The 72,089-nt window shown below is 31.5% G+C and overlaps 4 protein-coding genes and 1 long non-coding RNA gene across 6 annotated transcripts in view; 3 read left to right on the top strand and 2 right to left on the bottom strand.

Annotated features, from left to right (window-relative positions):
* Nucleotides 1–14,471: 14,471 nt before the first annotated feature.
* LOC109815507 (ankyrin repeat-containing protein ITN1) lies at nt 14,472–19,261 on the top strand. Its single transcript, XM_020380255.3, has 4 exons — nt 14,472–15,898; nt 16,139–16,548; nt 17,029–18,019; nt 18,608–19,261. The coding sequence occupies exons 1-3, from the start codon at nt 15,400–15,402 to the stop codon at nt 17,845–17,847; spliced, it is 1,728 nt and encodes a 575-aa protein (XP_020235844.1). The 5' UTR covers nt 14,472–15,399; the 3' UTR covers nt 17,848–18,019; nt 18,608–19,261.
* A 1,770-nt stretch (nt 19,262–21,031) lies between these two features.
* On the top strand, nt 21,032–24,300 carry LOC109815520 (seipin-2). The gene is made up of 3 exons (XM_020380270.3): nt 21,032–21,555; nt 21,807–22,507; nt 23,627–24,300. The coding sequence occupies exons 1-3, from the start codon at nt 21,159–21,161 to the stop codon at nt 24,104–24,106; spliced, it is 1,578 nt and encodes a 525-aa protein (XP_020235859.1). The 5' UTR covers nt 21,032–21,158; the 3' UTR covers nt 24,107–24,300.
* A 12,206-nt stretch (nt 24,301–36,506) lies between these two features.
* On the bottom strand, nt 36,507–38,330 carry LOC109815511 (nodulin-26). The gene is made up of 5 exons (XM_020380261.3): nt 38,146–38,330; nt 37,769–37,993; nt 37,376–37,573; nt 36,990–37,051; nt 36,507–36,866 (listed from the first exon to the last, which is right to left on the bottom strand). Exons 1-5 carry the CDS (start codon nt 38,260–38,262, stop codon nt 36,662–36,664), a joined length of 807 nt encoding a protein of 268 aa, XP_020235850.1. The 5' UTR covers nt 38,263–38,330; the 3' UTR covers nt 36,507–36,661.
* Nucleotides 38,331–48,132: 9,802 nt separating this feature from the next.
* On the bottom strand, nt 48,133–51,788 carry LOC109815510 (nodulin-26). Of its 2 annotated transcripts, XM_020380259.3 has the most exons (5): nt 51,587–51,788; nt 51,174–51,398; nt 50,578–50,775; nt 48,694–48,755; nt 48,133–48,574 (listed from the first exon to the last, which is right to left on the bottom strand). In XM_020380259.3, exons 1-5 carry the CDS (start codon nt 51,701–51,703, stop codon nt 48,361–48,363), a joined length of 816 nt encoding a protein of 271 aa, XP_020235848.1. In that variant the 5' UTR covers nt 51,704–51,788; the 3' UTR covers nt 48,133–48,360. The 2 variants fall into 2 exon arrangements, with proteins under 2 accessions (XP_020235848.1, XP_020235849.1); XM_020380260.1 differs by lacking the exon at nt 51,587–51,788 and having other exon boundaries at nt 51,174–51,404.
* Nucleotides 51,789–69,550: 17,762 nt separating this feature from the next.
* LOC145954474 (uncharacterized) overlaps nt 69,551–72,089 on the top strand; it is a 3,254-nt gene continuing 715 nt past the window's right edge. Inside the window, exons 1-2 of the long non-coding RNA XR_014431666.1 lie at nt 69,551–70,989; nt 71,318–72,089. The exon at nt 71,318–72,089 is cut by the window's right edge and continues 715 nt beyond it. This is a non-coding gene — a long non-coding RNA (uncharacterized LOC145954474). The remainder of the gene's footprint in view (nt 70,990–71,317) is intronic.

A 72,089-nucleotide genomic window follows, 5' to 3' on the forward strand; every position in this document is an offset into this window, starting at 1 on the left:
GTATTTCACACTTTATTTTATATCTCTATCTTGATTTTATAGTATTTAATAACTTATTAATAACTTTTTCTCATAATTTTATGATTTTTAACAAATTATATCCAATAAAAATGAGTGTGTTAAGAGAAATGTATTATTAGCATTTTTCATTTACGAACATCTCTACAATAATAAAATATTATTTATTCTAGATTTAAATTTCATGAAATTTTTTACTAATAGAGAAAAGAAATAGACAATTACATCTCAACAATCAAAGTATCCAATGAACCTCATCCCGATTCAACTTTGCAAAAGAGAGCACATGCTTGAGAAAGACAATTTATTAACAACTTCAAACAAATTTCGTGAACATATTTAGAAATGTGGGAATAATGAAAATTAATCCTTTTTTTTTTGTTATTGTGAGAAAGAAATAAATTCGAGTATGGTAGCAATAAATGAACGAATAGGGAATATGCACTTTCTCATAAAAAAAGAAAAAAAGGAATATGAACGTGAATGTTGTTTTGTTTTCCGTAACAGCGCTGTAAAGTTATTGGTTGAACTTAGACACTTTGACGGGTTTCTCTCGACCACAAATAACATCGTCCTGCATTTTTTTTTTTTCTTATATTAGAGGCATCTCAAAAAATGAGATAGTTGACTTTAAAAATAATTAACTATTATTTAAATAATTAGCTTGTACCAAAAGTCGCATAACGTAGGACATATGGAGAGAGAATCTAAGAAAAAGAATTATTGTATGAGTAAGTGTTCTTATATCTTTTCAACTAAAATTATGATTCATACTTAATTATAAGTTTTTTTTAAGAATATCTAACACAATTATATATTTAGATCTGAACCCGGAATTACTGAAATTAAATAATTTTATATTAATTGATTCGCGTAATTGATGAAAGTAATATTAAAATAATTTACGTAAACAAATTGAACTACAAAATAGTAAGGTAATAACTTTGACATATAAAAACCCCTCTCATGTTAAAAATATTATTCAAAATAAACATACGTCAAATAAATAGTTAAAGATACTTGTATCTTTAATTAATTTATAATAATTTATTTTTATTTGCTTAAATTATAAAAATTCAATTAAATTGACTTTGTCAATTTCTATTGTTAATAAGACTTGTAAGAAATAAAATCAATGAGTGAAACATGGTCCAGAGGGTAGCACATTAATAGAGGATTTTATTTAATATCATAAAATGTTCAGATCATTGATATATTCATACTTTACTTCGTATAAGACACTAAACCAAAATTATGTTTTTGTGGTAATAATTTATTCTTTAGCGATCATATAAATGGTCATTATTTTTTATACCAGTATTTAAATAATGGCTGGTGTATCCAGTGTCGCTAATACTATTACCGGCATTTATATAAAATGCTGGTAAAGACCTATTAAATTGTCGAAAAACTTATTTTTTTAAGTGGCAATTTTAGTAGTCATTTTAAAGGCTATTAAAATTTATTTTTTTAATTGTCTTCTTTTCATCCATTTAGTGCCTTTTATCTTTTGCTAGTAAAACTTTAAATAATTTATTCCTATAATTTTCTTTTCTAAATTCATAACTTATATACTCTTTTTTTTATCTCTAGTCGATGTGAAATTTGTAAGATGAGGGTTGTTTTCTATTTATATATTTTTTAATTTATTTTTTTAATTGTCTTATCTCTTAAGAGATGTGAGATTTATAAGGTGAAAGTTGTTCTTTAATTGTTTTATAACACTATTGAACTTGGTAATAGTGGGTGATTTGATACTAATTTGTTATAGTGAATTAAGAGTCTAACTCAACCCTATAAATCAACTTATAAGGTGATAGTTATACTCACTTATATACTATTTAATTATCTTATCTCTAATCGATGTGGGACTAGTTTTTTTAATAAATAATTGTCGCTAATAGTAAACTTTAGTGTAATATAAATACACTTTTAGTGGCTATTATATATTAACCATTAATATTTTTATTATATAATTAAATAGCGACAATTAAATTATTGTCATTAAACAATTGTCGTTAAAATTTTTTTGTTGTAGTGAGAGGAAAAGAAAACAGAGAAGGGAAGAGAAAAGAAATATAAGTAGATAAAAAGATAAAATGAAAATTAAAGTTGTTTAATACAAAAAAAAAAGTAAGAGAGAAGTATGTTAAACAGGTTAAATTGTTACATTTAGGATGATGTTGAACTATTGTTTTGTTGCTTCACTTCCATTCAAACGTTTAAAATCATTTTCCAATATCTCTTAAAAATTTCAAGTTCAAGTTAAGGGTCATCAAACCATAACAAATATTATGCACAAAAAATAGAGCAATAAAACTGAATAACAACTAAGATTAATCACTTAGAGTTTACACATGAGAATGAATTTAGTTACATCAAACCCCAACAAGGGTGAGATTAGTTATACATAAACATGTAGAACTCTACAAAATGATGAAGAAAGAAAGAAGTTTGATGTTGAAGGTTCCAGAACTCTCTAGCTGTCACACAAACTCCAAGAAAGGTTCCTCCCTTTCTGTCCTCGAAATTCCTCATTTTAGATCATAAAAGTTTTTGTCTTATATGAATAATGAGATGTCAACACAATTCACGTTAAGCATGAGATGTCACGCTAAGTGTGAGGGATAGGTCCGGAAGGAAGTGACTTTCTAGAACACTTACGCTCAACGCCAATTTCCACTCTCAGCTTGAGGATTGAAGTTTGTTCCTTGACTCTGTGCCAAGCTGAGGCTAAGCATGGATCTGAGGCTTAGCGTGGAGACTTAGTCAAAAATTCATTTTGCTTTGGATTCATCACTTTGTCCTTTGCTTCCTTTCTTCTTTCCTAACTTTCTCATAAACTACAAATAACAATCAAATGCTTGTAAGTTACCTAAAAACATAATTCAAAGATAAAATGTGATCACCTACTAATTTATATATGTTTTGAGTTAAAAACAAGATCTCAAACTATTGAAAATTGATATAAATGCTCTAAATTGGACCATAAACTTAATAAAAATGTAGCACTTAACACATATATATTTTTTATGTGAAAAAAATGACTTGAAAGTAAAATAGAAGCCACTTGTGTTGGTCAAGATCCACACATGATTCTAATAACACTTATTCTAAATAATTTAAAATAAGTGTTATTGTTTCTAATCGAAAGATTTTTTTTAATAATTAGTGTCCCTATCAAATGATAAGGACTAATTTTCACATTTTTTTAGAGTCGTAATTTTAAGTGGGGAGTCAATTTTTTTTTTAATAATTAGTATCATTATCTCTTAATGAAAGATTATTTTTTTATTTATTTTTCTAGTATTATTATTCCTAATAGGAGAATTTATTATTACAAAAGTTAGTTCCTCATTAGAGGATAATGGCACCAATTATTAAAATAAATTAAGGACGATGACTTTATTTTAAATTAATTACGACAAGTGTCGTTAAAATTGTGTGTAAGATCACTATTAATACACAAGATTTTAACTTCACCGTCAATCTATTTTGTTTTTATAAAAATAATATTACATGATACGAAGTGACACTTTGTTAACCAATAATACTCACATTGACCACTCAAAAATGATAATAAGTTTTAGAACAGTCTCTTTATGTAGTATATTTACATAATGATCTTAATTTGACCACTCCAAAATGATAATAAATTTTAAAACAGTCTCTTTATGTAATATATTTTCATAATGATCTTAGTTGGTTAAAAAGTCAAATTAAATGTTTCACCAAAAACAAAAATTAAAAGGATGTCGTTGCAATTCGCAAAGAGACAGAATTATTATGTAAATGTTTATCAGAAATAAAAAAATATTATTAGACTACGAAAATGATTTGTTCGGTTCAATTAATATTAAAAGACCTGACCTGAGAATTAATGGCTGCAAAGGCACAACCACAACCGTCATTTCATTTACCACTGCGAGGAAAGCAAAGATGGGAACGGATTTATTTTTGTTTTTATTCTCTCTCAGATTTTAATCAAGTCATTTATTTAATTTAAATTTACAATGTTTTAGATTTAAAATATATTTAATGAATCTAGTTAATTTCACGTATTAACGTAATATTAATATTGATATTGTTACATTATGAGCGAATTTATTACCGTAGTTAAGTTGGTTAGTGTTTGGACTTAGGCAAATTTTCTATGTTCCGGTGTTAGGATACACACTCCAATTATCCTTGTTGTAGCGGGTCGGGTCCGGGGTCTAGGTCTTCTCGTCCTTCTCCGAGTAGTCCGAAATGAGGGGGGGTGCCTGCAAAGACACTCCAACGCTCAAGTAAGTGCTCGGCGTATTAAATGCGGTAGTTGAAAAGTTGGTTACGTACCTTAAGAGGGGGTCTATTTATAGTGTTTGTTGTTGGGCCGTGATTAGGGATTGGGCCCCGAAAAATTAGGGGACTAACCTGGCGTATTATGCAAATTAACCCTTCCGTAATCATACTGGTGAATGTCGTCAGTTCGGCCGAGCACAACGAGATGTTCCATTTCGTGAATGGTCGGTGTGATCGGGTACACGGACTATTCGGTTATAAATTAGAGTGCTCGGCCGGGTCGGTTCCATACAATTGTTCGGTCAGGTCGGCCCATACGGTATACAACCCCCGCAGCGTCGAGGATGTGAACGACGAAGACGGTTGAAAATTGTTCTCTCGAACGCCGTAGTTGTGTAGTGCCGTAATGCATCGGACTATATTGGTCGAGAACGTGATCTTTATTTGAGTGGCAGTAATGATGAATCTGGCCAAGATGTTGGCCGAGACCTCGGATGAATGGTTGTTATGCTTAGGCCGTTGATGGGTGAACCCGAGCTGAGACCTCTACTGGACAGTGACGAGGCCGAGGTCTTGGCTAGTTGGGGTTAAACCGATGCCTCAAGTGGACGAAACCTATGCTGTGGCTTGTTACTGCTCACGCGCGATCTCGGTTGGACGGACTTTGTGCCGAAGTAGTTACAGAACTCAAGCCGAGACCTTTACTGGACAGTGCTTAGGCTGAGGTCTAGGCTAGATGGAGCTAAACTGATGCCTCAGATGGACGAAACCTACGCCGGGGTTTGAAACGATTGGAGTTTACATCTGGGCCTCGGTGGATACGGCCTGCCACGTTGGCCCTAGCGGTTACGGGTCCAACGGTTACAAAATCTGGACCGTTGGATGGCTTGGATCGAACGGCTGGGGTGTCGAGACGTCTTTTCACCTCCCCATTCACCTTGCCTATAAATAGGGGGAGGGCTGCTAGTGAATTTACCTGCTGTAAATTTGTCGAGCGCTCTCGACTCTCCAGGACTAACCGAAAAAAACCGACCAAAGGTAAATTTTGTATTCTTTTTTCTTGGTAATAAATGGATAAGGGTTACTCCTCGGGTAGGACTTGTACATCCTCGGAGGTGTCAGGTGCTTCGTCGGATCGTGAGGGGTCGGATTCAAGTGAAGTATCGAGGTTGCCTCCCCTGCAATGCGAAGTTGTCTTTCCTTCTGATTTTGCTGAGCAGGACGACAGTGGAGACGAAGTGGTCGAAGTATCACCCCCCAAGACTTTGGCCGTGGCCTTGGCGCAAGCAACCGAGGTGGATGCTAGGGGTTTCAGACGGGTTGGCAATCAAAGTGTTCGTGCCGAGGCAGGCGTTGCCGAGGCAGATGAAGACGCTTTGGCAGTGGTTGACACTGGTCGGAGTAAAGCCGTGGCCGTTTCGAGGGTTCAGCCGAAGGCGAAGATTGATTACGGTACGGTGGAGATGTCCGGGTATGAATGGGTGGACGGTGAGGTCGGTATATATTTTTCAAAGTTATCCGACCAAGAACTGTTAGACACGTTCGTGTCTCTAGAGAAATGTTTCGGGAAAGGGGAGGACGAGATCTCGCTACTTGCCGAGGCATGTGAGGACGATGGGCCGAACACTGATTTCGTGTTCTTGGAATCGGGGTCCGATGAGGACGACTTTTTCTATGCCTACATGTGTTGGTTTGAGGATCTCGGGGTGACATTGCCCTTTGATGATTTTCAGATGGGCGTCCTCCGTGCTTTAAATGTGGCGCCGACCCAGTTACACCCTAATGCCTGGGCGGCCATGCAGGCTTTCCGGAATCTATGCCTTTGTCTCGGCCTAACACCTCGACCCCTTGCTTTCCTCTATTATTATATTTGTCGACCGAGCAAGCCTGTAAAGTGGGTGTCGCTAGCCCGAGTGCCGAAACGTGGATTTCTCCGAACATTCACCTCCTCTTATAAGGGATTTAAGAGTGGGTTTTTTAAGGTTCGTTGGGGTTCGGATTTAAGAAATTGCTTTTATGACCGGGAGGCAAACCCACTATTCCCCTTCTATTGGACGAGGCGGCCGACGCGGTTCGAGGCGATGCCTTTTTCAAAGCTCCCTGCCGAGGATAAAAAAATTGTGGAACTTCTTGACAAGTTGCCGAAGGGCTTGCCTGTCCGAGACCTCTTGGACGTATTTGAAACGTCTCACTTCGAGATGGCTTTGCTAGGTATGTGTGTTAGGCTTCGGTAGTGTAGCAGTGTTTTAAATTGATGTTAAGACTTTTTGTGTTGCAGGACTGATGGCCGGAGGGGACCTTGACGTGACCGCCATGCTCGCCAAGCGAGCCAAAGATGCAAAGGCTAGCGGGCAGGTGCCGCCGGCGAGGTCGGCATTAAAGATTCCGAGGGATAAGCCCTCGTCCGTAATAATTCCGGTGGCCGACCAGAGAAAGAGAACGGGGACATCTCGGACACGTCGGACTGATCAGACCGTGGAATCCGAGCAAACGGGCCCTTCCAAACGTCAAAAACAAATCACGCTGGAACAGTCCGGATGCGGGGCGTTTGCTGTCCCGGCTGTTGTTGCTGGGTCAAATTTTTTGGCCCCGGCCGTCCAGTCCGAGAACCTGGTTAGCCTGGACCTCACTACCGGAGGTGGGCTTCAATACTTGGAGGGTATGTCTACGGAGGCCGAGTATAAGCTTTTCTGTGAGCTTGATGTGCGGACCTCATTGGTGGCCAAGCATGTGATGATGAGATCGGCCGTCTCAGCTGAGCGACTTCAAGCCCGGTTAAAGGAGGCCGAGGCCACAGTGAAAGAGGCCTTGACTGCCAATGCAAAGGCTAACGAGTCGGCCGAAGAACTGAAGAAAGCAGCCGACGGCTACAGGAGGGAGGCCGATGACTTGAAGTTGTCGGTGCAGAAGATGAAAGTCGAGGTCGCGGCTGCTGCGACCGAGATTGCTAGGCTGAACGAGGCACATGCCAAATTGAAAGCCGAGGCCACCGATAAGATCCTCGATCAGCACGATGCGGGATTTCGGCAAGCAGTCCGACAAGCTCAGTACTTCTGCGAGATCCCGGCTGATTTTAACTTTGATGTCAGTCGGGATTTTTATGGGGGAAAGTACATCAGCTATGCCGAGTTCCCTAAAGGGGCTAGCCCTGATGACGAGGCTCCCCGCCGAGGCATCTCCACACAAGCACCGGAACCACCACCCACGGAAGAGGATGACCCAATCATAGACGTGGTTGGTGACGGGAATTCGGGCGGCTTGGCCGATAAGTAGGGGTCGGCTTTGATGGTAGAGTAGGTTGTTTTTGTAACCGGGCCGTTAGTGCCTTTTTGTAGTTTGGCCATTGGCGCCGGTGGATAGTTGATGATTTTTTTTTTTTTTTTGTAAGTAGCCGTTATGATCAGATATACTTGTTTTAAATATACCGCATTCCAACTTTCTGCGTTTATACATTTACTTTGCATGTGTGGCCGAGAGGTCTAACCTTTCGATTTATGATTGTGATCAACGCGTGATGTTCGTTTATACTAGAGTGTTCGGTAGTCGTGAGCGTTAGGTTAGCGACGCCTCGGTCCAAGCTTATTCGTTGCGCTAGCGTGTAGTACTCTGCTTGTGTCTAGTCGAGAAGGGTTTGTTTTCGAGTGCTCGGCCAAAGATCGTTCGGTTATGGCGCATATTTTGTGTGATGCTCGGCCTAGGTGCCTTAGCCGAGGAACAAAACCTGCATAGCGTAGTGGTCGACCTAGGTGCATTCTTAGCCGAGGGGGGTCTTCTGGAGGGAGACTCGTAAGGCGCGAGTACATTTTCGAGCGAACGGCGAGGCTTGTTCGGTGTCGACGCGTTCAAGCGTAGTGCTCGGCCCAGGTGCATCCTTAGCCGAGGAGGGTACTCGGGAGGGAAACCTGTCGTACGTTTTCGTGTGGTTTGCCGAGGATAGCTCGGTGCCGACGCGTTCGTGCGTAGGGCTCGGCCCAGGTGCGTCCTTAGCCGAGGAGACCTGTCAGGCGCGAGTACGTTTTCGAGTGGTTTGCCGAGGATAGCTCGGTGCCGACGCGTTCGTGTGTAGTACTCGGCCCAGGTGCGTCCTTAGCCGAGGAGGTTACTCGGGAGGGAAACCTGTCAGGCGCGAGTACGTTTTTGAGTGGTTTGCCGAGGATAGCTCGGTGCCGACGCGTTCGTGCGTAGTACTCGGCCCAGGTGCGTCCTTAGCCGAGGAGGTTACTCGGGAGGGAAACCTGTCAGGCGCGAGTACGTTTTCGAGTGGTTTGCCGAGGATAGCTCGGTGCCGACGCGTTCGTGCGTAGTACTCGGCCCAGGTGCGTCCTTAGCCGAGGAGGTTACTCGGGAGGGAAACCTATCAGGCGCGAGTATGTTTTCGAGTGGTTTGCCGAGGATAGCTCGGTGCTGACGCGTTCGTGCGTAGTACTCAGCCCAGGTGCGTCCTTAGCCGAGGAGGTTACTCGGGAGGGAAACCTGTCGCGCGAGTACGTTTTCGAGTGGTCGGCCGGGGATTGCTCGGTACCTCTGCGTTCGTGCGTTCCGAAGGAGGACCTGCATGAGGATGATTTGAACGTGTTCATATATGCAAATAGTAAAAAAGACGATCATTTCAAAAATGTGTTGTATTAATGGAGTGCCTCGTTAAAAACCTTGCCGACCCAAAACCCTCCTTAGGGAAAAAAAAGTCGGTTAAGGAAAAGAGTGCACTGTTACATCAACTGTAATACACTTTTAGATGTGAGGAGTTCCAAGTTCTCGGAACTGGCTCCCCTGACAAGTACTCAAGCTTGTATGCCCCGTTGTTTAGGTTGTGTCGTATTCGGAAGGGTCCGTCCCAATTTGGGGCGAGCTTTCCTTGTCTCGGGTCTTTTCTCGCATCGCCGGTGGCTCTCCACACAAGGTCTCCTTGTCGAAATTCTCTGGGCTTCACCTTGCTGTCGAATCTTCGCTTGTAGCGTTGCTTGGTAGCCTCGGCCACAATTAATGCTCGGTCTCGAATTTCCTCAACTACGTCTAGGCTCGTTCGGAGCTCGGCCTCATTATTTGCTTCATTAAAGTGGTCTCGGCGGAACGATGGTTCTCCGATTTCGACCGGGATCATCGCGTCGGATCCATATACTAGGCGGAACGGGGTTTCCTGTGTGGTCGACTGAGGTGTGCACCTATAAGCCCATAGCACCTCGGGCAATTGCTCGGCCCAGGCTCCTTTTGCTTCTCCTAGCCGTTTCTTTAACTCCTTCAAAATAACCTTGTTGGCGGCCTCGGCTTGACCGTTTGTTTGTGGGTGCTCGACCGAAGTTGTCTTATGCTGTATCCCTAGGCCGGTGAGGAACTCATTAAGTTTTCGGTCGGTGAATTGAAGACCGTTGTCGGTCACCAGGGTGTGCGGGACGCCGAACCTTGTTATGATGTTTCTCCATAAGAATTTTTGGACTTGATGAGCTGAGATGCATGCCAAAGGCTCGGCTTCGATCCATTTGGAAAACAGATCTATGGCGACGATGAGGAATTTGCACTGTCCCTTAGCGACTGGAAAGGGCCCGAGTATGTCGGCCCCCCAAGTAGTGAATGGCCATGCTGAGGGTATGCTGTGCAGCTGCTCGGCCGGTTGGTGGATTAAGTCGCCGTGTTTCTGGCATGGTTGACACTTCTTTATGAATATTGTGCAGTCCGTATTCATGGTCGGCCAATAGTATCCGGCTCGTAACAGTTTGGAAACTGTTGTTCTCGCGCCCGAGTGCATCCCGCAAATGCCCTCGTGTACTTCTCTCATCACGTAATTGGCCTCGGCGGGGTCTAGGCATTTTAATAGCGGGGTGGAGTAGCCACGCTTATACAACTGATCGGGGATGACGGCATATCTACTGGCTTGCATCCTCAATCTCCTGGCATCGGTCGGATCAGCTGGTATGACACCGTTAATGATAAATGCCTTGATTTCGTCTCGCCAGTCGGGCGTGTTGATTTGTCCGGTGTGGTCGGTATCCACACTTGCTACCATGTCCGCTTCGACACTCGGGTGGTCGATTTCTTGTTGAATGATGGTTCTCAGTTGTCCTGGCTTCTTGGTTGCGGCCAACCTCGCCAATTGGTCGGCTTGAGTGTTGTCCTCGCGTGGGATGTGCTCGACCAGCACCTCTTCAAAGTTTGACTTCAACTTCGGGAAAGCATGGTAATACTTCAACATGTTGTGGTCTCTTACTTGGAAATTACCCCCGACCTGCTCGACCACCACCTTGGAATCAGTTAAACACTTGATTTTCGAAGCCCCCATGTCTTCGGCTAGCCTCAGTCCGGCCAACAGTGCTTCGTATTCGGCTTGGTTATTCGAGGCCTTGAATCGGAAACGGAGGGACTGTTCTAGAATTATTCCTTTGGGTCCTTCCAGAATTACCCCTGCTCCGCTCCCCTGGCAGTTTGAGGAGCCGTCCACATGGAGAGTCCACCAATGTTCTTCGAACTGGCCATGCGGATGGAGCTCATTTATGAAGTCGGCCAGACATTGAGCCTTGATCGGCCCTCTCGACTTGAAGGTGATATCAAACTGCGAAAGTTCCACTGACCAAGCCATCATCCTTCCTGCGAGTTCCGGCTTGCCTAAGACCTTCGAGATTGGGCAGTCGGTGTGAACCACTACTCGGTGGCTCTGGAAGTAATGTCGTAGGCGTCGGGAGGTGTGCACTAAACCAAGCGCCACCTTCTCTATCAACTGGTATCGGGTTTCGGGATCTTGTAAAAGCCGACTGGTGAAATAGATGGGGACTTGGGTGCTTTCTCTTTCCTGCACCAAAACCGAGCTGATCGCCTCCTCGGAAACAGCCAAATACACAAGTATTGGGCTTAGGGGATCAGGTCTCGTGAGTATCGGTGGCGTCGCCAGAGTTGTTTTCAATGTTGCAAAGGCCTCTTCACATGGCTCGTCCCACGTGAAGGCCGAAGCCTTCCTCAGAAGCTTTGTCATTGGGCTTATTTTGTCGGCCAGACGGGGAAGGAATCGGGACAAGGCGACTAGTCTTCCTGAAAGTCGTTGCAACTCCTTCAGGTTGTTCGGGCTTCTCATGTCCAACACTGCCTGACATTTGTCTCGGTTTGCTTCTATCCCCCTGGCCGATAACATAAATCCTAGAAACTTTCCTCCTTTAACTCCGAAAGTGCATTTCTCGGGGTTGAGCCTCATGTTGTGTTTGCGTAGTTCATTGAAGATTTCGGCTAGGTCGGCCACGTGATCGGCCAAGGAATTGGACTTGACCACCATGTCGTCCACGTAAATCTCAATGTTTCGCCCGATTTGGCCCTGAAACACCTTATCCATTAATCTCTGGTAGGTCGCCCCGACATTCTTCAATCCGAATGGCATGACTTTATAACAAAAATTGGCGTTGTCGGTGATGAACGCCGTCTTTTCTTCATCGGCAGGATGCATCTTTATCTGGTTGTAGCCGGAGTACGCGTCGAGGAAGCTGAATACCGAGTGGCCGGCTGCCCCATCGATGAGTCGGTCAATGCAAGGGAGAGGATAGGCGTCTTTTGGGCAAGCTTTATTAAGGTCGGTGTAGTCAGTGCACATTCTCCACTTCCCGTTCGCCTTTTTAACCAACACCACATTGGCCAGCCAGGTGGTGTAAGTGACTTCTCTGATAAATTGTGCCCGTAATAATTTCTGGACCTCGGCATTGGCGGCCTTCCTCTTCTCGTCTCCCATTTTTCTCTTCTTTTGGGCCACTGGTCGAGCGTCTCGGCACACAGCCAATCGGTGGCATACGAAATTGGGGTCGATCCCTGGCATGTCTGAGGCCGTCCAAGCAAATAGGTCCCTATTTTCTCGGACTGCTCGTTGCACCCGGTCTGAATCTGCTTTGCTTAGTAGGGATCCCAAGTATGTGACCTGTTCGGATGCTCGGCCAAGCTGAAAAGGGATAAGGTCCTCTGCGGGCTCAATTCGTTCCTCTTCTCCTAATCGTGGATCAAGATCGATACCTTCCACCACCTCCTGTCTGACCGTATTCACACCTCTTGCTGCTGTTATGGGGTCGGCAAGAGGTTGTACCTTCAAGCTAGAAAGGTAACACTCCCTTGCTGTTTTTTGATCGGCATGGACGGTTATTACCTGTCCATCTTTCGACGGAAATTTCATGCACAGATGAGGGGTCGAGACAATGGCTCTTAGTGCGTTGATGGATGGTCGGCCTAGCAAGATATTGTAGGACGTGTTTGCATGCACCACGATGTAGCGGATCTTTATCTCTCGAGATAACTTTTGGTCGAAACCAAAACGCGTGTATAGGTCGATGCACCCTCTCGTCACCACTCTTTCGCCTGAAAATCCCACTAGCGGTTCATTGTAAGGTTCCAGGCTTTGTTCCGGAATCCCCAGCTGTACAAACGTGTTCCAATATAAGATGTCGGTCGAGCTCCCCTGATCGACTAACGTTTTCTTCACAATGCAGTTATGCATTTCGACCGAGATTACCATGGGGTCGTCTTGTACAGGGTCGGCGCCACGAAAATCTCGGTCAGTAAAAGTGATGGGTGGCATCTTTGGCATTCTTGGCTGGTTCACATAATTCACTGATCGAATAGCCCGGAGGTGTCGCTTTCGTGCTGAGGAGGAGGAGCCGCCTCCGGCGAAGCCACCGGCTATTGTATTGATCACCTTCCGTGTTCGGTCATTGTCCTCCCTGGGATGCTGTGATCGGTCTCGGCGTTCAGCCGAACGGGACCGGCGGCGTCGGTCCCTCGGTGGACGAGCTTCACGAAAATGCTCTCTTTCCCTTGACCCGTGGTCTTGGGAGGTGGTAAAGCTTTTGAGGTGACCCTGTTTGATGAGGTCCTCGATCTTGTCTTTCAATGCTGAACACTCTTCGGTGGAGTGCCCCCGGTTTCGGTGGAATCAGCAATTCTTCGCCTTGTCGGCTCTAGGGGGCGTGTTCGCTCTTTTCGGCATCGCCATGATTTCTGATGCAAGAGCCTGCTCCATTACTTTGGCCCTGCTTGCATTGAGGGGAGTATATGCTGTATAGCGGGGTCCTCTCGGGGGGCGGGTGTTTAGGGGTTCGGCGTTGGTCTTCCTCACTGGTTCTCGTCCGGGCTCCTTTCGGCTATAACCCTCCTCGGCTCTGGCCTGATTTCGGGTCTCTGCCAACTCCTCCATTTGCATGTATTTTTCTGCTCGGCGTCGGAGATCATTCATATCCACCGGCGGTTTTTTGCACAAACTATTTACGAAAGGTCCGGGCCTGAGTGCCGTGCTCAGCCGGTCCATTGCCACGGCAGGGTTGAGGTCGCCGATTTCCATTGCGATTTTATTAAACCGGTCCATGAAAGTCCTCAGACTCTCTTTTTTCTCTTGACGAACCCCCGCTAAGGCTAGTGAGGTCGTCCTGTACGGCTTGCTCGTTGCGAACTGGAGAGTGAATTGGGAAGACAGTTCGTTGAACGAGTCGATGGAAGAGCTCGGTAACCTTGTGAACCAAACCAGGGCCCTTCCTTTCAGAGATCGTCTTGAGTGGAGAGGGTTGCTTGAGTCAAGAAAACATTCAAGTGCTCTTCTGGGTCGGAGGATCCGTCGTACTTCTCAATCGGCATGCTCTTCCAATGGTCCAGCAGTGTTGCCTCCATGATTCTCCTGGAAAAAGGATGCCTTAGGGAGTGAACGGTGGTGTCGGCCTTGTTGGCTATCAAAGAAGTGACTGGGGTTCGGGTGACCTGGTCTGTTGGGGCATGATAGGCGGACTCTTCTACGAGCGTAGGAGTGGTCGGCACATATGTTTGGTTCAGATGCCGAAGCTCAGCGTTCTGCCGGCGTAGCTCGGCCAGCTCTCGGGCGTCGGCTTCTCTTTGCCTTTGGATGGCCGCCATTTCCTCGCGAAGTGCTCGCAAGTCATCTTGAAAGTTCGATTGAGTTTGACTGGTGTTCGGCTGGACCTGCTGTATCACAGGTTCCGGTTGGGTCCGAGGCATCCCGTACGGGTAGCGCTCTTGGTTGGTCATGACGGGGTTGCTTTCGGGGTTAGGAATCGGGTGAGTCGTTGCCGATTGTCCTTTGCGCGTTGTTACCATATCTCGGTCTCAGTCGTAGAGTAAAAAGGGGCTGAAAACGTCTCTTCGGCCCCACGGTGGGCGCCAAATGTTCCGGTGTTAGGATACACACTCCAATTATCCTTGTTGTAGCGGGTCGGGTCCGGGGTCTAGGTCTTCTCGTCCTTCTCCGAGTAGTCCGAAATGAGGGGGGGTGCCTGCAAAGACACTCCAACGCTCAAGTAAGTGCTCGGCGTATTAAATGCGGTAGTTGAAAAGTTAGTTACGTACCTTAAGAGGGGGTCTATTTATAGTGTTTGTTGTTGGGCCGTGATTAGGGATTGGGCCCCGGAAAATTAGGGGACTAACCTGGCGTATTATGCAAATTAACCCTTCCGTAATCATACTGGTGAATGTCGTCAGTTCGGCCGAGCACAACGAGATGTTCCATTTCGTGAATGGTCGGTGTGATCGGGTACACGGACTATTCGGTTATAAATTAGAGTGCTCGGCCGGGTCGGTTCCATACAATTGTTCGGTCAGGTCGGCCCATACGGTATATTCTATAAATATAGGAGGAAAAAACAAAAGATTATTTTTCATAAATAAAAAATAATTTATATATACTTTTATTTCCATAAAAATATTATACTTTAAGAGATTAAAATTATAGAATTAAAAATAATAGATAAAAAGTCGAATTATTTTTAGGTTTTTATTCAAATACAACATGGTAGAAAAAATAGGGAGAATAAAATAATATAAGCGTTTATGATGTGGAGTTGTTTACGTATAATTAACTATACTCTTGCACGAGAGAAATCGTACGTTTGGCGCTGCGTTGACTGGTGCATGAAATATATGATTAATTACACACAGCAAAACTAACGCAACGCATTGCTTAATGCTTATCGCACAAACATGCTTCGGCTTATAGTGCGGATCGAGAGGCTGATTTTCTTGAGTCACTCACTCATCATGCATGATTGCATATCCATGATTGTACGTGATTTTGTTTTATTTTATCAATCAAATGATGAAAATATGATTGTGAATGAATGTGGATGATAGCTAGATTCGATCATGGACACAGACAAGGGTGCAGAGAATAATGCTAACAATCCCATGGCCATGGAAACCGAACCCAACACCCCAAGAAAAGACACCTTGCTGCTCTCGTGCTCCGGCAACCCTCTTCTGGTCTCCAACCCCGGCAAATGCCTTTCCAACGCCGGCAAGAAGTACGTGAGGCAGGTCATCGGCCGCCACAACGACACCGAGCTCCACCTCGCGGCACGGCGGGGCGACGCCGTGGCCGTGAGGGAGATTCTTAACCTGATCAATGACCAGATGGTGGGGACGCTGAGCGGCGCTGATTTCGATGCCGAGGTTGCGGCGATAAGGTCGGCCATCGTGAATGATGTGAATCAGTTGGGAGAGACTGCGTTGTTCATTGCCGCTGATAGAGGCCACCTTGATGTTGTCAACGATATTCTAAACTATGCTTCTTCCGAAGGGGTTTCGTTGAAGAATGATCTAGGGTTTGATCCCTTGCATGTTGCTGCTAGCCGTGGTCACCTATGTAAGTAACAACCACCTCCTAATCAAATCTTCTTCACTTTTCACATCATTCTCGAATTGTTTTCATGAACTTACATTTTCACATACTAGCTAGACCTGTTATTATTTTAACACCGAAAAGAATCGATCTTAATAGTAGATAAATTTCTTGTAACTACTAAACCAAAATGTTTGGTTAGAATAATGATCATATGAGAATGGCTCATGTGAATTATTATTATTCTTATTATTTTGTTTTCAGCTATTGTTCAGTTGCTGCTAGACCGTGATCCGGGGCTGATCAAGACATGTTCCCTATCAAAAACAACCCCTCTAATATCTGCAGCTACAAGAGGACATACGAGTGTTGTTAAACTTTTGTTGTCACGCGACCCTAGTCAACTGGAACTATCTAGATCCAACGGAAAGAATGCACTTCATTTGGCTGCTCGCCAAGGACATGTCGATGTTGTAACATTATTGCTCGCCAGGGATCCACAACTTGCTAGAAGAACTGATAAGAAAAGGCAAACTGCACTGCATATGGCAGTGAAGGGAGTGAGTTGTGAAACGGTGAAGTTGATTCTTAACACTGATGCAGCAATTGTCATGCTGCCAGACAAGTTTGGCAACACTGCATTACACATAGCCACAAGGAAAAAGAGGGTAGAGGTATTGTACACTGTCTATGACTGAACAATTCAAGAGCAACGTTATGTATTATTCCTATTCATATTTTTCTGCATCATATATTTACATGCTATATGTTGAGAGTAAACTCTATATATCCAATGACCAACTGTCATATACCGTGAGTTTTTGCCTCTTCTAAATAATTATTTTAGAAGTTACACCAACCATTGATTTTTGATAAAGGAAAATAGGTTATATATCTACGACATAAAATAATTTTATACTATTATCTAATTACAAATTAATTTATACATATAATAAATTTATTAACTTTTATAATAATTATTTTAAAAATCATATTAACAATGATTTTTAATTTGATAGAGAATGTAAAACTCTTATTGTACTCTTTTGATAAATTATGACTTCTGATTCATCATTTGTCTTCAATTTATTGTCATATATTAATGCATGGAAATTAAACTCTATATATATGATTTCATATATAGTTTCATGCAGATAGTGAAAGTGCTATTACTTCTTTTAGACACCAACGTGAACGCCTTAACAAGGGACCACAAAACAGCTCTTGATATTGCCCAATCCCTTCCAGCATCTGAAGAAATCCTATACATAAAAGATTTCCTAGTTCGTTACGGTGCAGTTAATGCCAACAATCTCAACCAGCCGAAGGATGAACTCATCAGGAACACCGTGACACAAATCAGAAAGGACGTTCGCACGCAGCTTGAACAAACTCGGAAAACAAACAGGAATGTAAACGGAATCGCCAAAGAGCTGCGCAAGTTGCAAAGAGCAGGTATCAACAATGCCACCAACACAGTAACGGTGGTTGCGGTTCTCTTTGCCACGCTTGCATTTGCTGCCATCTTCAGTGTTCCCGGTGGTGATTCTGATAGCGGGGTGGCAGTGATGGTAGGCACGATGGCCTTTGATATCTTCTTCATTTCAAATTCCGCTGCGCTTTTTACTTCACTGGCTGTTGTGGTGGTTCAAATCACACTTGTGAGAGGGAGAACGAAGTCTGAGATGAGGGTTATGAAGGTGATCAACAAGATGATGTGGTTGGCGTCAATATGCACCACTGTTGCATTCGCTTCAGCGTCTTATATAGTGATTGGTAGGCATCACAAGTGGGCTGCAATACTTGTCACTGTTGTTGGGGCAGTTACAATGGTTAGTGTTCTTGGTACTATGACGTACTATGTGCTTAAGAATAAACATAGAGGGTGGAAGAAAAATAAGAACACGTTCTTGGGCGGAACAAACTCCGGGTCAGAAACTGATGTAGAAGTAAAGCCAATTTATGCCATTTGATGATGCGTCCAGCTTTAAAGTGAAGTTTGATGTTTTTATGCTTGCTTTTGGAGATTCAAAAGGCATTGAGGAACAATTAAAGTCAAACACTTGGATCCCAAAGTAAGTGTCTGTGTATTTGTATGAATGGCGTTTCAAGGGGGAGTAATCAACAAAGCATCCAAATTCGTTGGTACGTATCAATATATCATTCTTAATTAGTTTGATAAATAACATGAATTATATCTTTATGGCACGCGTTTCCAGTTGTATTCCGTTTAAGATTTTATTACAATATGACTTGGCAATTCCTTATTAATCAAACATATTCTTTAACATAGTCCTACATATGCATGTATACATTAATTCAGGGGCTAATATATATTTGAGACTTAGATTACATATACAGTATGTTGTTTTAGTTGAAAATTATTTGATGAGTTCTAGTTACAGAATTTCTCATATACAAACTGGGTGTTTCATCTATGCAGATGTACTGGTTAAAAATATTAATAGTCATGAAATTGCAAATTGGTAATGTGGATTTGGATCTGCGTGGCTTTAGTGTTTTTAGTTTTTAGCACCTTAATTGTTATCTTCCATGAGATGGGGGAATGGGTTAGTTTTGTCTCTTGTTTCTTTTCCTCCAAAAGGATAATATTAGTTTTTAATAAATAAAAAAAAATTAATCTGTACATGTTCTGTTTTTCGATAGGATTATATTGTCGGGGGATAAATGATATAGATGAAATTGATCATCCAGGTTTCGTTTATTTTGCAGGAATGAGGCTTTAGGATGGGAGGCTAATTCGTTAATTTATGCTGACATTCCTACATTGCAGGAATGCTGAATTAGAAAGGGAAACTATAGTGTACAGTTGGTATGCTCACCCTTTGTAATTGGAGGGCTATACACGATGAAGTTGTGTCAGAAATTGAAATTAAGTCATTAGTCATCACCGACTTTTTTTAGTAGGTACATGTTTCACAAAATTTCTTAAATGATTAAAAAGGAAAAAAAATACTATTGGAGAATTATATAAAACTCCTGCATCGATTAAATAATAATGACAAGCATAAGTGTGCTTAAGCATAGAATTGAGTTTAATTGATTCAAATATTTTGGACAATACATCTCCTATCCTTGACATATATAGATTAAACCCAATTCATACTCTTATTAGCCCGCCATCCAATTCTAATAAGTTGGAACATGAAAAATATGAGTCTAGTACACGAGAGAAAGGACGAAAATTAGTTATATATAACTGTTTAAGAACATAGGGTTTAGGGGGTGGTTTTTAAGTTTGTCCATGGATGTTGGCTAAAAGTGTCGATCTACATTACATTCGCATTTTCATTGTTTTCTATATATTAATGTATTTTGTGTTGTATCTTCTATCCTTGTGTTCAATTTTTCCTTAACATAATGTAATGATCTATTTTGTGATTCTTTTGCAAATTGATCCTTTGGATTCTTACATTTGTTTCTTCTTCATATCTCTTGTTCCACCATCGCCCATTGCTTCAAGGAAGTCAGTCGCGAAACATTTCCATACACGCACACCACTCATCGTCATTGTCATTGTGAGTTTAAGAATTGAAACGAACTAGGTGCTTTGATGTTTTTGAAAGAAATAAAGGGATATGTGAAGAAGAGAAAGAGAAAACACTCAAAACTTAGAAAACTAATTTTATGGCAATGGCCAAGAAAGAAAATTCCTATCTTTGTTTTCCTTGACTTACTTGCAAACGCGCCGGTACATAGATATTTATAAGTATGTATAAAGTACTTCTTAATTAGTACAATGAACATACATTCAAATAACGCAACTCATAAAAAATATAAGGTGATAAGGGAAAACACTTTTTTTGTATCACTTTTTTGAAACATGACATCCAAGTTGTTGTTATTTGCATCAATTTATATATATATATATATATATATATATATATATATATATATATATATATATATATATATATATATATATATATATGAATTTTGATACGATATCAAAGCTCTCTAATAAAAAGAGTATTGTTTTTGTTACAAAATGAGGAAATGGACTGATTGGATGCCATGGTTGCTCAAAAGATCCAACTTTTATGGAGGTGGAACTAATGAATGAAACAACTAATTTGAAGGAGGAGAACAATAATGATATATAGTGAAAGCTCATTAAAATCGAAAGGGAATATTATTAGTTAACACATGATGCTCATTAATTTTACAAGAATGATTTAAAAAGTTGGAAGTAACACTATAACACAAAGAACTTTTAGCAACATTTAAAAACTGTTATCTAACTGTGTATAAATATTGTTAATTTACTTTTTTAACATATTATTAAATGTTGTATATAGTCTATGTTAACGATTTTTAATAATATTTTTATATAATTAGACAACATTTTTTAAACGTTATCAAAATAATATTTTTATAACATTTTAATGATGTTATTGAGTTTTGGTTAATTTTATAAAATAATAATTAGTTTTAATTTAGATATTATTGTCAATTATTATATTTTTATACCTCATAAATAAACTTCCACAAGTTCTTTAAGAATGTCTTATACCTTCTTAATTAGTCATCACTAGTTATATATAAAATATCAAAGTTCATTTATCTTAAGTATAACAATATGATTATATATACTCTCTATAAGTCATTCATTTACTTGATATAAGACTTTAATTATGAGTAACAATTAAAAATGAGATAAATATATTTTTTTTTACTTGATGTGAAACTTTGATTTTAGAAGTAATTAGAATAAATAATGTTGAGATAAAAAAATATTACTTATTTGTAGTAACATTTTTCAAAAAAAAAAATGTTACAAAATAACTTGTGTGATATTTTTTTATTCGACATGAGACTTTGATTTTAAAAATAAAAAAAAAATAATATTAAAATAAAAAATATTACTTTATTTATAATAATATTTTTTTAAAAAAATTATTAAAAAATAATATATTTATTCAATATATAATAATATTTTAATAAATATAAGAAAGAAAATATTGCTAAAAAAAAATAAAAATGTAGTAATGGGAAGATGTTGTTATAAATAAACTATTCATTTTCATCATCACTTCCTTTCTTATAATATAAATTTGGAGGAAATGTTTTCAAATATACCCCAGAAAAGTTACTGACGAAAAGCCATGTAATTTATTTATACCACAATCTTTTTGTGTTCGTTTTGGAATATGATTTTTGTATTCTTGAATATATACTTTCTTTTTCAGAAAGAAAATTCTCAATTTTGTGGTATCAAAATGAACCACTCCCCCAAGTTCAAAATCCGATCACAATATCTTCAATGGACGCGCCGTTTTCGGGCCCAAACAGCCAAAACGACGACGTTTTCTTCGACGCGCTTCCTCACTGCCCCTTCGACCATTGCTCCGGCGCCGCCGATAACTCGCCGGAATCTTCCGCCTCCGCTTCCATTCTCTCCGGCCCCAACCCACCTTCTCCATCTCCGGTGACCTCAATCCGCCGCCGTTCAAACCGCCGTCGTTCACCGGTGAGGGAACCCACGAACACTGATTCTGACGGCAATTCGACCACTGGCGCCGGAACGAACCTTCGAATCAATCAAAATCTCGGAACTTCGAAGGAAAACGAGAATTCTCCCGAGAAATGCGATTCAAATCAAGAGAATCACCGTCCCTCTTCACCTCCAAGCGTTGGCACCGAAGAGGGGAATGTCAAAGGTTATACCTGCTAACCTTGATTGCACTCACTCATTCACAATTTTCTTAGAAATTGTAGAGGAAACTGAATACTGAACTTCTTATTCATAATCCCAATTCTGTACAATAGGGTCTATTTATAATTCTGACTTCTCACCGATATAACCTTTTCCCCCGGCCATAATCCTAATTACCTACTTTCTAAACCAAAAAGCAACTAATAACAGAATTAATCCTATATTTTTAATTCCCTTAATTTCCTATTATTACAGGGAACGAGGAATCGACGTTAACCACCGCCGATAACGACGACGGTGCCGCCGATTCCGCTGACTCAGCGGCGGTAGTCAGTAGTTCCCCTTTGAATTCTCTTGATTATGTAACGGGGTTGTTGATTAGGGCAATTGTGTTTCAAATCAATTGTTTCGTTGTTTTGGTGAAGTGGCCAATTTGGTTTATGTTACACGCTTTCATGTTTTTCGTGGACCCTTTTGGGACAATTATAAAAGGGAAGGGTTTTTTGTGGGAGATTTTGGGTAGAGTGAGGTGTGGTGTTTGGGGGTGCATTGGTCCTTCGGCTCAGGGATGGTTGAGAGAGCACAAGTCATTGTGGAATGTTGCATTTAGGTGTGGGTGGGGATTGTTGTGGTCAATCTTTGTTTGTTGCATTTTGTTTTGTCTTTTGGTTTGTTCCCTTATGGTGAGTGGGTTTTTGTTGAGGTGCTTGGTGGAGAAGCCATTTCAGATGAGGCAGGTTTTGAACTTTGATTACACCAAGCAGAGTCCTGTTGCATTTGTGCCTGTAATGTCTTGTCATGGTGTTGGGGTTGGGGGTGGGCAAGATTCTGAGAATGGCATTGCTGTTAGAGAGTGGATGGGTAGGAGAGCTATACCTGCTAACCAAAAGGTGCAGGTCGCTGTTTCATTGGTTGTGCCGGAGTCGGAATATAATACAAATCTTGGCGTCTTTCAGGTACTTGTTTTAATCTAGAGAAGCTTTGGATTGACTTGAACCTCTTGCATGATGTGTTACTAGTTCAGTAGTTCTAATGTATATGTGTAATGTTAGCATGTTACTATGTTAATATGGGGACCTTTGATGGTGAATAAAGTTATTTGTGTCGCTAGTGTATATATTTTGAAGATAGTTATGTAAGGATGACTTCAAAGGGTTTGGATGGCAACTTGGTCCTAGTTTTAACTCTCAATATCTTCTAACAAGGAATGCTAACAACTCTCTTTTTCTCTCTCTATTATTGATAGAAATTTATTAAAAAAACACAAATTTTTGTGGATCACAGGTATCATTTAACAAGTCTCTTCTGATTTAGTGATAGGAATCACTAAAATTTATGATTTTCAATAAAATTTTCAACCAGTAATAAAGAAAGTGTTAGCAAGAGTATCACCAGCATTCCTCTCTTATTTGCGTTGTTCAAGTATTATTGGAGTTTGGTTCCGAGAAGTGATATAAACATGATTGTTGAATTTCACTATTTCGTTTCTTTAAAGAGTTCAATAGCTTCTGCTATGGCTATGCACCTGTGCCATTGTGGCTCAAGCTGTTATTGGAAGGATTTGTATGCCCTTTAACTCATTTGGATTTTCTAAGGAATTGAACTGGCTAAGAGAGTTCAATTTCTGGTGTCCTTATCTAATTGTTTAATTTTAATTGATAACAAGAGGGTAGGGAGTTATCGGCACAATCCTGTTCCATAATTTATGCCAAGTGTGGCCTTCACGTTGAAGGTTGTGAGCTTGTGTTAGAGACTAGGACAATTCGCTGGCTTTTACATAAAAGCTAAAACTTTTAACTGAAGTGGTTCTTTTATTTCTGTCTACGTACTATGTTTCCTAACATTGAGGTGTGGGTGCTTTAAGATATTAGTTAGGTTTATTAGGCAAATAAGGTAATCAATTGTACTCTTTGGCTGTTTGATCGTGATTTCTTTAGTAATTATTCTGTTAAAATTGTAATTTCCTTGAACTTGTATCATTCTGCTTAAAAATCTGAACTATGATGATAATCACAACAGTTCATGATTTCCTGTTGCTTGGTTTTGAGTTCTTCTTTGACTCGTCTATTTTATAGATCAAGGTAGACTTCTTGTCTTATGATGGCAAATCAATTTGGAGTTCAAACCAACCTTGCATGTTAAAATTCATAAGTGAGCCTATCCGCCTAATCATGACATTCCTCAAGCTTGCACCTCTTGTCACTGGTTATATATCAGAAACCCAGACACTGAATGTCAAGATGAGAGGTTTTGTTGAAGGGGATGTACCTACTTCATGCTTAAAAGTAACCCTTGAGCAGCGAGCAGAATATCCACCTGGTGCGGGCATTCCTCAAATATATGATTCATCAGTAGTTATTGAATCAGAACTTCCCTTATTCAAGAGGATTATATGGAATTGGAAGATGATCATATTTGTATGGATCACAATGGTGACATTCATGATGGAGTTACTATTTGTTCTAGTGTGTTGTTTGCCTATAATTATTCCAAGAATCAGGCAATGGAGTGGTTCTGCTCGTGGTACCTTAAATAATCTCCAGGCACCAAGTTGAGTCTAGTTCTTTTCCCTGGCTTCTTGACAATAATGGAAGATTTTTTTTCGTCTAATAATATAACCTAGCATTTTCTGACACGTATACCTATCTTTAGTGAGGCATCGTAACTTAAATTACTTTTTTCCTTTCCAAATCACTTGTGTACATGTTTAAATGTAATGTAACATGGCCAAATCTGTCCATATCAATAATTTTCTTCTTATTATCTTTTTTACTTTAAGAAAATCAGACAAAATGTTTAACCATAACTGACAATAACAATTATGAAAAAATAGGTTATGCATTGAGATGCAAAATAATTTTACAATGTAATTTAATTATAAATTTAAGTTTGTTAATTTTTATAATAATTATTTTTAATTGACTAACAACGCAAAATTATTTTACATTTGTCATTGAAGTCATTGGTTATTGATGTTCACAATATTAATCTAAATTAATCGTTGATGATTGTTTTATTTGACATTTTCCTTCATCGAAGAAAATGGTCGACGTTCTCTTCAATTAAAGAATGCAGTTTCCGCAAATATATATATATATATATATATATATATATATATATATATATATATATATATAAATTATTGATACAAAATTTTATATAATTCACAATTAATATAAATTATTGAACAATCTAATACTGATATTATTTGAACTTTTCTCTCTGTATATATATATATATATATATATATATATATATATTATGACGAACTTGTGGTGTAAATCAAAGTGTCAATCTGGTTCTCGAAGAGTAAAATAGATAGGTAAATAAATAAACTGAGAAATAAGGAAAAAAGTTGTTTGGTATGAAAGATTTTTACATGATGGATGATTAATTTCTATAAAAAAATCTAATTGACTACTTTCGGTGAGTCTTCTTTTTTAATTGCGTCTTTACATTCATAAAATTAAAACTTTGATACCTTAATATGATTGAATACACTACTACATAAACTAACATCTATGTAAACTAGACTTAAGAAAAAGTTTTAATGATGTATATATTGTTGTATTGAATGTTATTAATGTAAAGTTTACATAGATGTACAACGAAGTAAATTTTTTTTTATATCATATTAAAGTAAATTATAGATGAGAATGTTATATTCTACTTTCTCTTTTGTTAAAATATATAATTTAGTTCATTAACTTAACATCGTTAATATAAATTACATTCACCTCTATTAAGAGATATAAATATTTTGCTATTCATCTTTCATATGTTAAAATATTAAATGAATTGTGATTTTATCTCTTAGAGATATAAATATTATACTATTACTCTACTGTCATATTAATTTAGATTTAACTTAACATTACTAAAGAATAATTATTAAAAGAATTTAAAATATACTTTTAATTTAAATATTCATAAAAAATTATATTTTTAATATAACTATTCATGAAAAATATAATTTTATTTAAAATATACTTTAAAATATTTCTAATTCATTGTCATTCATTCACCTAATTTAAAAGTTGTAAAATATATAATTAAATTTTAATTAAATTATTAAAATAATAAATAAAATAGGAACTATAAAATAAATTATATATGTATACTTTTATATATAACTTGAAACTTTGTAATAATTTATTGTATTAATAATTATCATTAATAATTTAATACATTGAATGAATAATTATTATTAAATTTTTTAATAACTATATTTTATGCAATAATATTTTCATATAAATATATTTATTTAAAATTATATATTTAATATACATATTTTAATATTATATTAATTAAATATAATAAATGATATTTTATCATAAAAAACTAATTTATTTGGAAATTTTAAAATATTTTATTAGTAACAACAATTAAATAATATCTTAATACCTATATATTACTTTTAATATATATATATATATATATATATATATATATATAATTTACATTTAATATATGTAATTAATATTATATAATGAAAATACTATTTTATTTAAATTTTTATTAAAATATTACATTGATTACATTGATTAGATATTATCTTAATACTTGTATTTGATTATACTTATTTATATATATATATATATATATATATTATATTTTTATTTATATATATAAATTTAAAAATATTTTGTAAAAATAATAATAATAATAATAATAATATTTTTTATGGTTTATAGTTAATTCCAAAAAAATTGATAATAATTTTTAAAATAATAACTAATTATACAAATCAAGAGATAAATTATTAAAGTATAATATATTTGAATTTGTTAAGGAAGAAAAATGTATATTTTAATATAAAAAGAGAGGGTGGTATAATATTTATTTATATTAGAAAATATTATTGTAAAAAGTATTTTGGTAATAAACTTTTTTAACAAAAATTAATGAAATTTTAATAAAAAAATTTAAAAAATGAGTAAAGTTTTATATTAAAATCTATCGTGGAAGGAAGTGTAATTTTTAATATAAGATGGGAGGATGGTTTAATATTTTTTAAAATAATACTTAATATTTAATATATTGTTGGATTGAATGTTATTAATGATGAATTTTAATAAATGTACAAATAAATAATTTATGTATAATAATTATTATTGTATTTATTATATATAATATATTTATTAAGTTTAATAACTATAACCAATGATAAATAATTGTATGACTTTTCATATGATATATACAAATAACATACTTTGCCTAAAAGAAACTATTAATCGAAACTTGCATTTGCGTTAATATTACCTTAAAAATACGATTTCTAAAGAGGATATTAAATTTAAATTATTAGAGATTATTAAATTTAAAAATAAATACTATATCCATACACACATCTTTCTTTCTTGGAACTATACAAAATGAAAAGAATATCAGGGTCACGATCAATTCAGAGTCATGAGCGAATCGATGATATGAACTTTATTTATATATATATATATATATATATATATATATATATAGAGGAGGGTTGGAATATAAAGATTTATTACATAAAAGGATTTATTATATAAAAAAATTTAATTAAAAATTAAAAAACTTTAATCAAATTATTATATTTTTTATGTAATAAATTTTTATATTTCAACCCTTCTTTATATATATATATATATATATATTTTGTAATTTAATGTTTAAGGTTAGAGATCATTTTATTATATGTGAAATTTGAAGAATAATTAATATTTTATATTAAATTTTAACAATTCAACTGTTAAATTTAAAAAATTTAATGAATAGATTAAATTTGTAAATTTTTTAAAAATTTGAAAATTATTTGATACTTTATTTCATTAATTTAAATTGACGGATAATCATAAAATTATTTTATACATTGATTTAAATTAATGAAACAAAGTATTAAATTATTGTTAAAGTTTTAAAAAATTTGCAGATTTAATTTATGTATTAAAAACTTTAAATTCAACAGTCGGATCATTAATATTTGATGTAGAACATGAATTATTGAATGAAGTAAATCTAAGTAAACTTACTCCTAAAGTAAACATATATCTTCTTATATATATATATATATATATATATATATGTGTGTGTGTGTGTAACTTGAAAATGATTATGTATTTTTCAATAATTTTACAATTAATTTTAAGGAAAAAATATTAAAATTCATGAGACCAAATAGGTCTAATACCTTTCCAACCTAGTTTTTATTAGTCTAGCCTGACTTGATTGGTTTATCGGGTTAGAACAAATTGGTTCAATCTTTTTCAAGTCTAAAAATAAGTAGTCTAACTAAACTTGACTTAATAGGCCAATGAAGTAGCCCATCATGCTGAGTCAATTTTAATTATTTTATCCATTAATGTATAACATAAATTTGAACATATTGTTCGAATTCAATAACATGAATAAGAAAATATCAATAATTGGAGATTGTGTGTGGGAGAATGTTATTTAGAGGACATAAAATTAAAATCAATTTTTTATTAAAAGATTGTATTGATTTTATTTTTCTTTATTCAAACTTTATTGCTTATGTTATTTTTTTTATTAATTATATTGTTTCATAAAAATCAATATTGTACTTTAAAATCTTATAAATTATTATGATATAAATATATTAAAATGTATATAACAAAACCTTGATTATAAAATTCTTTTTATTTTTTTTAAAAGTCATTACACTTTTATAAATTTTTTAATTTTTTTTAAATCATTATATTTCTACAAAGTTTTATAAAATGTACAAGACTTTTCATACATGTTAAAATAGTCTTATAAAATTATAAACCAATACACCTCTATAAAAATAGTTAAAAAAAAAATATATACATTGAGTCTCATATTAAATAAATATATATATTTAAAATTGATTCTTATAGATAGATCCGGAAGTAATAATATACTTTGCTTAAACAAATTCTTGAAACTTGCATTTGTGTTGTTTGCAATGGCCAATTCAACCATTAAGATTCTCAACGTAGTTATCTTTCTTCTTCTCATTTCTCAAGGTAATGTTTCCGCTACATGAAGCAAATATTATTTACGTTAAATTATACTTTTAATCTTATTATAATTTTTAGATTGCAATGGTCTGTCTTTAATTCTTAATTTGTTATAATAGTCTCTCTAATTTTAAATATGCAATGTTGATCTCTTTTTTCTAAATTTTTCAGTTTAAAAAAGCACAGTTTTATTCAACTATCAATTCTGCATATGTTAACTGTTAAAATTTAGGAAAGTTGCATATGTAAAAAATTAGCAATTAATATTATTTCAAGTTATCATGTTATTACGTATATATACATGCATGGGATAAAAAAAAATATAACTAAAAATTATCTATTAGTGCATTACTTGTGTGCAGATTTGATAGTTTGATAAAAATTATATATTATTTTTAAATTAATGGACAAAAATTGTGCAATTAAAAACAAGACAATGCCTAAATAGACATTTGTTACTATTTATGATAACAAATATTTTATATTAATATCATCATTACTTAAAAAAAATAAAAGAATGAAAATTAAGGATTAAGATTTGATTGGAGACAAAAGTACAGAAAATTTTATAAATTGTTGTTATAATTTCTTGCATGCATCATGATATCAGGATACAGTCAATGTTCATTCAGAGATCTGAAAGTAAGTCAATCTAAAACTGGAGCTGTAGTGCATGGAAAATACCCAGAGTGGGTTGTGGTCATCACCAACACATGCTCAACATGTTCTCAATCAAATGTGTTCTTGAATTGCTTTCAATTTCATTCAGCTGAACCCGTAGACCCTTCACTTTTGAAGCCAGAAAACCCTTCACTTTTGAGAGGCTCACAAATTGGCTTCTGTCTTCTTAACAATGGTCTACCAATCTTTAAAAATAGTGTCAAATTCAAATATGCTTGGAACAACACATTCCCGTTGCATCCCATCTCCTCATATGTTTCTTGTAATTAATGTTTAACCGTGGGATTTTCTATTCTTGTAATAAACTTTGATGTCATTTGCTATAAATAATCATTTTAGATAGTACACGCATTTTTTTATTATTAAATCAACAATATTAATCATCAAGAATAGAGACGGCTAACTAAGAGATATAATTATTTAGTCTTTCTAAATGGATGGGAATATTTATATAGAAAATAATTTGATTATATTTTTTAATAAATAATTAATAAAAGAATCAATCATGATTAAAAATAACAAATTAATTATCACAAAATATATTACTATAAAAAAAATTACGACATCATATAATGACACATATTTTATAATAAAATAATATTTATTACTAAAAATTATTTTTATCTATACTATAAATATAATATATATTTATATATTATTAAAAATGTAAATATACAATATAATAACACATAATATATACTATTAAATTTTATTCAAGATTAATATTAAAATTATGTATAATTATAATAGCATTTTTAATATTATATTTTTATATATATTAAAATATTACAAACGTACCAATAATTTTTTATTACTACCCCAAAGAAGAAGATAAATAATTAAATACAAACATTTTTCTTAATCTTTTATGAGATAAAGATAACTAAAGCAGTCGCAGTGCAATAATAGCACTTTAATGAGGGACCGGATCAAGAAAATATGTGCCAAACGTTACAATTGTTATTATCGCAGTCCGGAAAGCAGCGACTTAAATTATAATCCCTCAATTTTTTATTCACAGTCATTTGCACGAAACTTAAAGAAATGATTGATATTTTAGTTTTCAAAAATATTTATTATTTACTTTCTTATTCTACTCTTTATTTTTTTATAGTATTTCGTTGGAAATATATTGTCCTTTTAAATGTAACATTAACTTTACATAGGTAGTTAGAGAAAAAATAAGTAGACATTAGAAATAAATAGGCACATTGTTCAGTAAACATACATTAATTATCAAGGGTAAAAATGAGGAAAAAAAAATTAATAAGTCATTGATTTTAGTAAAATGACAATGAAAAAAAATGACAAATTCTGACAAAACGACTATGAATAAAAAACGGGTAGAGTATATATATATATATGCTAAAAAAATATTGGTTAGGGCATAAGACAAAGACTTTATTGGTTTTATCACCCTAAGTTATAATAATGGTGATGGTAATGACAACGACAATATAGATGATTCTAAAAATAATGATAATAATAAAGACAATTATAATGGTGATAGTATGGATAAATTTGTTTTTAATCTTTAATTTAAGTCGCTTATTTTAATATTAGAGTTGTTATTAGTTGTTTTCATATAAGTGTTCTCACTTAAAGTTGCTTTTAATTTAATAAATACTATATTCTTACAATGTGACATCTTATAATATGGATTTGGACATAACTAATCCTTATAAAATTGGTTTGTAAAATGAAAATTATCCTTCACTTATATATTTTTATTTTGACATTATTTATAGTGAATGTGAGACTTAGGTTTTTTTTAATTCACACCCAACACTATTGTCTTTATGCATGGATAAATGGTGGTGACCATTTTTATTGATTTAGGATAGGCAAAACTTGAGTTTCTTTTTCCAATACACCTTGTTACACCTAACACTCCTAAACTTGATGCATGTATAAATATTAGATGACCCTTTTTCTTAGTGCATCTAGAATGACTCTGGTATTATTTTAGAATGTCACGCCTTATAATCAATGTGAGGTTGAACTTAACCTTTAAAAAATTGACTTATAATAAGGTGAGAATTGTCCTACTTATATACTTTGTTTTGGCTTTATCTTTAGTCAGTCTGCAACTTGAATTTTTCCAAATACATCCTCTCATATCCAATATTTTTAGATTTGATGTGTGTAAAAATACTAATGACCCATTTTTAGCAGATTTAGGATAACTTTGATACTAGCTTAGAAAATGAGTTATTATCTAACTCAATCCTACAAGTCATGTCTATCCTAGATAATTTTTTAAAAAAATTGCTTATTATTTATTCACATATCAAATATAATAGTGTCAAACATGAGGAATGTATTGAAAAAAATTCAAATTCTTGACTAAAAATAAGACAAATAAAAAATATATAAGTAATACAAATTAATTTCATAAAATTGGTTTAAGTTGAAACCTACCTTTTAAAATACATTAATATCATTAAATGTTGCATTAAATACTACATTTAATAAATTAATCTTGAACTTTACACAACCGTTGTTCTACATTAATAGCATTAAACACAAAACTTGATGAAGTAAACTTGGACATTACATAAACGTTGACCAAAAAAGCTAACATTTTTATTTTTAATAAACTTGAAGTTTTATATTACTAGTATTTTAAAGTATTAAAAAAATATTATTAGTATTTTAATTTATGTAATTCACAGAATAAATATTTATTTACACAGTTATAATTGATTATAAATAAATATTTTTAGTGTATATATATATATTAAAATAATTATATTGAATGAAAGTATTTATAGGAAGTGTTCTTCAAAAAAATATTTATAGGATTCTTTTTTACATTTCACCTCTTTCAACTTATCATTTGTGTCCTTAATTTTAAATTAAATTTTATTTTTTAAAAGAAACTATCAAGAAGTAAAGATAATATTTTATCACAATATATAAATTATTTATTATAATTCTAAATCATAACTTTGGTGTGATTAAAAATACTTATTTAATTTATTTAAAATTGTAAATATAATAAAATTTATATATATTCAAAGTATTCATTTATTATAATTTTTAGTTTTATAAGTATAAATCATAATAAATAAATATTTTTAATATATAAATTGTATTTTAATTTTATAATAAATAATTTTATAATATAAATTTATTATTAATTATTATTATTATTTAAAAATATTGAATATCAATTTAAAACTAAAATAAAAAAGATATATTAAAAGTGATAAAAGGTTGAAAAAAAATCCCTAAAACACTATGTTGAAAACCAGGCAATAAATATATAAAAAAAAATTAAGATTATTTTCAATTTTCTTAATTTGGTTATCTCTGATTTCAATTTCAATTTTTATATAATTGATTGATAAATATTAAAAGAATTTTACAATTGACTTAATATTTCTGAATTTTTGAGCTGTCATGTAAGCTTAGTAATAAATTCTATAATTCAAAGACATGTCATATCGTATCCTTTTCCGTGCGATTCTATCCTTTTCTACTTTTATATATTTTACTTGAAAAATTATATAACCTTCCAAAATTCATTCCGAATCATCTTCCGATCGATTAAAAAGCTTTCTTCTTTTAATTAAAAAAATTATAAATGTGAATCATAATTAATTCAAAAAGGAATTTTCGGTCCACAATTTCGACGCTGTAGCATTTCTCATTTGATTTTAATTGATGTTAAAATAAATCTTATATTATAAAAAATTATTATATAATAATATAATATTTATTACTAAAAGTTATTTTCTTTAAGTAATATATATTAGTATATCATTAAAAAATATAAATATAAGTTATAGTGACACACAAAATATATTATTAAATCTAATTTAAAATTAACATTAAAATGATGTATAATTATATGTCAATTAGATATATACATATATATCTATATATTATACTTATAATAAAACTTTTTATATATCACTATATGTAATATTTTTTGTAGTGTCATGATGTAATTTGACTAAAAAAAAATTGAAACTCCAACATTTATACTTTTACATGAAAGCAATACCAAATTATCAACTAAAATTGAAGAGTATGTTTGGATGAGAAATTTATATAGGATAATTCATTTATTTGAAAATTTTCAAATTCTTTGAGATAAATTGTTTTGTTTGGAGATGGAAAATTTAGAAAGAATTTAAAATTAATCTAAACATTTGTGAAATTTCTTAAAATAGTAAAATTTTAAATTCTTCCAAAAAATTAAGAATTTAAAATTCTTCATATTTATTTTTCTTGTTTGACTTATATATTTTATCTTATCTCTTATCTCTTCATTCTTTTAATTATTAAATATTTAAAAATATTTTTAAAATTATTAAATATTATCTAATATTAGTTTTTAAAATTATTAAATATTTTAAAATTGGTTAGTATTTATTTTTATAAAATTTAATTTAAAAGTTCCAACATATGAATATATTTTTAAAATCAGTTTTACCATGATGAAATCAAATTAATATATTTAAACTAAAAATTTAAAAATTTAAAAATTTAAAATTGACTTATCCAAATATTTTTTTTTAGAATGTTAGAAATTAAAATCAAAATAATTTAAATATCAAGAATTTTAAATTTCTTGAATTTATAAAATTAATTTATTATTGAATATGTGAATCAATTAACACATGATTATTTAATATGAATCGATTGATATGTGATTATTTTAAGTTAATCATGTTATTGGTATTGTATGGGAAATTTGAGTATATACAATTTCATTAAATACTTAAAAAAAAAAATTGTCTTTTGTCACCTAAAGTAATGCTATCCAACTCGAGTAGAGTTACCTCACGTGAAAGATAGTATCGACAGTTAAGGACCAGAGACGCAAGTTTTCGCCATTAAATCCATTAGTATACCGGCAATCAATAAAGAGTTCAATTGTATGCTTATTAGTCTCAACATTATTTATTATCAAATTCTTCTTGTATCCTTATTTAATTTATGACATATATTTCATGAAATATTAATGTTGTTAATTCTTTTGATTAATCAACTTTAGTCGCATTTTGGTTTTGTTAATATATATATATATATATATATATATATATATATATATATATATATATATATATATACTGTCAAACGTGTTGTGTGAAAGAAGTTTTTCAAAAGGCTAAAATCTATTTTGGTCTCTTATAATAATTGTTTGTTTCAATTTAGTCCCATTTTTATTTTTGGTCTCAATTTGGTCCCTAATAAATTAATTGGTTTCAATTAAGGACTTCCGTCCAAATTATTTAAACGGAGTTAACTGTTGGCCACGTGGATGCCACGTAAATGCATAAGTGGATGTCACGTGGATGCCAATTTTTTGAAAACACTGGAACCAGAACAACCCGTTCTGAAACTAGAACGGGTCGTTCTAGATGCACTCTTTGTGTGTTAATTTTGCATCCGGAACGGCCCGTTCCAGGTGCAAAATTAACACACTAAAAGTGCAACCAGAACGGGCCGTTCTGGTTTCAGAATGGGTCGTTCTATTTCCAGACTGCTAAACATAAACTATCAATAATTATAGTTCACAGTTGTGAATCGTGGAAGGAAAAAGATCCAAGGTACAAAGCATTTCAAATACTGAATTTGGTAATATTGTCCATGGAAATTAATAACTTCAATTGCTAAACAATTAGGCTATACAATGTATCATTAAGGACAATGCAGTGTATCACTAAAGACAATGGTAGCAGATTTTATTTCATTTCAAACTAGAGTAAACCACTTACTATCAAATTAACACTATACAGTAAAGGATGAAATGACATGGTATTTTTTCTTGAAATCATTAACGATGTACCCCAACAACAACAACAACAACCTGTTCTTGAAGAGGTAGAACCTGAAGTAAAGAAAGAGGATACATAAGACTAATATTTCACCACACAACCACATGCAGGGACAGATCTAAGTTAATCATAGTGGGGACACTTGCCCCCACTAAAAATTTTTTCATTCTTTTTTTTATATATAAAATATTAATAATTTTATAAAATATATATTATTATTTATATTTTAATTATGTTGTTATATCTAATATAATAAATACATTAATATTTTTTATATATTTTATTTTATTGTTTAATTGTTTTTTATATTGTGGTAAAATTATCTTCATTTTTAATGAAGAAAAAATTTACTTACTTCAAGAGTAAGTATTGATAGATTTATTTTATTTAATAATTAATGTTCTATATCAAATTTTTAAAAATTTAATTGTTAAATTAAAAAGCTTTTCATGTATAGATCAAATTTATAAAAAAATTTATAAAAATTAAAAATCATATGATACTTCGTTAAATTAATTCAAATTAACATATAAAATATTTTTGTTTTAAATGAGTGTACAAATTTAGAGGACACTAAAAGAAAATAAATTAATAATTTTATTATGTTTATCCTATTAATTTTTATTATTTTATTCTTCTAATTTTAAATAAGTTGTAAAAAATTATAAAGAGAAAAAGAAAAAGTTACTACTCTATTTATAAGACAATTGTATTTTATAAAAAGAAGTAATTTTAAAAATTTTACCATAAAAAAATATTTTTCAAAATTATTATATTTTTTAATAAAATTAATAAAGAGTATTTTATTGCCTTCACTGAGTTCCAGAACGGCCCGTTCTGATGTACTGGTGGTGTGTTAATTTTGCATCTGGAACAGCCGGTTTCAAATGCAAAATTAACATACCAAAAGTGCACCCAGAACGACCCGTTTTGGTTTCAGAACGGGTCGTTCTGGTTCCAAGTGTTTTCACGATATTTGGTATCCACGTGGCATTCACCTATTCATTTACATGACATCCATGTGACCAACAGTTAATTCCGTTTAAATAATTTGCACGGAAGTCCTTAATTAAAACTAATTAATTTATTAGGGACCAAATTGAGACAAAAAATAAAAATGGGACTAAATTGAAACAAACAATCATTACGAGGGACCAAAATAGGTTTTTACACTTTTCAAAACATAGAAAAGGTTAATTATTTGTAATCACTGTTTTAAATTTATGTTTCATAACTCTTTAATAACATGCACAGTAATAATAATACACGTAAATCAAAATAATTACTTCAAAATCTTAAAATTAATAACCGCTCTGGCCACCAATTAGTATTTATTTTCATATTTACTATATTTATTAAAATGCAATATGTACTTAACATTAATAATTTATTATTATTATTATAATAGATAGATAGATAAAACTTTAAATAATAATAAAAAAGGCAAGGCAGAGTCTAAAATCTAGTGATTATATGAATATAAACTTGACAGAGTGAAAAAGGAGATAAATTATATTTTTTTATTATTTATTTGGATGTGTTTGCAACAATGCATACTCCACTCCTCTACTCTGGCCTGAAACAAAATGGAGAGAAACTACTTTGCAAAATCCACACCCCTCTAAATAACATTCTAGTCCACAAATTGCTTAAGCCACTACTCTCTGCTTTTAAGGAAAGAGGCACTCTTGGTGATCTCACGCAGTGACTTGTCTGTGTATCTAATTGTGTTGTAGACCCATGCACCAGCCACAGCCCCCAAAGTTGGAGCCACTAAGTATATCCATATTGCATGGTATTCATTGTGTACAAACGCAGGCCCTATGCTTCTTGCTGGGTTCATTGATGCTCCTGACACTGGCCTGTCATACATAATATTAATCTTATAAATTTGTTCAACCATTATACGCAAATGAGATCATACTTTGACCTCTATTTTGCCTCCAAAATGTGTTCACATCTTTCACTGAATAAGATAATAATACCCTGCAAACATCACATTCAACAGCACAGTGGATCCAACAGCAATCCCGGCCAACTCACCGATCTGCAAGATTAAAAAATTAAATCGATAATTCAAAGCCAAGAAGTTTGGGTCCAAGAAAGACAAAAATATTCAAATATAGAACTTTGTTTCGTATAAGATAATGTGTCGTGTGATGTACACTTCTAGCATTCTTCCAATGATCCATAAAGCTGTAAACATATCTGGACAACAAGTCAATTTATGTAGTCCGTATTCCATTTTTTATGTCAACCCCAATTGGCTTAAACAAAATATTTTATAGAAATTAAAGGCTAATTAATTATTAAGTATAAGCAGAGAAGCAGGAAATTAAACAAAATTTAGGGATGGGATAAGAAATTTCACCGCTCTGTTATCGGTGGCAACTCCGGATACGACAAACATAAGGAAAAAAGTGATTATGAATTCAATGACAAAAGATTGGAGGTGAGACCCTGTTGGGAGTGTTCCTGAAAAATGGTCATGCTTGCCATTGAATATTAGTCTCAGACTCCCGCTTGCAAGTGTGGATCCAGCAACCTGAGCTATTACATAAACTGGCACCTGCAATGTTAAATGGAAGATCATTCATTCATTATACAACAATTTCTTTTCACTTTTAACTTTTAACTTTAATTACCATTTTCTTCACTTCTCTTCCTACCACTTTTTTATTTGATAAACTAATTAGACTTCTGATTTCCAACCTACTTTAACCAATAATCAATGTTGAAAGGAAAAATGTTGAGTTTGGTTGACCTGCTTCAATGGAAACCTTCCGATGGAGGTAAAAGCAATGGTGACAGCAGGATTGAAATGGGCACCAGAGATGTGACCAACAGAGTAAACGAGCACCATGACAACCAGTCCCCACGTAATTGCTATCCCAGGAAGAGTTACGATGTTGTCGTTGTTCTTGTTCACCACCACTGAACCACACCCCGCAAATATCAAGAAATATGTGCCCACTGTCTCCGCCACCAACTGCATCCATCAACAAACAAATCCATTTCTCATTTCCAATCTCAAAAATATTGTACAAATTATTATATGAAATGTTTTACATATATTATTATTATTCGATCTCAAAAGAGCTAAGGAGATTTCAGCCAAAAAAAAATAAAAATAGGACACACCTTCTGCAGGAAAGAAACATTAACACAAGAGCGCGAGTCTTGAGTTGTTCTAGAGACATCCTTGTTTACATCTAAAACCACGTCATGGTTACCATGTGTTGCTGAAGTATCCTCCATTACGAACAGAATAACAAAGAAAGAGCAGATAAATGAACTGAGAAAGCGTTACGAAGAAGTTGATAGAGCAAAGTCGAATGTGATCTACTTATATAATGACGCAGTTGTACCCATGAAGATTATACACGTGAGGGAAACAGAGTTAATCCAATAATAAAATACTCCTTTAAAAATTTATTAACTAAGATTTTTTTTTTACAAATTAAAAAAATAGTAAACACTTATTTAAAAAATCGATCTTCAAAATTTGACTCAGTCTTCTTATAAGAATTATTTTCACTCTCTTTCGACTTAAATCTTTAGAATGTGTTTCGCATGAGATTTGGGAAGTTTATAAATTTTTTTAAAAATTTATAATTTAATTTGATTAAAATAAATTTATTTGAAAAAATGAATTTATTTTAAGAGGATATAAATTATTCTTATAAATTAATTGAAGCAGATTATACAATCTCTATATAATCTTATACATAAAGATTTCTTTTAATCTTAATTATAAACAACAATCATTAATTTTAAAGTTATTCAAGGTTAAAGTTATTTTATACTTTTTATTTAATTCTTATACATTTATTTATAACTAATATTAAATATAACAACTGCTCAAAGAAAATGGTACATTTTAAAATTTGAATTTATGATAAAATTAATTAAAAGTAACTATATTAATTATTTTTCTTGTTCTTGATTATTTGTCTTATGTTACTTATAATTAGGACAAGAGGTAATAGCTTAAAAGAGCATCTCCGGGGGAATGTTTGTCAAGGTGCTTCAATGAAGTTCTAGTTGCTTGAAGCAACTCTCTTGTTGGAGCAATCTCACATGTAGGGATGATAAAATGGACTTGGATCTTATGGACACATGTAAAAATACCTGCATATGTGGCGGATAAATATTTGTTTATATGGGGATGGGTATAGACCCACAAAATTTAGTGAGTACGAGTGCGAGTATGGATATTATGATACCCGCCTCGCCCCATAATATTATATATATATATATATATATATATATATATATATAATACAATACAATATAATTATTTAATGATAATTTATATATATATAAATATATTAATTAGTATAATAATATTGCTATTATTTTAGATCCAACATATAAGTTGAAGTTGTTAAAATACTTTTTTCCTAGGTTTTATGATAACTTATCTTCAATTGAAATTAATAATATTAAAAAATTATGTTATTCATTATTTGAATACTATCAAACTAAAGCTAAAAGAATATTGAAATTTTCAACTTCACGAGCAAATGTTAAGTCAAACTTGGATAATCTAAATATTAAAAATTTTCTCAATAATTATAACACATTTGTGGATAATACAATTGAAATACAAAGTTTGAAATAAAGCTCTACTTAGAAGAAAAAGTTGTGCCTATGAGTACTATTTTTGACATTCTTGGATGGTGGAAAACAAATGGGATTAAGTATCCAATTTTGTAAAAAATTGTTAAAGATGTTGACAATCCCGATTTCAATCGTAGTTTTAGAATTTGCACTTAGCACATACTCATCATTCTAGGTTCTATGAATTTACTTCAGGGGCACTTATGTGTGCACAAAGTTAATTGAAATACAAACAACAAGATAATAAATAATTAAACTTTGTTTATTTAATAAAAGTTATTTTATTTTTTTATTGTTTGTTTTAATTATCAATTTAAATTATCTAATCATTCATTTTCTTGTCATGTAATTTTTATTGTATTACTGAACCAAAATAATATATAAACTTGTAAGTCAAGCGTTTGCAAAAATATGGAGAAGTTGATTCCGATGATGAGGTCAAATGTTTACATATTTGTCTTTTGAAATTTATAGTATATAATTTAATCTATAATTTTAATCTAACTAATTGCTGTATTTTTTTTCACAGGTCTTGGAGAATATTATTAATACATGATCATGATGTTGGAAGTTTAATTACAACTTTTATTATGTTAATTTTCTTAAAATTTTATTTATAAGAATTAAATGTTTTGTAATCTTTATTTATAAGAATTGCTATGTTGGATTTTTGTAATGTTAAAAACTTGACAAATTAATATTATGTTTACTTGTATGAAATATTATATCTTTATTGATATATTTATTTTATATATAAGTAAAATGTGGGTTGCAGGTGCGTGTATGGATACATAGGTGACCAACAAGTATGGAGATGGAGATTAAAATTATTACTCGCATAGGTATGGAGCTAGGTACGAGTATTCTTTTTAAACGTAGGTATCGGAATGAGTATTATAAGACCCTATATAGACCCTACCCATTGTCATCCCTTCTCAGATGACAATGAAAGTTGCTTAATTTTTTTTTTCAATTGTTTTATTGAGCAACTGTTCTTTATTATTAAAAAAATAATATTTTGGATTCAGTAGGGACCACCAAACAACTATTATAAAATCAATTCAATTATTTTAAAAAAAATATAAAGTTATGAGTTTCTTGAAGTTCCTTAAAATTTCTTCCATTGAAACAAAATTAGGTACGAGTTGCTTAGTGATGACATGATACTATGGGAACCACTAATCACATCTTTAGATATACTAAACAACTCATATGCGTTACTCCCTTTAGAGTTGCCTATAATGAAACTTCAGTTGCTTCAAACAATTCTTTCAATGGAGCAATCTAACATGACAATTAAAGTGGTTTAATTTTTTTTTAGTTACTTCAGTAGGAAATTGTTTCTTACCATTAAAAAAATACTTGGACTCAGTAGAGATCATCAAGAAATTTATATAATTAAGTCAAAATTACAAAAAAATAATAATAAAATTATAAGTTTTTTAAAGTTCCTTAGAATTTTTTTCATTGGAGTAAAAATAGGTATGAGTTACTTAGCGAAGACATGATACCATGGGATCACCGTCACACTTTTATATATACTAAATAACTCATGTAAGTTGCTCTTATTAGAATTATCCTAATTAAGTTCTTAGTTTTTTCTTTCTCTTTTCATTTTTAACCTTATTAATTTTCTCAATTTTTTTTAATCTTTTTACTCTCTCACTCTCATTATTATTAAATAGATAAATATGTCATTTTATATAGATTATAAACTAATTTTATCAAACATTTACGATTCAATCATTTTACGTATAATTTTTTAGCCAATTAATAAGCTAATTTTACCATACACAACTTTAATCCTTTTATTTTTTTAAATAATTGTATTTTTATAATTTTGAAATCTAATTAATATTTTTTTTCTCAATTATGCTCCTATTTAATAAGTTTAATTATTCATTTATTTCATACAAAACCAAGATAATGAATTTGAGGCAATGACATATTAAATGAGAGCTTTTTAAGTTTAAATTTATATCAATTAAATATTTTTTTTAACTATGTTCATTAACATTAACCAGTTAAAGATTTGGGAGAAGGAGAATAATTAAGTTAAATAATATTAAATTTGTCTTAAATTTATACTTTATTTTAAGATTTTAAATTGATTAATCCAACAATAACAATATTTCTTTAAAAGTTGATTAACATTTGGGGTGTTTGGTAGAATATTTTTTTTTCATGTTTGATAATTATGGGAATCATAAATTCTAGAAATCCTAATTTTTAAGACGTATTTTTAGAAATATTTTTACAAATTTGTTTAATTGGTCAAAATATTTTTAAAAATATTTAGAAATATTAATTGTGTATCAAATATTTATACCATATTACAGAAACAAATTAATGTGATATCTTTACTAAAATAAAACTTTTTTTCATCTAAAAAATATTAGATTCTCAACTCCCATGAAAAAATAAATTTGAGAAAAAATTATATAAAAAACATTTTGTAGAAAAACGTGTTTTTCAATAAATTTTTTTAACAATATACTAAACACAACAAACTAACATTTCCAATTTTATAGTCCTAAAAAAATCAAAACTTTTGTGTATCAAATGTCTCTTTAAAAATTGATGAAAAAAAAATGGCTCCTTAGAAATTAAACAAAGGTGTTACAATTAATTAAGTCTCCTTACTCCTACTAATTAATACTTGAAATTAAATTAATTTTTTCTTATACTTTATATCCTTTCATGTAAACTTATTTTGTTAATAAGGTAAAAAATTTATAATCCCACTAAAAATTATCAAAGAATTTGATAGTGCATAGCGTCGCTCTTTGTCCTAATCTAAGTTTTTTTTAATAAAAAAAATGTATCCTTAAACTTTTTTCACACAAATTAAAAATTTAAATGATAATTAATAAACCAATTTTAGAAATTTGACTTGGTCTTTTTTTATAAAAATTATTTTCACTCATCTTTGACATAAAACTCAAACAATTAATTTATCAAAATTAAGAAAATTAGTTATTCTTTTTATGTCAAATATTTATTCCTTGTAGTCTTCGTTCTGTCCCGAAATAATTGCTCTTTTAGTTTTAGGTTCTAATTAATATTTTTTCCAATTATATCATTATTTAATAACTATTTTCTGTATCAATTATTTAATTATTTTAAAAAAATAATGAAACTGACATAATGAGATATTGGATAAGAAATTTTAGTCTACATTTATATACATTAAATATTTTTTAATCATATGAGTTAATTAAAGATAGCAAAATAAGTCATAACACGCGAGCTAACCCACTAGTCTACTAAAAACTGGTGAGACGAGATAGACACTTTATTATTAAAGGATTATTATTAAGGATGGCAAAACGGGCCAGCCCGGCCCATTTTGGTCCGGCCTGCCAAAAACGGGGCGGGGCGGGCCGGCCCGCCAATATAAAACGGGCTGGAGATGCTGGCCCGCCCTGCCTAAGATCGAGCTGGCGGGCCGGCCCGCTTACAAAAAATAAAAATAAAATAAAAATGGAAAAAAAAAATATTTTATGGTCAAATAAAAAAAAATTGCTACAAATAAATAAATATAACCATATGAAATTAAAAATGCATACATAATGTACATAATATATGTTCAACAAAAACAAATTACAAACTTAAAACAAAATCAAATAGAAATTAGTCCATTTACACCAAAATCAAAACCAAATTATAAACTTACAAATTATTTATAAACAAAATTTTTTGATAGTCCACAAAACAAGTTTAAATACAATTAATTAACTTTATATTTTTATTTTAAGAATATTAGAAGCTCTCTTGAAAGAAGTTGTCTCTACTTTTTTTCTTAATCATCATCCTCATCTTCTACATCAAAATAAAATAAACATAAAAATAATTAAATTAAAAAAATATATATGCGGGCCGGCGGGTTGTGGCGGGCCGGCCCGCTATTTGGCCCGGCTTGGCAGGGCGGGCTTGACAGGTTGAAATAGTTGGCCCGGCCGCCAATTTTTGACGGGCCAACGGGCCAGCCCGCGAGTCATGGCCCACTTTGCCATCCCTAATTATTATACTTATAGTGTACTTCATTTGGTTTTTATTATAAGACATTTTAACCAAATCACACATATCAATATAAATAGTTATATTAGTTAATTTTATTGTGCTTATAAAACAAAATTATGATGCATGATTTTACCTTTTTTACTTGTCATTAAATTTCTATGAGACAAGTACATGAAGAAAGTATCAAAACCAACTAAAATAATGAATGACAATTGTAGATTTTAAGAGGCGAGAGACAAAAACACTTATTTATACAATCTTTAATAATGACATAATATAAAAACTACATTTAATACTTTTATAGAAATTGTAAAGTGTCTTATAAAAAAAAAAAACCAATTTCTTCTAAATTATGCCTTATATTATAGTGTGTTTAGATAGATAATTTAAATGAAGTAATTCATTTATTTAAAAAAATTTAAATTTTTTGAGGTGAAATACCTTGTTTGACTAGAGAATTTACAAAGAATTTGAAATTCAAGCATTTGTAAAATTTCCTAAAATAGTAGAATTTCAAATTCTTCCAAAAGAGTAAAAATTTGAAATTCCTCATTTTTTTTTTCTTTTTTCACTTATATATTTTATCTTATCTCTTATCTCTTCATGTTTTTAATTATTGAATATTCAAAAATATATTTAAATTTTTTAAATATTTAAAAATTAACTAATATTTATTTTTATAAAATTTAATTTAAAAATCTCAACATATAAATATATTTATAAAATCAATTTTACCATGTTGGAATCAAATTATCATATCTAACCTAACAATTTAAAATTTGAGAAATTTGAATTGACTTATCCAAACAAAATATTTTAAGAATGATAGAAATTGAAATCAAAGGAATTCAAATATCAAGAATTTAAAATTCTTTAAATTTGTAAAATTCCTCGTCCAAACACACCTTAAGGATTAAGGAGAGTAATTCTTAAAGATTATATTAGTTTTTTTTTGTTGTTTAAAGACTATTAGTAAGTAATCTTGATTGAAAATGAAAGACTTTTAATAATTTATAATTTATTATTTTTGTTTTATAGTCTTAAAGTTGAAGAACAAATTTATATCATAGTTAATAAAAAAATTAAATTTTGGTTGGTGAACTCGCCGGTTCGCCAACCCATCTCTAAGAGGTGTGTGCCAAAATTTCTATCCCATTTTTGGAAAATAGGTCAACGCCTCCTTCCCTACCTTTTTTTTGCAAGCTACATTTTTCCACCCCTAGCATTAACCTTAAAAGGAGTAAAGATTTGGGATAAAGAGAGTAATTAAGTTAACAATATTAAATTTATCTTTCATTCATTCTCAATCTTTAATACTTTAAACGTCCTTAAGATGCGTTAAGGAATTAATATATAGAAATTTTTTGTTAAAAATTACAATATAGTTGCACAATAGAATGTGCATATACAATTTTTAATATAAAAACACATTTTTAATTCCTTAATGGGTGCTTGTAAGGCACTAATTAGAATTTTCTTAAAGTTGATTCACAAATTACAAAATATTTGATAGATGTAAATTTAAATTAACATGTGTTTCTTTATTACTCTTTTTGGTCTTATATTTTTTATTTATTCATCAGAATTACAATGACAACACGAGAGTTTAAATCAAAGATTTTTTGCACACTATTCCAATTCCCCACCTTAAGGGTGATCAAAGTAGTTCTCTCTTTTTCATCTTATATAAGATACAAATAATTAATCCATTTAGTGAAGATAATAAATTTAAATTTTATTTCAAAAATATCCTTCAAATTGATGATTTGAATAATGATTACATTTAATGTCACTACACTTAATTTAAGAGATAATTTTTTCACAAACAAATGTAATTTTCTATGCTATGAATATCGAATCAGATTGATTATGAACTGATCACCTAATTAGTTCAAATAAACCACAAAAATAGTTTGGCAAAGAAACTCGTGAAAGATAAAAAAATTCAAAGAAAAAAATGGATCAAAACTTGATATTCTACAGGTCAACTAATTTTTATGAAAAAATATTATTTGAATTTTTTCTTAAAAAATAAAAATCAACCCAAATTACTTGGCATTTTCTTTACTATTTTTTTAAATATAAACACGTGATTATAATATATTTAATTTCAACATTTGTATATAATTTAAATGTTAATAAAACATTAAATTCGTGTTTTATTTTTAATTTTTATGTTATAAAGTTATGATATTATTTTTTTAATATTATTTTATGTGTTATTTAATAATTATTAATATTTTATTAATAATAGTTCAACCACGATTCAATCACAGTTCAATCATTGAATCTTGAATTAGTGTATTGATTAGTTTAATGATTTATCAAAATTTAAAAACTTAGTAATTTGTATTGTTAATATATATATATATATCAATAAATGGATTCACTTGCATGAGTTATGCATCTTTCTAATAAAGTTCACAATACATAAAGGGTATAAAAAAATTAGCGATTAATACATTATAAAGTGTATGTGTATGTATATATATACATATGTGTGTTTCTTATAATTAAGACTAAAAGTAGTCTCCATTTGTTTCTTATGTAACATAAAGAAGAAAATACTTTTTTTTTTTGTAAAAAAAAAAGTGAATAGTTGATGGAGAAATTGTCTATTCAATTGTAGTGTGATTAGGAAAAAAAAATATATTACTTAGACTTTGAAATTCAAAAAGTCATTTTTTTTTAGACAAAAATAGATTACTAAAGGACTAAATATTTGGTATAGATAAAGTATATTTTTCCAAAACATCTACTCAATGTGTTCATCGAACCCAAAGCCCCTCAATTGAAATCCATTTCAATGACATATCACAACTCAACAATTTTCAATAAAAACACTTCCATGTGAAGTCCATTGCCCCTTTTAAATCACATTTGAAAAACATTCAAAGCAACAACAACGAGGGAGCGTCTTCCTCCTATTCAACAACATCCACACCCATTCAACAATTATGGAGCAAGTTTTTTTTTTTTTTATAAAAAAATCCAAGTCTATAATCAACCTTCATTTAAATTCCTATCTCCGAACCACTTTTTTTCTTGTCCACAATATCTAATGCAATCCACGTTTGCCAAAAACTTAATAAGATGCAACATGTGCAACCATTGAAACATGAAACAAATAGAATAAAAACAACCAAATCCAAATCCCTTAAATAGAATAAAAAAAATCAAATCTCTACAATCCAACATCAACTAGATCCGCATGCAATCTCAAAGAACTAAAATGATCAAGCTTCCTTTACCTCAAATCAACTTCCTAAAAGTTAAAGTAGATGAAGAAAAAAAACACTCTTAAAACAATGATTTTGGCTTCTCTCAATTCCACCTCAACGATCTATATATGCTCAAAGGATATTCCTTCTGCTAATCAAGACAACCTATAACTTGAGGAAGATCAGGAGATTATAGAAGAATCAGATGAAGATGAAGACTTCTTGTAACCTAAAACCTTTTCTTTCTAACTTTATCCCTTTAGAATCTTAATTAGGAAATACACTTATGAAGTTCTTCCTTTTTCTCTTCTACTATAATCTCATCATTTTATATTCTAACTTTGCTCTACCTTATTAAGTCATTTTAAACCCTTCTCTTCACTAACTTTCTTCGAACAATTCAAGTAATAATATTAAAATAAAGCATGTAGTTATATCAATCAACTACATAGAAAACTAGTTCACCAAGGACTAAAGAGCCTAAAATAAAGCCTTGTTGCCTTTATGCTCTAGGCTTGAGGCTCATGTAGTCTCTAAAAATATGCTAACTATTTTAATTGGATTAATTTTTACTAAAATATTTTATTGTCTTTTTACATCTTATGCTCAAGGTTGGAGGCTAGTTTACCGCCCTCCCAAAAATATCAAACTAGTTAACCCAAATAAACTTTGACCAATAATATTTTACGACCATGTTACATTGTATGCTAAAGGTTGGAGACTAGTGTATCTCTCAGAAATATCTTAACTATTAGCCTACATGGTCAGAATATTCTTGAGAGACACACTCATATATGACTTATCTGCTACTTTTGGTTGGCCACTCAAGCACCAACCCCAATATACTTAAGGTACCAATCTTAAGAACGTCGATTTAAGTTCGACATGGTTACAACACAAATACATTGGCTGACCAACATACCAACCTATGTCTCATAGATACCCCCATAAATGTACAGATAGACTACTACAATGTTGTGACAATTATATTACTTTGAGATTTTCTTGAACTATTCCAAAATTCTTGAGGTTCAGATTAGTAACTTATATGCATGGGTATAAAACATAACTCTAAAGTTAGGAGCATTAGATTACACTCTTTGAATGTCTTATATTTTGCTGTAGTTGCTAAATTATTCTGGAGAAAATCCTTCATACAATAACAATAATAGTGTATATAAAAGTTGTTATTAAATTTTAAATATTTATAACATAAATTCTTATATAATAAAAAGTTATTAATATATAGTAAGATCTCAACTGTTTTTAATACACACACAGAGAAAATTACGTAGTATATAGGAGCTAAATACAAATTTGTTAGATCAAATGCATGACCTTTTACGAAACAAAGGAAATAAACCATAACAGCGTAGTTTGTTTAAGTGATTTCATGCATTATGGGATCATTATTTCTGACAAAGACAATATACATAGCAAAAGTGTGGGAAGGAGGGTTGATGATAGCATATAAGTCCATTTGCTTAAACTATTTGATGTCAGCACGTCCTTTGAGGAAAGAGCCGGTCTTTGTGATCTCACGCAGTGGCTTTTCTGTGTACCTAATGACGTTGTAGACCCATGCTCCGGCCACAGCCCCCACAATCGGTGCCAACAAGTATATCCATATTCCTCTGTATTGCGTGTGCACAAAAGCTGGTCCTAGGCTTCTAACTGGGTTCATTGATGCTCCTGTGATTGGCCTGTCACATGAAAATTCAAAACCACTCGCATCAGGTATTGTACATTTCTCATTACCACAACAATATGCTCTTCATTTTGCATTTTATTTAATCAGGATTTCGATAGGTTACTTAATTACCCTCCAATCATCACATTCAGCAGTATCGTAGACCCGATTGCAATCCCAGCCAACTCACCAATCTGTTCAATTTAAAAATCAGCTTCATAATTAAAGATGCATATAACAAATGGAGTTTAAGAAGAATATTTCGTGGATGGATTATTAATTGATTCGCACGAGGTATGCCTCGTAACGTAAACTTCTACTAGAATTATTGTATAGGATTCAAAATGATACAAATTAGGTAACTGTGTTGCAACAAAATACTTAGGCTGCTATGTGAAAAAATTATAATAATAAAAAAAAACTACATATAGGCATGCAATATAAGAACCATTATCGAGATAAAAAAAACAGGAGAAGCCTTCCCCCTAGCTTAATCTAGTCTCACACGGGAACCATCTAGCAATCTCATGTAATTAAATATTAAAATAAAAATGGTACCTAAACGATGTGTACAGGGAAATATTCTAGGATCAAGCACCTAAAGCCTTTACTTTAAGTCATTATTTCATATCTCTCACAATTTTATAATTATCTTAAAAATATACAATAAGTTTCTAAAAATATTGGGAGTTGTTAATATAATTTATATTTCGATTATATCCACCAAGTACTTAAATTCAAACAAAAAGCTTTTATTTTTTACGCTTTATCCTATGTACCTAATGCATAAGACAAAAACAGTTACTTTCATTGATATTCTCTAAGAAAAAAAGATAGTAACTAGTTTAATATCTGGATTCTCCTTCTTCGTTAGTAACTATCTTATTTATCTCTCGTTAGTTGATTTTCCTTATCATATTAATCTTAATTAAAATACAATAATACATATCTTTCATTATTGTCAATCGTCTAATACAATAAGTTAAAAATATTTTAATTAATTTGAAGATTTTTCATCCTAAAACTCTATAACCTGAAATAAATAAATAAATAAATATATAGAGCATATCAATTGAGAGAGAATTTATTATGAGAGATGAGAGAGTTAAAATATAACTCTTAGATTAATTAAATGAGAAAAAATTTGAAATTTAATTAAGTGAGAAGAAATTGATCTAAATGTTATATTTTGACCCTCTCATCTCTCATAATAAATTTTCTCTAACTTGATATGCTATATTATATATATATATATATATATATATATATATATATATAAGAGATAAGGAAAAGGAAGGAAAACATTTTAAACTTCAATATACGTTGAGCTGACTTAGATCTGCATTTTTTTGTCGATTCATTATTAGAAAAGAATTGATGTAAGAATAAGTTAAAATTGTATTTTTTTACTGTTAAAAGATATTGTAAGAATAATGTATTTTTTATGTACAAATATCATCATGAACGGTCAACCATTAACCTCATTGTTGTTGTTGCCATGCCTCTCTCCATTTCTTCATGTCATTATTACAAAAATTGGATTGGAGTGGTCACTTTTTGACTAAAAAACGTGCGAGCCAATTAAGTATTCAATTTACATGACTCGAACATTAACGGTTCAAAAAACTGTTGAGAAAACCACTTAAATCGGTCTGAAACCTTTAGAATAAATGAAAAATGACCAACAGAACATTTATTTTAAAAAAATATTTATTTTCAGAATCAAATAACAATTAAATCTTATATAATGTTTAAATTCATTTACTTACAACTTTTAATTAAAATTTCAATCTTATAGATAAACTACGAATTAATATCATATTTGGTAAGGTTTAATAAACTTTAAAGACATAGAATATGAAGATTTCAAAATCTCACCAAATATATTGTATCAATTTAAGGAGAGAGAGTCAGTAAGTTAGAGTCTATTTGAAAACAAAATATAAAAGTTTGAGATTTTTTACAAATTATTTTAAAATTTGTATCCAAAGAGAAACATTAAGTGAGAGACGTTACCGCTCTGTTATCGGTGGCGACCCCGCATATGACAAACATAAGGAGAAATGTGATTATGAATTCAAACACAAAAGCTTGGAGGTAAGACCCTGTTGGGAGTGTTCCTGAAAACTGGTCATGCTTCCCCATAAATATTAGTCTCAGAGTTCCACTCGCAAGTGTGCTTCCTAGGAGTTGAGCTGCTACATAAGCTGGTACCTACATAACAATTAATGCTAATTGCATCACATGTCCCAACCATAATAATTTTATTTTGTCTTGATTGATTCGAATCACATGTTCTGGCTGCTTATACATGTGCCACGAGGCAATATTTTGGCAATGGTCAATTAGTGTGAGAAGGCCAAATAGAAACAAGTTAATAGGTATTTCATAATTTCTTTTTTTGGTATGGTATCTCATGATTTCTCTTTTTGGTATAGTATCTCATACTTTCGGTACAAGATAAATGGGCTTTAAAGAGATCCATGCAAGAGAGATAAACGTAACAATTAAGAACGAAAATGACAATTTCCAAACGAGCACATTAACCTAATTATGTGTCAAACAAACTCTTTGTGAGCTACCCAATTTTCCAAATGAGCACATTAATTTACCTGCTTCAATGGAAACCTTCCGATGGAGGTAAAAGCAATGGTGACAGCAGGATTGAAATGGGCACCAGAGATGTGACCAACAGAGTAAACGAGCACCATGACAACCAGTCCCCACGTAATTGCTATCCCAGGAAGAGTTACGATGTTGTCGTTGTTCTTGTTCACCACCACTGAACCACACCCCGCAAATATCAAGAAATATGTGCCCACTGTCTCCGCCACCAACTGCATCCATCAACAAACAAATCCATTTTCTCATTTCCAATCTCAAATTTTCTAGTTCAATACGTTCAAACGATTAATTTAGAAAGAAATTGTAATAACATAACAATCCGGTATACTTATATATCTAACCAATTGTAATAAGAAGAATTGAATAGGTTGTTGGGTAGAAAAGAAAGATTAGGAGACACCTTTTGCAAGCAATGGACAGAGACAAAGGAATCTGAACGTTCACATATTTTGGAGGGGTCCTTGGTTACATTTACAACCACCTCGTGGGATTCAGTTCCTGTTGAATAATCAGCCATCGGCGATAGAAAACAAGGAATAAAACTCGGGTTTGTAAATTGATTTGGACACTCTGCTTTGTCTCCTCAACTACATAGGAAGACTTGGAAAACAACTCCAATTTATAGGCACACAACGAGTTGCTCATAATGAGACGGAATAATTTTATATTCTTCTGACCAATCTTTTTATTGTACTCTTTAATTATTAAATAAAATATTTGTTATATTTTAATCTATTTAGAAATGTAATATTAATATTTTTTATTCATTAAAATTATAATGATAACAACAAAATTTAAATTTAAAATTTTGTATATATTATCTTAACTATTATCATTGATATTTTTAAAGTTATATTGATTGATAAAGTAAAACTTTTTACATCGAGAGTTTATAAAAATTAAATTCTTATACTCTAAATATAAATTTAATTAGAATATCCTAACTACACAAGGTAATCTAATTATATATTAACATGTATTTTTTTTATAGATCACAAATATTATTTACTGATATGCAACTTTCACTAGTAATATAATTGTATACTCATACCTATTAATTAAGTTGAAACTAATTTATCACTAATTGAACCAATGTTTTGTCATGTATATTGAAATGTATGATAAATTTATTAGTTTTTATAAAAAATAATTAAAAATTATATTTAGGATAGTTTTTAATGTTTGATGGTATAAACGAATTTATAGTGTACAAAAATTAATATATTCATATATTTTAAATCAAAAGTATTTATTTCATGTAATTGTTTTTTTAAAAATACTAAGACGATGGTTAGAAGGTAGTTTGAGAAGTTGTGACATTGGGCCATTATTAGCCGAGGAGGAATATACTGTGTACAGATATTCCAAATAGGAAAGAAAAAGAATACGCAAAGAGAATAAAAAGGCGCAGACCTTGGACTTATCCTTTCCGAGGGAGAGAAGACAAATAAACCCCATTGGATCTTATGTAGTTTTGATGATGTTAGGTTTTTTTTTTATTTGTATTTTATGGTGCTGGTTTTTAACTTTTTGACGATGTTACAAGATAAAAATACAAAGTAATTATAGTTTTTTTATTTTTATACATACACGTACGTATCTTTTATTAAATAATCATGTTTAAGTCAAATTCGAATAATTATGAGTGACAAAATTATTTTTTAACATTTAATTAATACAACAATAAACTAAGAATTTGAATGTGAGATTATTAGTTAAATTAAAATAATCTTGTAAACATTCTAGTTAATTAACATATTCTATTGGTGGAAAATAATTATAGTAAATTAACCTTATTATTATTATCACTAGTAGAAAATAAGTATATTACGTCACCCCTTTTATGTCGGAAATACGAAAATCCGACGTAAAAAAAATGCGGTGGCATTTTTGTAATTTTTGCGAACTTTTTTACGTCGCACCTGGTTAGGTCCGACGTAAAAAGTCCAATCTACGTCGCACCTGGGAAGGTCTGACGTAAAAAGTCCAATTTACGTCGCACCCTACCAGGTCCGACGTAAAAAAGACGCAAATTTGAATAAGAGAGCGCGAGGCACACCGCGCGCATTCACTTTTCATCACTTTTCATTTTTTTCTCTGTAAACCCTCTCCCTCTTCGTTGTGTAAATCCCTCCGCCTCCTACTCCTTCGGTCCTTCCTTCCTTATAATTTTTCTATCATTCAGTCTCCGTTCATACGACAAAAACAAGCAGTTTGCGTTCATACGACTAAATGTGTATTTTCCTTCCTTATAATTTTTCGAGGTACCATCTTCAAGTTTGTGTTTTTCTGTTTCTGGGCTTTTCTATGAGGTTTTATGACGTAAATGATGTTTTTTTCATCTGTTTGTTTCAAGTTTTTGAAGCTGGAGATGGAGAAGGAAGTGACCAAGTCTACCTGAGAACGCGCTCCTGGGTCTCTCAAGCAGAACGGCCCGTTCTGCTTGCAGAACGGCCCGTACTCCATGGAGAACGGGCCGTTGTTCAAACAGAACGGGCCGTTCTCCAAGCAGTACGGCCCGTTCTGCTTGGAGAACGGCCCGTTCTCCAAGCAGTACGGCCCGTTCTGCTTGGAGAACGGCCCGTTCTCCAAGCAGAACGGGCCGTTCTGCTGCACTTGTTTTCTTTTTTTTTTTTTAAATTTTTTATGACTTTTTACGTCGGACCTTCACATGTCCGACGTAAATTTGCGTCGGTTTTCGCGCCCCGACGTAAATTTACGTCTCCCGCTTCTACGTCGGACATTTTTCTGACGTAAAAACCCCTAAACTAACCGACGTAAAATGTGTATTATGTACTAGTGTATATACGTGATACCTATTAATCTTCTTCTTTATTTTTATCTCTGATATATGATATTTTCATATTATCTACAGATATAAAAGCATCCTGATTCCTTGTTAATTTCTTAAGTCTTTGACAAGACAAATTAGCATGTAAGGTTAGTGATCAGTTATCATTTCGGCCTTATGGCTGTTGATATTAGTCAATATATTCAAAATGGCTTATTGAGCATTTGAAGTGGTTGATATATTATGCCCTGAAAATAATTTGAAGGCTGAACCAACTACCCAAGAGACATACACATAGCATCATCAACAGGTCTTCAAATATATTTATTTTATTTTTCTTTAAGTATCTTTAAAAATAAGTTTTTTTTTAAATCAAAATCATCCACATAATGTTCCAAACTTAACAATTTATAAAGACTAATATGAATTTATAGACATAATTTTTAGTAGTCAAATATTATTTTAACAAATAATAAAAAGTATAATATAAAATATACATTAATCAATAAAAAAAATATTAATCTTACCTACTCAATCCTCAAACATGTATAAAACAACTTCAAAATCTCATCTTCAAGGGTGGATTCTCCATTTATCTCTTTTAAATTTCTAAATTTATATCAACTTAGTTTGATTGAGACAAGTTGAATCAACTAGTCACATATGAATCTTCGAATTTGTATGTTTGAGGTTTGGAAGTTGTGTACCTTCTAGGCCAAATAGCTTATTAAGATTATTTTCGTTGGATATATTCAAACTATTATATCGATTATCTACCAACTTAACCAAGATAAGGACCAATAATTTAGAATCACAATACGGTAATTATGGTAAGATGTATTATTGCCAAAATAAATTAAAAAATATCTTTAGATAATTTGAGATATTAATGCACTTAAAGCCTCAAACACATTTATACAATCCTCTCTCCTAAAATTAAGATAAGCCATATTACACTATTTCAATGTTTTAAATTTTAGACTACAATCATAATTTTTTGGAGGTAGTTCTTTATACTATAACAATTTCTATACATGTTTTATTGTTGATTACATTACTTATCTAAGCTTCTGCCTATACTCTATAGAGCATATTTTTATACGGTGTAAAAGGACTATTTAAATTTTAAATTTTAGATTGTAATGACGATTTTTTGGAGGTAATTCTTTATACTATAACAATTTCTATATATGCTCTAATGCTTTATTCACATAACTTAACTAAGTTTCTACGCATACTCTATATAGCCTATTTTGATATGGTATAAAAGGACTTTTAAGAGTTTCGCTATTGAATATAAATAATATCTTTCAATAGAGTAACTCAAAAATTATTTTTAAGTTTGTATGTAAACATGCTCATAGTTGAGCATATAAGTTATTTGAGTGTTATTTATATTTTTTTTTAATGTATTGAAATGGTAGATAAAGAGTGGCACATAACTACCTAGTAAAAAACTTATGAGATGTTATATATCTTTTAAAATATTTACATATACACTAGTATAACTTATTTGAGTGTTGTAAATAATACTTATATATAGCCACTCATTACTGTATACAATTGTGAAACTTCCCTATCACCAATTAGTTATCGTAAGAAATGTTATATATAGTGATATATAATAAGTGTCATTATAAGTACAATATATATAAGTATAAATTTAATTTACATATGATCACATATAATTTTCGTAGTTATTTTTTAATGAAATTTAACATCATATATTATGTATCACTTTAATCTATATTTACACTTTCTAACAATATAATTTTATGATTTGTGATTACCATTATCATTTCAAATTCTCCTTACAATTATAACTATAACTTACTAAAATAGTTCAAAGTGGAATGCACGTTTATATATATATATATATATAAACGTGCAGGTAGGTATGCATTAACAAATGTTTATGAGATAAGTTAATGTTTATGAAATTCATTAATGTAGATCCTCCTTCACTTCTTTTAAAAAAAATTATATATTAGAATATTATATAACGACAATTTTCTTAATAAATTATGAATAATAGTTGGTTAATAATATATTTTAACTAAAAATAATATTAATAAAAGAGTTATACTAATTCTTAACCATATATCCATGGGAAAACACTTTCCCAAGGCTTTTTTTTATTATTTTTTATTCTAACACTGTTGAGCATTTTCAGAAACTATTTATTACAATATAGTTGTTTTTGTAATAAATTACAGTAATATCTCTGTTATGTTATGTGTACTTAATTAGTTTTAGAATTTTTTTTACACTAAAATGGCATCAGAGCTACATGTAGTGCTTTTAGAATTCCAAGTTTTGACTAAGAACTCTAAAGCCACATGAAAAAGAGATGTCGCTATTCCATAGCTCCTCATTTTTATTTTTTATATATAGATTGCTATAGTCTATAATTCCTCAATTTTATTTTATTTTTGTCATTGGGGTTTGAAAAATAAAAATAACTTCATTAAATATATATCTTAAAATTTTTAAAAATTATCACGAGAGTTTTAAAATATTTGATCTCTATTAGCTATAGCAATATTTTAAAAGAATTCATGTTTTTTGGTGTTATGTTTTTTAAATTAAAAAATAGCATTTTTATTTTTTAATGCGATATTTTCTCAAAATTTGTTGTATTTTTATAACTTAAGATAGATTTTTAAAAGTATTAAGATATATTTTTCAAACAAATCTGTTATATATTTTATATTTTTTAATTAAGTTATTTTTATATCAAACTCCAGCAATCTAAAAAAATAATTGGAGGGAGTTATATATGTATTATAACGAACTCCAATAAAAATTTAGAGAAACTATGAGTTATAGTGATATGCAAAAATAACAGAAAGAGTTAGGATTATATGACTAAATTTTTATTTTTTTTTAAGTTAAGCTCGATTAAATGGAGTTGATAGCAATTTTATTTATGTCGCCACCAACAATAATGATTTTAGGCTAAAAACCTATTTTAGTCCTTTATAATAATTGTTTGTTTCAATTTAGTCCTATTTTTATTTTTGATCTTAATTTGGTCTTTAATAAATTAATTGGTTGCAATGTCGAACTTCAGTCCAAATTATTTAGACGGAATTAACTGTTGGCCACGTGGATACTACGTGGATGCCACGTGGAAGCCACGTGGATGTCAAATTTTTGTCATGCATCTAGAACCAGAACGGCCCGTTCTGAAACTAGAACGGCCCGTTCTGAAACTAGAACGGCCCGTTCTGAAACTAGAACGCCCCGTTCTGATACTGGAACGGCCCGTTCTAGTTTCACTCTTCGTGCATTAATTTTGCATCTAGAACGGCCCGTTCTGAATGCAAAATTAACTAGGAAAAGTGAAACCAGAACGAGTCGTTCCAGTTTCAAAACGGGTCGTTCTGGTTCTAGAATGTCACACATATAGTTAATGATTATATCCATAAATTTTAGATCGTGATAACAATACTTATTCATATATTTGTAATATTAAAAATTTTATATATAATTTTTTTAAGTATAAATATGTTATAGTTATTTTTTACAAGTTTTTATATCTACAATTATGATTAAGGATGAAAATAAACTAGGTCAGATTATGTTATATTATAATTTAACAGATTTATACCTAATTTTTGTTAAAAATACTTTTTATAAATATTATATATTTATCTGTCATAGACATTTTTTAAAATGTTTGGTTACATAACAATCTTAAAAACTTACTTAATAATAATTTAACACTAATAAAAATATATAAATAAATATGTTAAATCTTATAAAAATTAAGTTTAATTTATTTATCATTTAAAGATGTTTTTAATATGTGATATAAACTTTGACAAGGCTTAAATATATTTTTAGTCTCTCAAATTTAGGGTAAATCTATTTTTGATCCCTCAGATTTAAAATTATTGTTTTTAGTCCCTGTAATTTCAAAAAATCTTAATTTAGTCCTTATATTCAAATTTTGTTAAGAAATTTATCAAATATTATTGCATAAAATCTACTTATTGGTGTTCTTATTAGTGAAAATATCACATTAAATCCGGTTGATATTACATAATTGTCTTAAATAGTCACTTTCAAATATGTTATTGGTGACCTAAGAGACTAAAACAAGATTTTTTAAAATTACAGGACTAAAAACAACAGTTTTAAATTTGAGGGACCAAAAACAAATTTATCTTAAATTTGAGGGACTAAAAACATATTTAAACCTTTTTACAATTTTAATTTTTTTTATCAACATAAACAATAAATAAAAAGTACAAAAGTTTGACAAATATCAGATAGATGAATAACTTCTCGAAATTTATATTTTATACATACGATAATTTAAATATATATATATATATATTAGAATATAATTTTTATTTTTTAAAATATTATTTTTAGATAAAAAAAATTGTGTATGTGTAAATGGTTTGTTTTCGATTTTTGAACTACACTAGTGCACTATGTTGGTTGGCGTTCTGGAACGGCTCATTCTGATTGCAGAACGGCCCGTTTTGGATTCTAGAACGGCCCGTTCTCGTCTCAGAATGGCCTGTTTTGTTGCACGCGTTTGGGTTAAATAATGCATCTAGAACGGGTCGTTCCAGATGCAAAATTTACACACCATGAGTGCAACCAGAACGGGCCGTTCCGGTTTCAGAACGGGCCGTTCCGGTTCCAGATGCATGACAAAATTTGACATCCATGTGGCATGTACGTAACTTCCACGTGGCATCTACGTAACTTCCACGTGACATCCACGTGGTCAATAATTAACTCCGTCTAAATAATTTGGACGGAAGTCCAACATTACAACCAATTAATTTATTAGGACCAAATTGAGACAAAAAATAAAAGTGAGACTAAATTAAAACAAATAATTATTATAAAAGACTAAAATACTATTTTAGCCATGATTTTAAGATAACACGAAAAAAAAAGGAAAAAAAAAAACTTTCTGAAATATGTTACTATTCAAATTAGTGACACTAGGGGTGGCAAAATGGGCCCCGCCAAAAAATGGCGGGCCGGGCTCATCATTTCAGCCCGCCAACCCGCCAAGCCCGCCCCGCCAAGCCCGCCAACCCGGCGGGCCAAATAGCGGGCTGGCCCGTCCCAACCCGCCAAGCCCGCATAAGTAATAGGCTTAATATAAAAAAATAAAAAAAGCAGGCCCAACAAAGCCCATTTCCAGCCACCAAAGAGCAAAACCTAAATCAATTTCAGCCAAAGCCAACAGAGAACGTAAATGAATTTCATTCCAGCCGCAGTCACCGAAGGGCGAAGAGCATACCATTTCGCTTCGCGTGCTTTCTGCTTCGTCCAGAACCAGAACAAGTGATTCCGTCATTTCTGTGTATTGCGCGTGCGTGTAAAAGTAAAACAGGTGATTCCTTTCGTGCATACCATCTTTAATTTTTTTCTAATTTTTTCAATGATGCGTATACCACCTGTTCTGGCTTCCACTACCGTGTAAATTTGGATATGGACACAACATAAACTATTAATTAATGTTATACTAGTAATGTCACGTGTCTGTATAATTTGGAAAGATCAACTTATTATGGATAATGGACTTAAATATTGGTCACCACTTAGGCGCTTTGTTTAATCACTATTCTGGATCAAGGGATTAGTTTCACAGTTTCGTACGTTTATTGGAATATTTGATTAAAGTTGGCATTCTGTCTTTTTATAATTTTTTTTTCATTTTTTTATTTAAACATAAAATATATATATATATATATATTTATTTTTTTTTCAAAATATTTTTTGGATAAACAGGCCGGCCCGCCAGCCCGCCAACCCATCCTTAGGCGGGGCGGGCCAGCATTTTCAGCCTGTTTTTCATTGGCGGGCCAGCCCGGCCCGGCCCGTTTTTGGCAGGCCAAAACGGGGCGGGCTGGCCCGTTTTGCCACCCTAAGTGACACGTTATCCATGTGTCATGTGGCAAAGAAAATGGTGAGATCAAACGACTCACTCAGTTTTCCAGTCAACTTAATTTTAACTTTAATTTTAGTGCATTTAGTATAAAAACAATTATATTATCATCTAACCATACATCATTTAATAAACATTACATTTTGTATTGACTAATGCAACAAGTTCTGTAAATTTTTTACACCAATAATTCATTAAAATTATAAACACTTCAATTAATTTGTTGCCCACCCAAACCTTTTCAAATTATATTTCAATAACATATTTTATATAATTAAATGAGTTATGTAATTATAGTAAAAAGTATTGTTTAGTTAAATTAAAAAAATAATAATAGAACTTCAAGATTGAAAATATAAATAATCTTGTTTTAATATTTAATTTTTAATTAGACTAAATCAACCTTATAAAATTAATAAGTGACACGTTAATAAATATAAAAATAGACTTTGGTACCTAATTTAACTTTAAAAATTATTTATAAGATAATAATTCTTTAATTAATCACTTTTTTACAATATTTCAATCATCCTAGCTACCACTACCACGTGGGATATATAATTAAGTTTTTCTCAATATAATGCATGATTTCAAAATAGTAAAAAGAAATAATAAAAAAACAAACTCGATATATATGTGCACATAATTTCAAAATAATTATCATTTATTATTTTGCATAAATAATAATCGTTTAAAATAATTAATCTTTCATTCTAACTAGATGTTTAATTAACGGTATCAGTATGGTGGATCTTGCGCTTTAGCCCTATGTTGACCAAAAAGAATAATATTGAAAAAATATATATTTTTAAGTGATAAATATTTTAAGAATAAATTAACACAAGTTTATTTAAAGTACCAATTAAAAAATAAAAAAATACCGATAAAAGTATTTATTACATCAAAATTACATAAATAAAAAACCAATAGTTATTTTAAGTAATTAAAATATTTAAGGGTAGCTAGTTGCTATGATTTCTCATATTTATATAGTCATTTGTACTTGATAAGAGCCATATTTTAAAAGCTACGGTGGAGCATTTAACATGAACAGTTTGGCAAATGAGGGGAAAAAAATGAAAATAAATTGAATACTGCAATAACATAAAATACTTCGACAGGGTCAAATAAAGCTTGGTGTTGACCAAGTGATGAGTAGTGGGAGGTTGGAAATTTTTTTGCATGCGCATTCGATTAATCCTTGTTTCGTCAACACTTGGACTCGTAGCTATTCATGAACCTCAGAAAGGACAAAGCAAACATTTAAATCCCTCTTACAACTACTACAATATTCTCATAAACAAAGCACAACTTTAGCCATGTTCATGAAAAAAAAAAAAAAGTCTTTACTTCAATCAAAAGAGATTATAAACTAAAATTATAAAAGCGACAGTAAATAAAAAGTTCACACTCAAAAGATTATACAAGTGTTTTAAAATAAATATAACTTAAATGTAAAATAATATATAAATAAAAAAAATAGAAATGATGCATTCTCCGAAAGGTTTTAGTCGAAAAATCCTCTGAACGTTTAAAATTTTAAAATAATAAAATTAAAAAAATAATTTATTTCAAATATTTTACAGATGTAAATCACTGAATAGTTCAGAATGTTGATTCGAAACTTTGATTCGGAGTCCAAAACATTACTCATAAAAAAATCACTAAAATGTCATTTCTTATTAAAACAAGATATCTAAAATAATAAAAGTTGATGTTTGAAGTCTCTACCACCATCAACATCAAATGGATTCTGTACGGTCCAGGTCGAATTCCGACCAGGGGGCTGTACGAGGGATAGGTCGGCAATGGCTAAGCTGACCTTCTGTCTAGCAAAGCCTTCTCGCCTTGCACGCTCAAGGCTGGAGGGCTGGTGTACGGTCCGGGTCGGATTCCGACCGGGGGACCCTACGAGGGATAGGTCGGCCATAGATAAGCCGACTCCCTGTCCCGAAAAGCCTTCTCGCCGACCATTCCTCTAAGAGTGATTCGGTTATCGGCCGACCTCGTCTTTCTGCTTAACCTGGTCAGATCATTTCCGATCCCTTTTCGCGTACGAGAACCAACTCGGTCCATACCCGACTGTACCTCCAGTACGGGTATGGTCGGTCGGGGGCCGATACAGCCTTCGCATATAGGGAATATTCGCTAGCAAGGGCAAGGTCCTACCATCCTTTACCAAATATTGGCCAGATCAAAACGGTTAGGGAAATCCCTACATTCTCGGGGCCCAAAGAGCCCGTAAACAAGAAACTATAAAGAAAATAGTCCTAGAGCTGAGAAGGCAGATTACATTTTTGGATGTTCTGGCTTTGAGGCTTGACGTAGAAAAAAACCCTAGTGCACCCCTTGACCGGAACAGATTCTTACTTACAAATGTTGTTGAGTCCATATACAAATAAAACAAAAATAAGATATATCACATTCATACTTTTGGTGTGAAACAAAAGTCTAACAACAAACAAGTAAAACAATTACAATAAATAACATTATATTATATAGATCAAACATAGTTAATATATTAATTATGTTATATAATGTGTAATCTTTAATACAAATATGCATGCGACAATATCCCAAATTTCAATGAGTAGCTTAAAAACGCATGTAGATCAATGAAACGACTTGACTTAGACATTGATTAGAGTTACTAAGTGACTTTAAAGTACACTTCCCCCATCATAAGTAATATGGAGATCACAAATCAAGTAAACCCCAAAATCAAGATCCAAATATCCTAAATCTAAGTATCTAACCTTCCGAACAGAGAATTTACTTCTGATACCTAAAATCTAGGTTTTTATACATATAATGCATACAACGTTTTTTTCTTTTTATGATGACCTCTTACTAGTATGTTTACATATAGTTTATAACATTTTATTAACTTCCCTAGTCTTAATACTCGAATCGCATATCTCAGTTGTATATATAAAATAAGCCTCTATCCTTTATTTTTAACTTCAAATCAATCACATCACTTATTCTTCAAGGGATTCCTACTTAGCACGCTTGAACACTAAAGGCACATGATGACTTAAAACAAAAATTGCTAAGTGCCAATTACACAAACCCTACCTCAAGTGGATAAATCGAATTACAAATAGCCACGTACGTTGCCATGACAGATATGTGAGATCAGCTTAATGGTAGTGCTTAGGGGTAATGTGAACCGAATTTATTCTTTTCGGTGCATCATGTGAACTGACTCTTTTGTTTTTTTAAATATTTGATGCACGTCGTCATCTTCACTCTCATATTTTGCTTAATTTAATCACAAATTGACTTCATAATTACGATGTGTTTAATTTTATTTTTTTTATAATTATATTATTAGTAGAAAATATCTATTGGTTTTATTGTGATTAAAATCTGGTTTTTGTTATTTAAAAGAAAAAAATTAATTTGAACTAACTTTTTAAATTAGTGTAAGTAAATATTCCTGTTAACCCTCACAAAATAATTTAGTAGAATAATATAGCAAAACATTGTAGAAAACTATTTCGATTTTTTTTTTAATTTTAAATTCTATTAAAATGACTTTAGTTCTCAACGAGTAATATGTATTGTGCTATATTATATATCCACCACTAGTTTTGTGTTGGAAACTTGGAATATTTGTCTCATATAAAACAAAATACAAACTTAACGGTTACATTACATAACACATAATAAGTGTTCTGTGTTCACAGTTTCCAATATACTGAGTCTGACATTACACCCAAACCCAAAAAGTATCATTCTCGTAATTTCCCAACAAAGATAAATCATATCATACTGCTCGAGTATCAAAATAATGTCTAAATATAATCGCCAATTAAATAAAATTAAAAAGGTGTCCCTAGATTCCGTCAATATTGAGATACCCTATGATTGAATTAAATCAACCAAGTTTAAGACGATAAACATATTTTACCCAAATCTTTCTGCTGATCCGTCAGAAAGAACAAAATACAGCTGATAAAAAGATCCCACTCCAAGTAAGTGAAATAACACAAGACAAAGCAACCTTTAATAAATAAAAAGATACATTGTCTAATATCCTATAATAGTTTTTTTTTTTTTTTTTCCAAAATGCCGCATCTGTGTAAAGAATCACCGCTGAAGTTAACATAAATAGTAAAAAAAAAAAAAAAAAAAACTTTGGAAAGAAGAGTTACGGCATGGCTAAGCCTAACATTTGCCTCTCTCAAATTCTAGCGTGTGCATTCAGTATTTACTACATTATCATTTAGAAGTTTTTTTTTTCGGTGGTGTATGTATCAGTGATTCAGTGTGGTATTGGATTAATTATTTAATTAATTTATTTTATGAATTAATATTATTTAATTATTAAAATTTATTTTTTAATTTATTAAAATATTAGTTATTGGGAATAACTATTTTAACACCTAATTATCTCATAAATATTATATTAGACTTTTGTTCTTAATGATTCTTGATGGTTGAATTATTTAATTGATGTTTAATAAGGGATTTTTGTCCTCATATAATAGGTTATTTAATCATTGTCTAATTAGATAATTAATATATACTAATGAACTAATTGTGATTAAGAGAAGTCTTTTTTCATTTCAGTTTTTTTATTCTCCTTGTATTTTATGAAGAACTTATATTAAGTGCACAATTTCTTATTTTTTTTCCTATACTGGTTGATAGTATGTTGTGATTTCTATCTAGTTGATTCCTGGGTTAATAAATGTTATCATGTGACTAGTTCTTAGAATAGTGGATTTAGTTTAACTCAACCTTACAAAACCGTTATAATATATTTTTATAAGCTAATTTGAATAACTTATAGATCATAAATTCTTAATTTTTTATTTCTTTATTTTTTTTATCCTTGTTAATTTACTTGAAATCATTTTTTACCTCTTTTAATTTAGAAACTATTTTTTTTATCATGTCATTCTCTCACTCTCATTATATAAAAATTATTTTATGTTATTTTACATTTATCAATTAACTTATAAATTTATTTTACCAAACACTTTTAATTTAATTAACTAGTTTATAGCTTTTAACAACTTTTTAGCTTTGAACTTATAACTTATAAGTTTTTTTAGCCAACTTATAAGTTTTATATATAAGTTAGCTAGTTTTATCAAACAACCCTAATTTAATTAACTTATAACTTATAAGCTTTTAATTTTTTTCCTCTTTAATTTACTTGAATTATATATATATATATATATATATATATATATATATTTATATATATTTAATTTAGAAACTATTTTAACTGCATCATTTTTCTCTTACTATTCTTATCAATAAATAAACATGTCATTTTAACTAATTTATTAGTTAATTTTACCAAACATTTTTAATTCAATAAATTAAGTTATAAATTTTAAATTTTTAATCTAACTTATCTTATAAATTATTTAGGTGTACTTTATAAGCTTTTAATAAACTTATAAACTGATTTTATCAAATACCCTCTAAAACATATCTAAAATATATCAAGAGGTGATCTTTTATAAGTTGAAACATGCGGATAACTTAGTTTTAATAAATTTAATAATTGGGTGGCAGGCAAAGACTTATTACATGACATGCTTTTTATAATTACGACAATGAAGTTTGATTTCATATAAGCTGTTTAAATTTTTTACACTAATTCAATTCCAATAGCTTCTTATCTGTCACTTGATTAAATGATTGTTTGCGGTGTTTTTCACGTCAAGGTTTTTGCGTAACGTCCTATTTTTAAATTATCTTTATGGAGGCCAAATAGGTAAGTTACACTGATTTGAAAATAATAATTATCTTGAAATATAATGTATGTTGCTTATCAAGATATTTGTTTCCTCCACTAGAAAGTCTTATTTCAATCTTTAATAGTGTGTTTGGATGAAGAATTTTATAAATTCAAGGAATTTTAAATTTTTGGCATTTGAATTACTTTGATTTCAATTTCTATCATTCTTAAAATATTTTGTTTGGATGAGTCAATTCAAATTTTTTAAATTTTAAATTATTAGGTTGAATATGATAATTTGATTCCATCATAGTAAAATTAATTTTAAAAATATATTTATATGTTGAGATTTTTAAATTAAATTTTATAAAAATAAATATTAATCCATTTTTAAATATTTAATAATTTTAAAAATTAATATTAGATAATATTTAATAATTTTAAAAATTAATATAAAATAATATTTAATAATTTTAAAAATATTTTTGAATATCCAATAATTAAAAGAATGAAGAGATAAGATAAAATATATAGGTGAAATAAGAAAAATAAATATGAGGAATTTCAAATTCTCCCATTTTTTGGAGAATTTGAAATTATACTATTTTAAGGAATTTCACAAATGCTTGGATTTTAAATTCTTTGTAAATTCCTCATCCAAACAAAGTATTTCACTTCAAGAAATTTGAAATTCTTCAAATAAATGAATTACCCTATATAAATTCCTCATCCAAACACACCATAAAACTTTCTAAAGTTTTGTGTTTGCAATTGCATAAAATCATTTGGACGTAGTGCCTACGATCTGTTCAAAGCCCAATTAAGGAGTACAAAGTCCAGCAGTTATATAATACAAGCCCAAACAGTTATACAATACCAGTCACAAGGAGACTGCTATTTACATCATCGTTTTACTCTTCACACGCTCATTTTGTTTAGACATTTTGAAACCCTCCCTCGCCATTCCCTCGGGTCTTTCTCACCTTTTAATAAGGAAGGAGAAGATATGAGAAAGGAAAGGACCATTAGACACTTAGTTTTATAATTTTTACGCTCCCCATTTATATATATATATATATATATATATATATATGAGGAGGGATGTATTTTCATTAGGAATAAGTCTACTTAAATTTATCTTGTTTAATAACTCATGTTTTATATTAAATTTTAACGATTCATCGTTGAATTTAAAGTTCTAAATACATAGATCAAGACTGCTAATTTTTTAAAAGTTTAAAAATCATTTGATACTTCATTTCATTAATTTAAATCAACGTATAAAATGATTTTATGATTATCTGTCTATTTGAATTAATGAAATGAAGTATCAAATGATTTTAAAAATTTTAAAAATTTGTAAACTTGATCTATGCATTAAGAACTTTAAATTCAATAGTTGGATTGTTAAAATTTGATTAAGAACACGAGTTACTAATGAAATAAGTCTAACTATATTTATTTCTAGAGAAAATGAATCTCTCATATATATATATATATATATATATATATATATATTATGCCTTTATTCTTAGCTGATGACTAAATATGTATGAATGGTCCAATAATAATATGATAGCAAGTGACTAAATAATTGTTAGGATATAAATTTTGATATATTCTGATATCATCTCAAGAAAGTGATTTGAAACTTAACTCAACCTTACAAAATTGATTTGTAAGATGAGGATTACTCCCTACTTATATACACTATTACAGTTTTATTCTTAAGTTATGTAAAATCTCTAACACACGATCTCTTCACACCAAGAATTGAACATCTTAAACGTAAAATTTACATGACCTTATTTTTAGACAATGTGAGATCTCCAACATACAACCCTTTAGAACTTCATATATATATATATATATATATATATATATATATATATATCACATAAACATGATAGTTCAAGACTTCAACTAGAGTAGATTATTAACAAATACCAAATTAAAAACTTAAAAGTTTAAGTTTGATTGAAAAAATGGTATTTAAGTTTGAAATTTAAAATTTATTTGTTAAAAATACATAAAATTTACATTAATTTAGTTCATTTATAATTTGATTATTTTTTTTATTCGATATATTATTGAAATGGTTTTTAAGCTTGTTAATGAGATTTTTTTTTGGGGTTCATAGACACACAATAAACAACTCCTTTATTAGTAATAATTTAATATACATTTTCATAAAGATAAAAGTTAAACGTGAAAGAGAATGAGAAATATTTTAGACACAAAAATAAGAAAACGATAAAATCTCAAGATACAATTACAATTTACAAAATATATCTATATAAAATTTACATTTTCGTATCATTAATGTCAAGCCTATAACTTGGATCTGACTCATTTATATAATAAAGATTAAGGCCAAACCTTAATTTGTTTGTTTATTAAAACAAATGAGTTGGATTGAAAATTAAACAAGTATAGTTTAAATATTTCAATAATAGTTCAGCTCAAAACATGTGATCAAGTTTGCAGTTTCAAATAGCATGGGATTTTCATAAATGGCTTCATATGGTTACCTACCCACTTTTCTTCTCCCCCTTTTGTCTAGCATAATATAGCTCAGTTGTGGCTCATGTCATAAACGGCATTCCTGCAACTTGAAATCTCAGAAAGAGCCACCCTGGTTTATGCAACACAACATCATCAAAATAAACATTACACGACACCCTGTCTTGATTTGGATCATTTTAGTATTTTATTATCCATATTAAAAAATTCCTAGTATTTATATTCACTAACTGGTTATTGGGATAAAGGATATTTAGGGAGCTCTATAAATTATTTTCTCTTTGAAGCTTGCAAGCAACTTCCTAGTCTTGAATATTAATAATATAGGTTATGAGAGAAAGGAAGTTGGATACCAAGTGGTCGATTATTTATAGATTTTTTATATTAGCAAAATTGGCACCGTAAGTCTACGATGAAAATCAGCTAGATTATTAAGACTTTAAATGTGTACTAAGACTTGCTAAAAGCTGTAAGAGCTAAAGTTATATGTATACTAATGAATTTAAGCCATTAAATGAACCGACAAATATATAATCTCAAAATATTGTACCAAAATATTATACCAAAACTTTTAATTCAATGATGATTAATTATTATTATTATAGGCTAACCTGTTGGACTAAATAGCCTATTTCCATTCCTAAATATCAGTCATTCTCACTGACTAGAACGTTTGTGCAAATTGTTGGGTGAAGGACAAGAACAAGAAACAATGTGATAGGAATATAGAGCAAATATAGCAGGGAAGACTGAACATTTCAAGAGATTTTAATTGTCTTCCTGGTAGCACAAGAAGGCGAAATTCTGGAATCAATGGTTAAATCAACTTTGTTTATCATCATGAACCTGGATCCTAGAAGTTAAGATAATTCAAAACCAAACCAAACAATTTATGAAATCAGAAATCTGTGTTTGCCTTCAATGGTCATCTGTGCATTATATCTTGATGTTATCTTAATATCTTTGACACCAGCAGACACCCTCACAGGTATTATTATATTTATTTTTCTAAGGTTAAAATGGAAGAGGTGGTTGATAAGATGAAAATTAACAAATAACAACTCATTCAAGACATAACACTAACTCGAGACATTCGCATCTGGATCATTACATTGACATCTCTTGGCTCGTCAACCAGATCTCCTATTTTCAATTCTACCAAGCACCATCTGCATCATCAAGTATTAACAGAGCAGACACACTAGTTTCCTTTCCATATTGATAATCCAAGCCAAAACGTTAAATTAGCATAAAAATATTAAACACAATTTTCTTTCCTGGCCAAATAATCAACATTATCAAGGAGTTTGTTAAGCAAACAGGTTTCCTAATGACATCAAGTATTTCTAAAAATGAAAATGAGCAAAGTAAAATGGGGAAGGGACTGAAGTGTTCATTTCATCCCCAATTTATTAAGAAAAACTGATAAACATGTGATGGATTTTTTAGCTGTTTGTATTGAAGCTCCACCCCCACAAAAGAAAGGCCTGAAAATGAACTGAGATGAACTATTCAATTTATTTATTTTTTAATCCGAACGCAATGTCTCAAAGTTCACAACTAAGAATAAATCTGCATAGGTGAGATGTAAGTTTTACTGATGAAACATTATTTAAACAGATAAAGCAAAAGGATGAAATGTGGCGATTTCCTCTCTATCTTAAACTGTATCCTAACAATGTCTCAAGTTTGAAGTAAATCATAGACTGGATATACAACAATGACAACAACACCACCCTCTATCAAGTCATACATAAAGAAATCAAAAAACCAAAAAATAGAAGTAGCCCTTGAAATTGGTTAGTGTAGGCAGGAGCAGCACAGATCCAAGAGAGAATAGATCTCATCTGATAAGACTCAGGGGATGAAGGCACAAGAGAAAACCTGGTGAGGCAACCTCAATGCCTCAAATTTAGAGAAGCACATGTCATCAAGGTCCGCACTGGTACACCACCTGCACTTGGAGTTCTCTGAGCACTGTGACTTCAACACCAGCTCACCACACGTGGGGTTCACCTTATGCCTACTGAGTCTCCGAGTTGACCCTTCCTCCCACAACCCCTGAGAGGGTTGGCACACAAGGAGGAAGAGCACAAGGAACAGTGGTTTGGAGTTCAGCACCATGGCATGGGTTACCTCAAAATAGATTTCAGCTTTCAAAATGGTTAGTTCTAAGCCTCCTCACTTTTACAACAGAACCAAAGCTGATATGTTTCCTTTTTTTCTTTTCTTTTTAACTTTTTATTTGATATGCATTGAAGAGTGGACCTTCAGATGTAGGAAAGGGATGTTGGAAAGACAGTCTTTGTTTGAATGATTGAAACTGGGGCTGCCTGGAACATGACTGGGTCATGTGACTGCGAATTTTAAATATTAAAATAAGATGGAGTTTGGTCTTGGTTTGAGTTCTTTAATTATTTTTAAAATTTAATGATAAGTTACAAGTTTTTAAAATTGACTTAATGTTTGTATATTAATAACATTTATTTCAAAATATATAATAGAAGATTTTTCTGAGATTTGGTTTATGAAATTTTATAATTTAATTAAGCAGAATATTTAGTTTGTACATCAACTCCAATTATTAGTTAACCGATCTTATCAGGGTATAATGATTAATGAATAAAAGAATGTGATAGTTTCCTTGTTTCAACGACATCGTTTTCTAGTTTTCCTATGCGATAATAATTATACAGTACACAAACATGAAAATATGTGGCCAGGGTGGAAAGTTGAAGATTCTCTGCTTGACATGAAAGCATATGAACAAACCCTTTTCGTTTTGAATTTTGATTCTGAAAGTTTCGTTCTTCTTGACATTAATTTGAATTTTCTCAGCAAGTTAGTCAGCTATTTGCAAAGGTGAGTTTTCTTTTGGCCGATAATTTATTTAGATACTATTTACAGCTTTAAATTTAAATGCAGAAGTTGGTGCTTGTTTTAAAATTTCGGATAAGTGGAAGAAAATTTATCCAAAAGGGTTTCTAGTTTCTTCTATGGTCACACCCATCAACACCAGATATCTCCCTTCTAGTCCTTCTTTGGTAGATATACATTTGACTCTGTTTGGCAAACTGAATTTTTTTTTTCAACGTTTTTTATGTTGTGTTTTTAGTGGATGGGGTGTGTTTGACTTTAAATATCTTGAATTTTCTTTTATTGATTTGTGGTGCTTTGACGCCATCGACAGAAAGATGGCGTGGGTGGTGAATGAATTATGAAGGGATCATGTTACTAAGGAGCATTATGATTCTTTTTCCACTGCTGGCATTGAGGGGCATAGTTTGAAATATTACATTGAAAAAGAATAAAGATGACATGGAACGTTTAGGTGGTCCTGGAAAGTGATTTTATTATGATTCTCCACTGTATGAAGATACTGGAGTATGAATACCAATTTCAGTTCCACTCCTCTACCCATGTTGGCAGGTGTTAGTGCAAAGTGGGCCAAAGGTTTTCACTCTAATCGTGGCTATTTTCTTGAGGGTGAATGAATGATATGGAATGGAATCAATGCCTTGAGAAGGAAAGGAATTGGCCTTGTGGGATATTCTAGCAGACTATGCAAAATGCTCAGCATCATTAAGATAGAAAATTTACTTAAACATAATTATTGGCCATGAGAGTTTTCTAAAATGAGCCTCTTCTATTATGGGAGTTTATGCATAGAAATCAATTCCTAAGCAAATTTTAATCCCAAATAATGAACCGACTATTAGGACAGGTTTTGTCCTGCAAATTTGCATTACAATTTACAATCCATGTTACAATGCATGTAACCAAGAAAAGGATCTTCTTACTTTGTTGAGGATTCTAAGTTTCCTAAAGCATATTTTTCAAGGATCACTGAGCCAATGAGTTTGACTAGAGAGAACTGAAGGGGTGACATGGCTCAAAGGTTAATCGTTTGTGATTTAAGATAGAAGTCAAGCTCTTGGTGTTGGTGGTATAACGGAGATCGA

The sequence above is a fragment of the Cajanus cajan genome, chromosome 2, assembly GCF_000230855.2.
Source record: "Cajanus cajan strain Asha chromosome 2, NIPB_CcT2T_4, whole genome shotgun sequence".
NCBI lineage: Eukaryota > Viridiplantae > Streptophyta > Magnoliopsida > Fabales > Fabaceae > Cajanus > Cajanus cajan.

Bases quoted from the DNA above. Each gene is read 5' to 3' on its own strand.
- LOC109815507 (XM_020380255.3), top strand. From the start codon at position 15,400: ATGGACACAGACAAGGGTGCAGAGAATAATGCTAACAATCCCATGGCC. The intron at 15,899-16,138 runs GTAAGTAACAAC...TTTTGTTTTCAG, and splicing joins TGCTAGCCGTGGTCACCTAT to CTATTGTTCAGTTGCTGCTA. The intron at 16,549-17,028 runs GTATTGTACACT...AGTTTCATGCAG, and splicing joins CAAGGAAAAAGAGGGTAGAG to ATAGTGAAAGTGCTATTACT.
- LOC109815520 (XM_020380270.3), top strand. From the start codon at position 21,159: ATGGACGCGCCGTTTTCGGGCCCAAACAGCCAAAACGACGACGTTTTC. The intron at 21,556-21,806 runs GTTATACCTGCT...CTATTATTACAG, and splicing joins CGAAGAGGGGAATGTCAAAG to GGAACGAGGAATCGACGTTA. The intron at 22,508-23,626 runs GTACTTGTTTTA...TCTATTTTATAG, and splicing joins CAAATCTTGGCGTCTTTCAG to ATCAAGGTAGACTTCTTGTC.
- LOC109815511 (XM_020380261.3), bottom strand. From the start codon at position 38,262: ATGGAGGATACTTCAGCAACACATGGTAACCATGACGTGGTTTTAGAT. The intron at 37,052-37,375 runs GTGAAATTTCTT...TTAATCTTGCAG, and splicing joins TTGCCACCGATAACAGAGCG to ATCGGTGAGTTGGCCGGGAT. The intron at 36,867-36,989 runs GTATTATTATCT...TATGTATGACAG, and splicing joins TTGAATGTGATGTTTGCAGG to GCCAGTGTCAGGAGCATCAA.
- LOC109815510 (XM_020380259.3), bottom strand. From the start codon at position 51,703: ATGGCTGATTATTCAACAGGAACTGAATCCCACGAGGTGGTTGTAAAT. The intron at 50,776-51,173 runs GTAAATTAATGT...ATTGTTATGTAG, and splicing joins GAAGGTTTCCATTGAAGCAG to GTACCAGCTTATGTAGCAGC. The intron at 48,756-50,577 runs GTAACGTCTCTC...TAAATTGAACAG, and splicing joins TCGCCACCGATAACAGAGCG to ATTGGTGAGTTGGCTGGGAT.